This window comes from Pseudopodoces humilis, chromosome 2 (genome assembly GCF_049639895.1).
Source record: "Pseudopodoces humilis isolate 2021_Gansu_Grassland_sample_001 chromosome 2, ASM4963989v1, whole genome shotgun sequence".
NCBI lineage: Eukaryota > Metazoa > Chordata > Aves > Passeriformes > Paridae > Pseudopodoces > Pseudopodoces humilis.
Genome location: NC_142201.1, coordinates 103,127,133 through 103,199,221, shown reverse-complemented (window position 1 = coordinate 103,199,221; position 72,089 = coordinate 103,127,133).

Genomic DNA, 72,089 nt, shown 5'->3' with positions numbered 1-72,089 from the left:
AAATGAGAAGAATAATACCTCCATATTCAATAAAGTTACTCATTCAGGGGATTATGCTGGAGTAAATGGAGATAGCAAGGAAAATGCTCATAGTCAAATTCTGCTGCTTCATCAGAGACTTGAGATCAATAAAACAGGTAAATGAGAGCCAGTTAAGAGGAAATCCAGTGTTAACTTGCAAATATACATCTTGGAATGAATTATTTTTGTTGTTTTTAAGATGTCGGTGAATACCTTATTTCCTGTTATTCAGCTGGGTTTTTGGTTTATGAAAGAAAACCAATTCCTTCTTCAAGGGGATGGGGGAAAGGACAAGGACCCTGTCATCTCATGAACAATCAAGGCTATGACCCAGAAAACTGCATGTGCAGATTTACAGTTTCACTTAAAGATAGTAAATTTGTGGTACAAAAAGGGATTTGTAAATTATTTGATAGAGGAGATGATGGTATTCAAATAATTGCCTAGTACTTGGAGACAAAAAAGGAAGATATAAAAAGTATTTAGCAGAAAGAGCAGGCAATAAAGTAAATGTAATGGTCTTGGGGTTATGACCCTGGTTTCTGAAGGTCTGAGTTGAATGGGTGATCTATCAGAAATGTTTAAATCTGAAAAAGGGAAAAGTTAGTGTGTCTTCAATTTTATTGTGGTCTTTAGTTACCATGATAGGCTCTCTGTTTTGTTAGCATGAAGACCTCTCAGTTTTGTTAGGATATTGCTGTTACTGAGACATAAGTCTGATGGATAACAGCAAAGCAGAAAGGAGCTATATTTGGAACAGTTTTTCATGGTTTCCAGAGCTCTTGCACTTCCCCACCATTGTCCTGTGTCTCTCTGGAGGCTTCAAAAAGTGAAGGGAAAAGCTGAAGAGCTGCTTATGAGCTACTTCCAAAAGAGCAGCAGTAGAAATCAACACCCTCAAGCTTCCTACAGTTAAACAAACTGTTTATAGGTTAAATAATAATGAGATTTTTTTTTCCTTTGATACTTACAAATACCATCGGACACCCTACCCCTTCCAAAAAAAAGCCCAAATAAAACAGCATCAGGTTATTGTACTCTTGACACCACTTGCATTCACGTGTTCTGTCATTTGTTTACAAGAAGTTTATATATAAACATGGAAATCGCCATGATTTTTTTCTGAACTGACACTACTCCCTGCTTTTACAGAGTTGCTGCAAATATTCCAGAACAAGAATTTTGGGAAGGGTGAATGTCTTGGGTTACAATGCAAGATGTAACCAAAAGTATGTGTTCTATTACTATCTGGGGCAGTGTTCTTTATCTCTTCTACAACCCATCCTCCCTCCAGGGGGATCTCTTCTGTTAATGGGCCATTGAGTCTCACTGCAGGACTGATAAAATTACATCACCCCATTGTGAGATGCTCCACCCAGGGGAGGAGCCAAGCATTCCTACCTGGATATAATCTGAGACTCAGAACACCACAAGCAGCCTTCCTCCACTGGATTCCCAGAAGAGAGACCAGACCCATCTACACCTCCACTGGACCTTCAGAGGAAAACCACACCTTTCTACAGGATCACTTCTTCAACAGAACCACATCTGTCACTCCAGGAGGACTGCAGCCACCATTTAATTGGACTGCTACCAACATCCTGACCAACAGGGTGTCAGGTTGTATTCTGACTCTGGGGTTGTTTTGTTGGTTTTTGTTGGTTTTTTTTTGTACTACTGCATTTTTTTATTATTTCATTACTAAAGAATTGTTATTCCTATTCCCATATCTCTGCCTGGAAACACCTTTCAAGATTATAATAATTTGGTTGGGTGGGGGGATTTTTTTTTTTTTTTTTCATTTCAAGGGAAGTTTCTGCCTTCCTTAACAGACACCTGTCTTTGGAAACCAAAACAGTGAAAAAGGACTGTTTAGAGCTACTTCTGATCACTCTGGACAACAAAAGCAGAAGAATAAAAAGGAAACTAAAAAGGCAACCAGTATGGAATTCTAGGATTTATGCTTTACTGGCAGTGTAGACTTTTCCCTCTATGTACAAAAGATGTGTCATTGTCAAAAGGAAGGAAATTCCAGTAGACACATCAGTGCAGCTGTATTTTCAATAAAGTAACAGTCAAAATTGTTTTATTCTATGTTACATTGCATAGGAAATAGGATTTTAGATAAGGGAAGTCCTTACCTAGAACTAGAGCTATTTAGAAACAGGTTTTGGAGAAATAATTTCTTGTAAGGAGAGATAACTTAGGTTGAGATTTGCAATAAATACCTAAGAAAAAGCAGAAATAGAGTTTAACAAAATATTGAAGTTTGGTTAGTCTGTGATATCGTAGACCTGCTGAAGTTGAGGGAACCTTGACAGCATCTACCCCTTGAGGATAAGCAAATCTGAATTTGAATTCAAGACATTAAAAAAACAAGTAAAATTGAGACAAATGAGAAGCTTGTATTTGAAACAGCAATAGTTAGGCATCTTAAAAGGAGGTAATAATAATTTAAGGCATCTTTTAAAAGTATAAAGCAAATTAATCTTTTGGTAGAAAAACATGTTTGGAGATGAATAAAAATTGGAAAAAGAGGGGGAAACAATAAGAGAAAGATCTCAAAAGGAGAATAAAAATTTTAAAAAAGTGTTAATAGAAGCATAGTGTAGGGTATTATGGGTTTGTCAACAGGAGACTTAACATGACAGATACAGCCATGGTCATGCCACACATCAGTGCCTTCTTCCAGAAGGGGAAGGCTTTAGTGCTGACTATAAACTGCCCTGGCATGTATGGAAATTTCTATAAAAACAAATAATCTTTTTTAAAAAGTTGGGGTTTTTGGTTGTTTTGGTTTTTGTTTGGGGTTTTTTGCAGGTTTGTTTGTTTGGTTTTGTTTGGTTTGATTTTTTGTTGTTTTTATTTCGTAAATTTTTATTCCTTTTATGTGTCTAGAACTGGAAATACAACATATCATTAAAAAGGTATCATTAAACCTGTTTGTGGATAATAAAAGTGAGAGTGGGGGTAAATTTTTTAACTGCTCAAACCATTTGCTTTTCAAGTAAAAATGTTTATCAAAACAACTGACCCTTTTTGTCTAGAATTCACTCATTACCATTGTTTTAAATATCTTTCTTACTGCAATGATTTTCTTTAAATCCTGACTTCTGTTTCAGTCCTGACTGAACATCAAGATAACATGATATGCTTGTTCTCTGCTTGTACTCATCATTCTTTTGCGTATCTTAGCTCCAGTGCATGAGAGAGGTCTTATTTACAGAAAGCCCATAGACATTTGATTTCACAGTCAATGTTGTATGTCAATATTAAGACACTTAAATTCAGTTCTTAGCTATTCAGATTGTAATTCTAATGCCCTAGTTTTAAGTTCTATGCATATTCTTAAAGTAATTTTCTTGATATTTATTTATGAACAAATTTTTGATGTTTATGTAATCTGAAACTGGAGAAATGCAAATTAGTCAATCAGGAATGGTAGTCAGTTTTGCTTTCAATTATTCAATCATATTAATTTTTTTGGTAGAAGTTTTATTCTAACATGCCTGTTAGCTGTAGCTTGGGAAGCACATACACATGACAGAGTCTTACAGCTACACTCTAGTCCCACTATTGTTTGTCTGACCAACATTAGTAATAGTACAAGCAGATTATACTTAAGAGTTGTATGTGTAATAAATGAAATATATTATATATAGCTGTATCTATGGAGCTCTAATTATAGAACAAGCAGAAATGAAAAGAATTTTTATTGTCAGTCAGATGGAGATTCTCCTGAGGAAATTAATCAAAATCCTATTTCAAATTCCCTAATCACCCACAAGACATTTTTCACTCCTTCTCAATCCTCAGGTTTGTGTCTTTATTTGCTCTGGGGAGGGGCGAAGGAGAGAAGTCAGAGAAAGATAAGAAGGGACACTCTCTTCACTGAAGACAGTTCAGTGGGATTACCTGAGTAGAATGTAATATTCTGTGAATATAACCTGCAGAGGTGAAAACTGCTTAAGGAGTAGTAAGCTCCTGGTGACATCATTGGTGTCACATAAAGCATTTCTAGAGAGGGACACCTTTAATAGTCAACCTTGTTGCAAAAATATATAGAGGAATTTTATCTGCTTTTTGTTGCTTATATCTCTATGTAACCTTGTAAACCTGTGTCTCTCAGATCTGCTGCATTTGCTTTTTTGTCATGAGATGCAAGTGATTTCAAATTAACTGGTCAATACTAGTGCATTAATGCATGAAAAATAACCACATACCTCCTGGATTCTAAGGACTGCAGATCAAAGCTTCATGCTATAGGATAATCAGACCTGCAACTCTTCCTTAAGCTGCACCAGATAAAAAACTGCCAATTCAAAATATTCTTGTCTTAGGGACAGGCTCCTATGGAAAAAACAAAACAAAACCACCAAATCCCAACAACCAAAAATACCCACAAAACCCAAGCAGCATAATCAGAGCTAACAAAACATTAAAAAAATTCACATCAGGTTTACAGTCTGAATAAGAACTCAAAGCTATCACAATGTAGTCTTTCATGCAAACCTTAAATTTTTGGGCTTGCTTTGGTTTGGGATATTTTAGATTTCTTTAAAGAGTGGATTTTTTATAGCTGTGTATCTCCCTGAAAGAAGTAGCACCTAATCAACAGATCTATTATACAGAATTTCTGTATCTGTAGGTTTCAATGCAGCAGACATGAGACAGACAGAAATGCACAGTCTTGTCATTTTTGAGCAGCAGCAACAAATACAGATGGTGGAATGGAAGCAGGTGGTTGCCACAGCAGAGTTCCTTGCCTGTAAAGGTTTTGTATGTGCCATCTCTGCTTTGCACAGAAGCTTCAGAGTTGCTGATTTAGTGCTATAGAGCATGTGGGTTTCCAAATGGGAACAGAGGTGAAGGGGTCAACCTGGGGTACTGAGGTACTCGGTGAATCCCACTGTACCTGCCACCCATGGTTAATCCCATGTCCTGGGCCACTTTTCCTGCATAGATCTGGCATCCACAAGGTGTCTTCAGGAGTTCCCACCATCCCAACCTCTGTAGTGAAACTGCAGCAGTCCAGCCCTGACAGCAATGTAGAAAACTGTATTTAAACAGCAGCATTTAGACAACTAAATGACCACTCATTTAAATGCCCTCTGTTATCCTGGGGACTGATTCTTTTTACAGACCAGCTCCACTGAAGACAATAGCATGGATTACGTGATTGTAAAATCAGTATAAATGGGATCAGAAACAGATCCATTAGCTCTAATTAGGGAATGTGGTGTGATCTTATTTCACTGCACTGTATACAGCCTCTGTGGCTGTTATTTCAAGTGACAGACATTTGTTTTCCAGCACTTAATTTGCACATAGAATTAATGGTAATGCATCCAAGAACTGATATTGCTAATATGCAGCATTAGCATAGCTCTCTCTGTCCCAAGCTTCTGCTGATAAAAGGATTCCAAAAAGAGAGAAAAAGAGCTCAGACCTAGCAGAATAATGACATTTTCTGTCTTCTGTAGTGAAGAATTTCAGCTCGATGAGTGTTGAAAATAGAGACTACTATTTGCTTTGCATTGTATCATGTGCTATCATATCAATCATTTTCAATGGATTGCACATTTCTATCAGGGCATAACATTTGCTCCTCCTGGAAGCAGGAAAATTCTGCAGACAGATTTTTTTGCCTGTCTTTAAACCCCTGACTAGCTGACTAACTCCCAAGGTTTATTAGCTGTTAGGCAGCTGTAGGCAAAAGTAAAAGAAACAAGTTCATCAAGGAACTATATCATGCTTCCAACATGTGGCAACATGAGTGCCTCTTCACCATCTGTTATTTGTGTGAGGATTTTATTATGTAAATGACGGTACACACTGCGCCCTAAACAAAGGAAGACGATTCCCCTTACAGCATGTTGCGACTGCCAGGCTTCTGTGTCAGCCTGAAACAAATAATGAAAGCAGCAGAGCCATGGCAGGCAGAATATCTTGGGTTCTTCTACTTCTCCTCCCAAAAGGGAGCAAATATCTTGATGAATAATTGGGTTTTTGCATGTATTGTGACTCATAAAAACAGATAGTCGATGAAATAGTAAAACAGTAGACAGATGAAACTAAATTAAGGTGAGGTTTGCAGGTTTAAAAGAGATTGAAGAGACAATCCTGCAAAATTGTGGAGACTTCTAAACTCTCTGGTGTTGCTGAGAGCCAAAAATAGGAAACTGGGCTCCTGAATCATCTGCAGCAGACAAAAGGTGTTGTGGGATAAGGTTGGAAGTAAAATTCTGCCCTACATCCTGATTTAAAATTTTCCATTAAATTACCAATTTAAATTTAAATGTAATTATCTTAACTGGCATATTTTTGGCGACTGTAATCAGAAAAAGAAAAAAAGAAAAAAAAAAAAAAATCCCTATGCTACACAGGATCAAGTAAAAGCCCACAGGAGTTCTAGCACTGGCCCTTAATCAAAGTCTGCAAAGACACAAAAGCTTTGAGCTAATCTATGCCAAGCCATGTTGGACAGTATGGCACTGCCAAGAGCATCCTTCTGGTGGCATTTAAAGCACCTGGTGCCCTAGGAAAAGAAATCATATCCAAAGCTGTAAATTCTGTTTTCCTTATACCCATCTACCGACCAACAGGGGTTGCTATGATAGCAGCACAATATCCCATGGGAAAGAAAACACACCACTATTTTTCTTACGTTAATTTTTTTAATGTGTGGCATGCAGGTAGTTATCTGCACACACACTTTTCCTTGCTGGATGTTTCATGTGGTTTAATATAATTAAAACACAGCTGCATTTATTGGTTTAACTCAAATCTTAATTTGATAATTGGAATATATGCATTAAGGATTAATTTTTATTCCAGATTAATTTAGAAGTAACTGAAAGCAGTGTCAGAATTGACCAGATTGATGATTTTAGGGTACTTGGTTACTTCTATTGCATTGTTTTTTGTGTGATTTCTTACACTTGTATTTGTCATCTTTTCCTGACTTAATTATGATTAAGTGCTGAACTTTACAGATGGCCAACTGCTGGTACTGCTGTATTGATCAGTTGGTTTTATTAATGTGTTAAATTTTGTGGTTGCAACAGGATCATACTTTGTGATAGAACAGCTAATAGCTGGAGAACTCTGCCATGAAAGTCCCAATCAGCCCAATCTTAGCAGGTATTCACTTTTTCACTTTTTTTTCAATTTATTATTATTATTATTATTACTGTTATTATTATTTATTAATTAACATTTAACTTCATTAAAGATACCTCTGGAATGTTTTCATGCTAAAGGACAAACCTGTGTTCCTTTTTAACAGGTAGAAGTGAAAAAACAGAATGTGTAGAGAAAGAAGACAGTTAGAAGTGATGCCTGGAAGCAAAAGTACAACTGGATTGTTTTCTTGGGTTGTTTTTTTTCTTTTAATGAGGTCCTCAAAATCAAAATCTATACCTTCTGTGAAAACCTATTGTCATGGGGATTTTTTCAGAATTATAAATCAATGGCAACTGTAATCTAATTCCTCAAGTCAAACTATTTGTTTCAGGTTTGCAAATGTGAAATAAGCTTGCTTTCATCATTTCAGGTGTCAGAAACAGTTCAAAATAAATTAAGATATTGATGAATATTTCTGTGTCTTAATATTTTTCTCTCATATTGCATGTCTAAAATTCAGACATTATTTTAAAGATAAATTTTTACATAGATGGCATTCAAAACAGCCTAAATGATCTTTGTGATGTGGAATGGTTCTGAAAATTAGGTACAAATGTGAAATATATATAGATTTTTTAAATCACTGCTTACTTCCTACACATTTCTGAGCCTGTTCTCTTCTTTTCTATGAACAGTGATATTTTCAGAAGTGTCATGGATACAATTATTAATTTTGTGTCCAATTTACTGCTATTTGAAGTTATGCTTTCCACAATGTCCTGTGCAGACAGACTCTTTCTGTATAGCATAAATCTGCATTAAACTTTAACTTTAGAATTTCTGTCTTTTATCCAACAAATGTTGCTTTATACATCACATATATACATATATGAAATTGGTAATTATTTTATATTCTGAAACTTAGAAGTGAGGTTTCAAACAGGAATGCCAATATTATTTTTCTTGAGATGCAGCATATTGCATGTAACCATAATTATTCATTCCTATGTAAATGTTTTTCCTCTACCAGTTTGTATATACATAAACTAATGGGGAGTAGTTACAGAATAAACACTCCGTAGGGCTGAAGTCTTCTTAATTGTAGAAGCCTGGAAATTACATTATTAATATCCCATGCAATATTTTACCTTGTCATCTGTTTTCTGTTTCTCAGAGCTCTTTGGCATGGGGAAAGGAGCCCAACATGCTCACAACTCACTGATTTGAACAGCAGCTGAAAAACAAGGGAGAAAAATCATCCCCCTCTGGCCATGGTCACAGCAATGGGAGTTCAGCCCAAGGCAGTTGTGCCCTGCAGCTGCCCCTGAAGGTCAGCAGGGAGAGGACACAACCACCATTCCCTGGGAGTGAAGGGCTTGTCACAGCCCCCAGCACCGCTGGGATGGCGTGAGTGGGATGCCAGTAGACATCTCTGTAGGGTGCCAAGCTCAACCAGCTGTCAGAAATGCCTTCCAAGCCCTTTGGTCAAACAACAGGGGTCTTAGGAGGTGTTAAAAGTATTGGCCAGCCTTTCTGGCCTAGGGCTGTGGAACAGCATCTCAGAGGAAAGTATTCCAGTCCTGGTTTTTGGACTCCAGGGAAATTAGGAAAAGAAGTTGTGACTCGGATTTAGTAGTTGGTTATGCTGTTTGCAGATGCAAAACTCCAGAGAAAATATCATGAGCAAAGTGAAAACAAAGAGCTCTAAAGGCAAGGCCTTTCCATTCAAAGTTTTTTTCCAGAATGCCAAATGAAGGTATAACAACATAAAAATTACAAAACTTGAATAATTTTTCTACCTTTAGTTCCTGAAAATTCAAGCTGACACACCTCACCTAAATTCTGATACATATCTCCTCTTAATTTACATAAGACTGGTTTTGCAAAACAAGTTTTATTCCCGATTGCTGCTTGATGGTGCTATCTGTTGGTGCTTCTTCTCTTACTTTCTGGTACCTGTTTGTTTTTGTGTTGCTGCTCAGACTTCTCTTTTCCCATGTCACCAATCGTTTCAGTCCCTGTTTTAACACTGTATCATTTATTATTTCTTTCACAGTGCTTTATTTTCTTTCTTTCTGTTTTATTAGTGTTGAATCTCCAAGGTATCCAGCAGCTCTTAGGATAGATTGAATAGACAGAGCACAGTGGACTGGATGTCTGATACTTCATATTATTTGTAGCTGCCAATAGCTTTGAGCACATCAGTTTGTCATTCAATATTTTTCTTTTTCTCTCCTCATTTCTACTAATGCAGATAGAGGTTTTCCCCCTTTGGAGCAAAATGCCATGATGCTCACAAGAGCTATATAGATAGAAAATGGTGCTGGTAGAAGTAAAAGAGGAAAGCTTTCATCATCAGAACAACGTGGACCTAAAGGTATTGGAAACCAAAGGCCAATTACTCCCTGAGGTTCACGGGGTGGGGGGGTGGCACTTTCAAAGTAACCAGTCTTGTGATTGTGGAGGCAGAAGAGGACCTTGAGTGTCTGTATCTGGACTTTGTCAGGCCATTTGTTTGTGACCAGAGTTGTGTGGTTATTGTGGTTTTCAATAAAGGGATGTTCACTGAGGCATCACATTGATATTTTTGAAGTATGTTCCACATTTTCAGAGGAACAAATTTATCAGCATAGAATAGAAATGTCTAGCTGCTTCAGTATGCAGCTGAGATTCCACATCACTGATGTGCAAGGGCATTCATTTTTCACCTACTGGAGGCAATGGGAATGAGACTTCCACCTGGATTGCTGCATCCAGCCCTGGACACGAAGGACAAGGACCTGATGGACCAAGGCCATTAAGACGACCAGAGGGATGGAGTAGCTCTCCTATAAGGAACAGCTGAGAGATTTCAGATTCTTCAGCTTTGAAAAGAGGAGTCTTCTGGGTGACCTAACTGCAACCTTCCAGTACCTGAAAGGGTCCACAAGACAGAAAGAGATTATTTTACAAGGTGTAAGAGGAGTGACAGGACAAAGGGGAATGGCCTCAAACTGACAAAGAATAGGTTTAGGTTAGATATTAGGAGGGGTGATGAGGCCCTGGCACAAGTTATCCAGAGAAGCTGTGGATGCCCCATCCCTGGAAGTCTTCCTGGACAGGCTGGATGGGTCTCTGAGCGACCTGAAGCAGTGAAAGGTGGCCCTGTCCTCAACTGGGGGTTTGGAACTAGATGACCTTTGAGTCTTTTCCAATGCAAATCATTCTATGATTATATGATTTTCAACAATTGAAGGCATGTTTAAAAGGGGATTATTTGGCTGTGTTCTTTTTCCAAAGAAATTTTGGGGAAAATCTTGTCAGGCTTTCATCTCTGAGTCCTGTACTAAGGCAACCCCTTGCAGGTATTTTAAGTCTTTTGTCTTTCTGCAAAATATGGGCTTTAGCAATGATCTTTGGACCTTCCATTGAGTATGTTCACAAAATCTGAAGAGGGATCCTGTGCTGGCTGACACATGTGACTTATGAGCTTGAAAGCTGAAGTGGCTCCTGCAGGACCGTGCAAGCTGATTCCTTGGGCACTAAATATCTGGCATCGCTTGCTAAATATGCTACAGAAAGCAATGTCTGAAGCTGTGTAGTTACCCTGCACCATCAGTCTTCTTCTGGGATCTATGGAAAATGGGTGAGTGAGCCCAGTCTGGCTCTTTGCTGACAGGCCAATTGGAATAATTGGTGTCTTTTTTTGCAGCATTTCTCAGAAAAAAAAAAAAAAAGCAAGGCTGGAGCTGAAAGGAGGAAAAATCCCTTCATTGAGTGTTTTATGTCTAGGATCAAGACTTTTCGAAGGATTTAAGTCCCAAATACAAATGAAATATCCAACCAACTATAATAACTGTCAGGAGATGGAGGAAAAAATGGACAGGAGAGGGAAAGGGGAACACTTCCAGGGAAGGTGATGCTGTTTGGAAAAAATGTCTCTTACAGTTTGGCATCTAGCTGTTAACATGCTCTTGCCAACCTGTGAGTTCATTTGAGGTTTATAGCAAGTTACAGGAAGAATAAAAAGTTAATCATGTGCAGAGCCTTGGTGTTGTATTCTTGCCATCAATTTCAATAGCAGTAATAACATACAGACTGTGAAGTGATTAAAGAATGGCACAAGTTGCTTTCTACTTGAGTTTGTAAATGTATTTCCATTGAAAGTTTAATTTGTGTGGTTTTCATCCAAATTTGAAGAGATGATGAGGTTTAATAACACTATATATGGGTTGGGTCTGGGGTCAGATTCTTTTATTAGTTTTTACCTGCAATAGACATGGGGACTTTTCTCCCTTTATCTAAAAACACAGCAATATTTTATTTTATTTATTTCAAACCCACAAAAAGAAATAAAAGGAAAAGTGGGAAATCTCAGTGATGAAGATGGTTGCTCAACAGAAGATTTAGCTGCATGTTGTAGCCTGAATCTTTTTAACAAATCCCAAAAGTTCTTATTAAATATTTTGGGGATTTGAAGCTGAGGAAATCTATTGAAATACTGTCTGGGCCTGGATTAGCACTTCAGACTAAAGAATAATTTAATTTTGGTTTTAAGATTTTTTTTTTGTTTTTTCTTTCTTTTCCATTTGTAACTGTGAACTTTACTGTCATCAGCTGAGATAAAAGTTCTTAATGCATCAAAAATTATCATTGACACTTACAATGAAGAAATAAGCTTCTCAAAAATAAACCATGTACTAGGAGGTGTTTTCAGTGGATTAATCTTTTTCCTTTTTGTTTCTGAAACACTTTTGGGCGGTAATCACTTCCCTGAAAATCTGCACTTTTTTTGTTGTATATGGCTTCAAACTGGACAGAGGATTTTTTGTTCTTTGCTCTCACACTACACAAATGGAGTGGCAAATTTTATTAATGGCATATATGTGCCTTTATCTACACTAATATCTTTATTAGCACGTTAACATGCATTTGAGTTATCCTGATACATTGCAAACACACTGATATCTGAGGTATATAACAGCAGATAAAGATTTATTATTTTATTTAAAGAACTTAAAATTCAGCAAAAGCTTGCTGTAGGTGAGTGATCCTACTTATTAGAGATGAATTTTAACAACTGTAGTCCACAAATTTCTGCTGTCCTTTGGGGAAAACAAGGAAATTGATTGTAGCAAAAAATGTTGTATTTGCATTCCTTTACTTCTTGTCTTTTTTTTTTTTGTTTGATGTATCAGTTTCTTGTACAATGCCTTCTCCCCTTGTTTACCCAAGTTACTAATTTATGGTCTATTGATGCAGAGCAGTTCTTTAAGCTTAGAGTTAGTACTTGGCTGTCAGTAAGAAAGATGAGAAGCAAAAGTGTGAAGGCTTTTCCCAGGGTAAATCGAGACTTACGTCTCTAAGTGGAAGCCACGTCCCTAAGTGGAAAACTTAGGCAGGTGTTAAGAGTTGGATTGCAGAAAAATAGGACAAGGCTATCACTTTTTCCTGGGAGATAATATAATTACATTTATGTGTTTAAAATAGTTATTAAGATTGGTTTATATTCAACTACTTGGATTTGCTCAACAATTTTGCTACATAAAACAGTGAGGCTTTGTGATTTATTTGGGTTTTGTCTTGCCAACTGGCCTGCCTCCTTCCCTTCCCTCTTGCTCCTCTTGCTTCGTTTGCAGTGTTATGCTAGATATTGGATAAGTTTTCCACTTACCCTAATTGGAAGAGTTTTCTCAAAATGCTAGTTCTTTGGCTTTTAACCTTGTGTTATTTGTTCAGTAATGGTTGAAAACCGGTTTGGTTTCTTTGTTGTTTTTTTGTTTGTTTTGGTTTTTTTAAAGAGAGTGTAAAATTTGCTCAACAGTGTTAATGTCTGGTCTAACCTAAGTTTGCTAAGATTTCTGGACACATCTAAGGTTGTTTGTGTGTATATACCCTACTTATCTGCCTGGAGATTAAACCAGCCTTGCTACAGTACTGATTTGCACTGATTTGGTATGTTACCTGTAGGCACCAGCATGCTAAGGTTCTAAAAAGAGTTGGCTGATAATTTGAATTTCAACAGAAAAGACAAGGGAAAAAGAACATTAAGACTTTGTGGAACAGCTTCTCATCTTCAGTATTGTTACTTAAAAATTTAAAACTTGATGCTTCTTTCCACTCCCCCAAGAAAATTCTGTACTTCAAGAAGGGCCTGAAGTCTTAGTAGGAGTTTAGTAAGAATGTAGGATGTCACCATCTTTCTTGATTAAGGTTTATCTCATTAAGTTCTGCCTTGTTCTTTAAAATGAGGAGAAAGTTTCTCTCTCTAGGTCTGTGATTTACATATGCATTGATTTTACATTCATCTAAACTACAATGCTCTGCCTGTCAGTTGGTTCCTTGATGCCAGTGTGGTTATGTTCCTGTCCTGAAAGGAAGGCATGTGGATTCATTGTAGCTCCAGCACTGCAGCTAGGAATATTAGGGACATGATTTCATTTACTTGAAGTTACCAAGAATGATGGAAGAAGAGGTCAATGCCAAATAGATGGCTGCTTAATTATGTTTATTTTCTCTCCTAGAAGATTGGTTATATCAACAAGAGATGCTGAAAACCTGTCTTTAAAACAAGCAGTTGTTATGGAGCTAGAAAAACGTAAAGTACAGATTGTCTGGTTCCCTGAAATCTTGACTGATAGATAAATAAGAGGTGAGCTGCAGTAACAGTGGTGAGAAAGCTGAATTTCAGAAGTAAAACACATTAGACTAATTTTCAGTGATAGAGGAATGTCTGCATTTTCTTATAAATTTCTAGGGGGGGAAAAAAGGCATCTTGTGTATGCTGTCTTCAGTTTGAATTTATATAACTAAATTCATTAAATTAAGTAAACTTTAAAAGTATATTCCTATGCTAGGATGTTGCCATGACATTATTGCTCCTGATAGATACTTGAATATTATAGTCATAATACTGTGCAGTGCTGTATATTTATGTATTATACATATTCATTTTTTCTACATTGATTATGTAGAATAATTCAGCTTTGGTAATTTATTTTGCTAATAGATACACTTGCTTTATATCTATTAATGGATGTACATACAATTTATAAATTTAAAACACTAAAACTTCTTTTTCTGATTTTTAACTTCTGCTGAAACTGTGGCATGATGCTGATATTTAGAGAGTAATATCCTTGCACTTCCCGAGGCCCTAGCTGGCAGAGTTGTCAAATTAAACTGGAACGTTTTGTAAGTGTATCTTTAATAAATACATATGTCTGTCATGCTTCCCTACTCAGTCTTATAAATCAGACTGTATCTAGCCGTCAAATACTCTCAACGCGGTTGTCCTAATCTGTCAAGTAAAAATTATAGCATCTAGGCTCCCATCCTTCTCAGAAAATATTTATTTATACCAGTGACATGTCAAGGACACACAATTTTTTAATTTATTTTTTTGCCCAGCAACAAAACCATTAACATCTGGCTCAAGTCCCTGCCAGGAGGGCAGTGGTTAATACATAAAGGGAATTTATAATGTAGGAATGCCCCAGCCAAGCAAAATAAATGCTGCATAGCATTTAAAAAAAATCCTGCTCCGTACCAGATATGGAGCATTCAGCCTTGTTTTACTCAGTGTACAGTAATAATTTATGCCATTTATCATCCTCACCCCCATTCATCTACAGATGAGCCTCCACTCCTCTGTTGCAAAGAGGTTGTCTCTAAGTTTTGTGTCTTTGCAGTGTCTGGTAATTAACCATTACAATTCTAATTCATGTCAGACACATCATAAGCTATTGCTGTAGCTTGAGAGAAGGATTTAAACACACCACAGAGAGTAGCAAAGCTGTTGGTTATTCTGCTTCCATCAGCTCTCCCTGAATGGAGAGTACACCAGACATTGAGAGCTGGGAGAGATGGATGTGAAGGAAAAGATGGAAGGAATCCTTGGTATTTTTAAAAGAATAAATCTTTTTATTCCATATGCATGAACAGATGTTAAAGAACTTTGCTTGTCACTTGTCTTATTTATTTAAAATAACTTAATAATACTTAAAACAACTATTGAACCGCACCTGCCTTCAGCCTGACAGGAAGAAAATGAGCCTTAACTCTTTGAAATCTTGTGCCCAAATAATTAAAGAACAAAAGTTTATTTCAAATTTGCAACTCATTCTAGTAATCCTAACAATACTTCTTCGTTTTTCTTTTAATTTTTTATCTCTGAATAAATTCTCAATATGTTTTATTTTTGTGGTTTTTAAAGTGTGTTAGATTCACATTTATTTTGAGCCTATGTATTCATGTAACCTAGTTTCTGTGGTGATCTGAATTGTTTTGACTAAAGGATTGCTCTGTCTCATAAAATCAGAAAATGTATTTTCCTCCATTTTTGCTGTACAAAAATAGAGACACTTGCCAGTTGCTCAAAATAAAGTTATAAGAATCTATAGATAAAAAAATTGGATTCCAGTTTGATATAGTATGTGAGGTTACTGAAGTTTCAGACTTTGGGTATTCTGGAGGAAGTATTGACAAGAGAGAAGAAGACCTCCTCCAGAAATCAAGAGGTCTGTTTTTTCATGAGCCAAGGATGAGCAGGACAGCACACGATATGAGGGACATGAGCAACGTGAGTATTGAGCCATTCTCTTGCAATCTCCGTAGCTGAGCTGGATCACTGTGTAAAGCATGGCCACAACTCTGCTTTCTCCAGGACTAATTGCTGAAGGGACTGCTTTCAGAGGAAGGGTGATACTTCCTCAGTAATAGTGACTGCTGCCTCAGTGCCAGAAGTGACTGGAACTTGAGTCAATGTGCTGCACATGGGAAAACAGTGGGAATAGCCTGGGGAGGAAGTACATTGCCATCATGAAAAGGAGTTAATCACTTTGGAATTCCCCCAGGTGTATGACAGGGAACCGTACTCATCACAAATGAAATCTTTCATCAGTGGCATTTAACTAGTTATCTCCTTCTCTGACAGGCTGTCTTGTTTAACAGAAAATAGAGTCCTTTTTTTTAAACTCTATTATAGTTGTTTTAGTAATATTATTTATAATGAGCTTTTGGAGAATTGAAATATGATAGATGAAGTGAAAAAAAATAATTCTGAAAGCAAAGTGCTTTTAAAAACCAAAGCCCAGAAACTATATAATGAAGGTTGTTTTGGCTTCCCTAGTGTGGGTAACTTTTAAACTGATATAGCTGTTTGTTTGCTTTTCCTAAAAGCCCCAGGCTAGTTCAAGCACAACCATTCAATCTAAGCAGTCTGATGAAGAGCAGTCCTATGGACTGTGCTCGACTGTGATGGATGTTCATTGTGATCCTTTCTGCCCTTGAGATCTGTATGTATCAGAACGAGCCACAGACAGTACATGAGAGTTTTGAAACCAGATAATTAAATGACAGCAGTGCTGGTAGATACAAAGTAGCAAAAATATGGATTCAGAGCTAAGGGATGTGGGAGAAAAGCAGCATTATATCTTCAATCTCTCAATACAAAAGTTGGAGAAATTTAAATAAAATTATGAGTGACTGATAAGGGGAAGAAACTTTGGATTTCAAACTGATGAAATCAGTATGAAAAACAACAGCAACAGCAGTGAAGTTTGGGTGGCTTTTATGTTTAGAAAATGACAGATAAGATAAAAGCCACTTTCTTTCTTGAAATCTGGACAACAGTAAAGCATAAAGTACTTTAATTTAAAATGGTATAGGCCAAATGTTACTTGATTTGTCCCCGTGTGTGAACCTTCTTTAAAATGTTACAAGGGAACACATTAAAAGTGGGCTGAAGAAATGCTTATTGCAGATCCAGACATATAAGGAAGCAAGAAGAGAATGTTCAACTTGGGGAATCCCACTATTTTTCCTGTAGTAACAGCATTCCTCCTCTGGTTTTAAGAAATCGAATTCCTTTTTGTTATACTCTCATAAATGTGTGGTAATAGTAACTTTAAAGGGCACTATATGGATTTACACTCTTGAACCTTTTTCATAATGTTTCATGCAAGAATTTTTGCCAAATAAACCATGGATGTTCTTACATAGAATTAACTTTGTGATTAAATTGGAGATATTAGTTGCAGAAAATTCACCATTAACCTTCTCTAAAGAAGGGTGCAGTTCTTAAGTACACATAGTGAATTAATCACCAGCTTGTTTCCCTGAACAAAAGCGGTATTTAAAAGAATTTATTGTGAAAGCAGTTCTATCATTCATAATGAAGTGTTATAAAAGTCCTGAATGATTTCAAGTGACTAACCCCATGTTAGGCCCTGGGAAATGTGTGCTTGGAACAGCTAGAACTACAGAGGGCCTGACAAAAAGCATGTTGAAGTCAATGGCTATTTTCCGTTGTCTGCAGTGGACATAAGGTTGTTCAATTTCATGGTATGGAAAAAATTTATTTTGTGGAACGCACATGCACAAAGAAACCAAACTTGTTCCCTAAACACATGTGCTAGCTTCCTGATGGTTTTTAATGGGAAACATGTGGAGTGTGAGGTGAGCACATTGAATGACCCAGCTTTTTGTAGGGAATTAGTCACTTTTGCAGGGGAATCAATATCTAATAACAGGAGCTGATCAACAGTGCTTCAGTTCAGTTGAACATGCCAAAAAGGTGCTGTAAGATATGAGCTTTAATTGGCTTTCTGACTCTTTAAAAACTAGGGACTGAAGGAGGTAGACTGTCTCAGAATCAGGCATTTAATTTATGTCTTATTTTTCTAAATTGGGAAACAGAACTGTGAAAAGCATATCTGTATAGTTAATGTATATTCCTTCAGCTGCTGATGGAGCAGAAAAAAAATTTTAAAATAGTTGCATAAGGCTTAAGCAATGAGAAAGGTCTCTAGCAAACTCATGATTGTATACAATAAAATATTAAAATTCACTAGCTTTGTGTACTGAGGAACTATTTATTCCTCCAGACTATAAATCCTACCATGGAGATCAACCTCAGTAAGAGATATAAAAATATAAAAAAAAAAGAATTTCAACATTTAATATCCACTTCTTAGTTATAATGATTGTTTTAAGCATTTTCTTTTTGATGGACAGAACCCATGCCTTACCATAGTAAGTTATCCACAAATGGAGCATTTTTTAACAACCAGCTGATCCTCCAGCTCTTTTTAATGCATTATTGAAAAACTGCTGTTGCAATTGTCCTCTTGCACAGATTGCAGTTGTCCAAAAGGTATTTTTAAATGTATGTCTAGAAACACAACTCCAAAATATATCTGTGTTAATAAAAATTTTGCATATATCCTCCAGCTAATGAAAAGTGTTATTTAAAATAGTGACATTTCTGTCCATATAATTACTATCCTTAGATATTGGCAGCTTTTATATGACAGTCTTTGAAGTCCACACTGATTTTTGGTTTTAAGTGTCTTTGCAATTTTGTTCACAGGTTTTGGAGTCACTTCAACTGGAGTACTGATTTTGGCTGGCCTAGAGTTAATTTTCTTCATAGCAGCCATGTTTTGGATTTGTGCTGAAGGCAGTGTTGATAACACAGGAGTGTTTAAGCCATTTCTGAGCAGTGTTTGCACAGAGCCAAAGCTTTTTCTGCTTCTCACTGAGGAGGCTGGGGGTGTGCAAGAAGCTGGGCAGGGGCACAGCTGGGACAAAGGGATATGTCATACCACTTGTGCTCAGCAGTAAAAGTTGGGGGAAGAAAGGAAAGGGGGGGATGTTTGGAGTGATGGCACTTGTCTTTCCAAGTCACAATTATATGTTATGAAGCCCTGCTTTCCTGGAGAGACCCATGGGAAGTAGTAACTTGCTTCCTTGTTTTGCTTTGCTTACACGTGGCTCCTGCTTTACCTGCTAAACTCTGTTTAACTCAGCCTCAAACCACAACACCTGGTGGTACAACCCTTGAGGCTCTCTGACAGGGATGTGTTCTCACATTATCAGCATGACATGCTGACTCTGGATCGTGATATACAGCTCTAATACTATTGCCCCAGTGAAAGAAAGAAACAAACTCCAACAAGTTTTGTGGAAAATTAGGCAGCCAAGGGGTACAACATATTTTCTTTTCACCTAAAATTAATTTGAAACAGTGTAACTAATAGTTATCTGCTATTTCAGGTTATTTATTATTATTACAAAGCAAAATTAATACATTAAAACCAAGGAAGAGACTACAAGGGGAACAAGCAAGAAAAAGCAAGAGAAAGTAAAAGGCAACACTGAATTTGAAATAGGGGGGAGAAAAAAACACATTCTTTTGTCTCTTGTATTACTTCTCTTACAGCATTTAAATAGCCCTATAGTATAGCCTTCTTTTACAATGAATCTTACAAATTGAGAGGATTTGCTTTTAATTTTTCTAGATGGTGTGGGAGAAGAGTAGCAACTTTAGTGCTTCATTTCCTGACCCTATAAACACTTATGGATTTTGCTTGCTTTCAAGTGCGAAAGCTCGCTGACACACAGAGGGACTACTCAGAGGCTTAAATTTAAGCAGGTATGTAAGTGTTTCTGGAACTAGGGCTTTTTTATATTTATTGACTGACAGGTTCATTGCCCTACAGGGAGTACTTCACAAGAGTACTGGCAGTGATTTTTTTCCTTTTGGAAAACTCACTTTTGGTCTAGCCCTAGCTACAACTCCACAGACTTGTGCTGTGGGAAGACCTATAGCAGTGCCACCAAAGGTAGGCTTTGGGCAAGGCTGTTGGATCAGCTGTGGCCTGGGTGAGGGCTGCAGGAACAGATTCCTTCTGCTGTCAAAATGTGTGTTACATGTGTTGCATGGCATCTGCAGCACACCCTGAGAAATACACTCCTGCATTTCTGTGTATCTCCTGTTAGGAGAGGAGCAGCTCTGAAAGACGCCAGACAAAAGAGAAGTATGAGAATGGGTTAGGGTAGATGATGATGATGATAAGTGCATTGTTTATGGTTCTGTGGGGTGAGGGCTGCAAGAATTGCCCAGGTTTAGCTTTGCAGAGAGTCTGACCTGAAGGCTGGGTCTGGGGTGATCTTCACAACCACAACCCCTTCTACAGGGCTGCATTTTCTGGCTTTAGGCTGATAAAAGTAAGGAGGGATCCCATTTTTTATATAGGATTTGCCCATGTGATCATGAGAATTAAGATTTCTTCTTAAGATTACCTTTATCTTTTGAGGGGATTTTCCCTCTTTTTTGTGAAATCAGAATTTGTCCTCTTTTTATTAACTCCTAGAAGGCCACCTTCATACTGTGCTCCAAGTGACATGCATTAAAAAATCCTGTCATTTATTGAATTTGCATGTACTTTTCCTCTTATTAATGTTATGCCGTTACTCCAGTCACTACCATTGATGAAATTTATTAATCCATTCAATTCTCTTCCTCAACTTTTTTGGAGTAAGATTCTATGCAAGACATCAGCTATTAAAATTAATGAAGACTTAAACAACTCTGATTTATAGAAGAATGTTTTGTATTTCTCTTTGGTAAAAATCTAACATCAGATGTTCTAAGAGAAATTGCATGCTAAATAGGCTTCTCTTATGATTTATTGTTTGATCTTTTGGCATGAATATTTGTGTTAAATTTTACATTCACCTCATAAAGTTCATTCTTTCCTAACTACATTAGAGTGATATTAGAAATGCTCCTATTAAAATAACAACTTTTTATTATAGAATGGTCTGCTAATATAGCTACAGCAAAAGATCATCAACCTTTCCATTATAAACATAAATCTCTATTTTCAGGGACTTTAAACTCTGCTATAAATACTCATTCCAGTCTAACATTTGGCATGTAAAGCTGCATCCAAACAAAAAAAGCTATTTATTATTAAATTGCTTTAGCCATTTGAATACATCTTAAAGCAGACAAAGTAAAAATAGTTGCATGAGGGTTTTTTGTTGCTCTATTTTTATTTTTTTTTTACTCTGATATATTCCTAGAGTATGAGAAGCTGGGAAATGAGGAAGGTGCTGGGGCTGGAGGGCTGGGTAGTGTTTCCTGCTGGTGCCAAGTCACCTCAGTGTCTGGTTCTGCTCAGGCCAGGCTGACTTCAAGGGGCATTTTTTCTTTGGGTTTTTTTGGGTTTGGGGTTTTTTTCAACCATTGCATTTCTGATATAGTCTTCCCAAGGCACATTAATGTCATCCTTGAAAAACTTCTTCTGACACCCTGTCAAATTTTTCTTATGAAATGGAAAGTTATTAAGTCCCTTCTGCTCCCATGAGCTCCTCAAAGAGCTGAACTCTGGACCTAAGCGTGTGTGAGGTCCTTACTGGTAAAGTTTGAGATGGGATAATCTTGACATTAGACTAGTAAAACTGCCCAATGTCCTATGTCCTTTGGCCATATCCAGTGCTGAAATGTAACATCTTTCTGAACATTAGTACAGTTTTCTTACTCCCTTTTCTTTTCCCAAAAGTGGTTTCAGACATATTTCAGGTTGTGTTTCATGATCAGTTTAGACTGCCCTGCGTAGCAGCTCTTGCTGAAAGCAGTTAGCCTGTGTCACTCGTCCTTCCTGTCCTGAGAGTTTCTGCAGGTCTTGTGTTTGCACAGTCAAGCAGACCCAAGAATATGCATGGGTGTGAGCTGGGTTAGGGACAGACAAATTCCCATTCTACCACATCAAGTGGCCCGCAGGGACAATGCTCATGCTCAGCAAGGCACTGGGAAAGTCAGACTGTCCCACTCTCACCTGTCCTGGCTTCTTTCACATGAAACAATGAAACTGCAGCAAATGATGCTTAAAAGACCTATTCAAAACCTTCTAGAGAGTGACTGTCATTCCTTGCAGACTGCTTAAAAGGATTTTCTGAAGTTTTTGTTTCCTTGGAGTGTCCATAGGAATAAAATGTCTTAAGGTCTAGGTGCTCATAGGAAAAAAAAGCCCCATCATCAGGACATTGAACAAACTGCAAATCTTTAGTCTAGGAGCAACAAAGGCTTGATAGCAATGGGTCTGTCTGTGTTTGACAGCACTGCAGACAGCCTTGGTCAGCCAAAAATCTGTGCATGTGCATCTGCAGGAAAGGGAATGAGCAGGTGTTCCTGATCACTCATAGCCTGGAAACGCATGAGTTGAGAGGAAACCAAGAGCAGACAAGCCCCTCAGACTGCAAACCAAGTCACAAGAAGGTGGACTCATAGGCTTTGTTGCTTTTTAATGATGATTTGCTGGGCCAGGCTGTGGCAAACAGTGCAAGTAGTTGGCAGCATCAGAAAAGAGTGTGCGGGGGATTTGTGGTTGCTAAGAGCAACCTGCTCTAGCAGGAGATATTTTATTATGCTCAAAGGTTTATTCTGAAAGCTCCAGGGTTTATAAATTGAAAAGTGAAACAGCATAAGAAAAGCCCCTGTGCCATCTCACAATTAGCTGTGAAATTTCTGAGGCCTTGCTTTCACCTGTGCCTGCAGAGTTGGTCTCGCTGGACCTTGGCATCACCTCAAGGTGTGACCATGCCTCAGCTCTGCCCGCACACTTCTCACATCCAGGAGAGTGAAGGCAGCACTTATATTATATTATAATCATTATAATACATTTTTCTCTTTAGCTTCTTCATGAGATTCCAATACTTATTTTTTCCCCTGAAAGCTGTGTGTGTTCTTGCTCCTCTGTCTCCTCCCCGCTCACTCCCTGTGTCGATGTACATTCACTGTTGTGTTCTTTATCTGCTGTCCAACTTTGCCAGGACTTCCTCAGTGGAAACTCCAGACTCCTTCCTGAATGCTACCAAGGGTGAAAAGGTGATGATAGTTAACTCAGAAATGGGTGATATAAATGTTGCAGCGTCATAAATACGTGTGACTGTTGGTGGAGAAGTAAAGGTTATGTTAAATAAATCTGAGACCTTTAAAAGATTTGAGGGTTGTTTCTTTCTTACTTCTTTTTTTTTCTTATCAGTTATTGATAAAAGCTAGATAATGAAACATAGAACAACTAAAGAACCTTTGGCTTATTTTGAAAAAAAGCAGCAATAATGCAGTTGTTAACAAAAAAAAAACTTTTTACACCACCCTTGTAATTTTGTTCGAAATTATGTTCTTTTTGATACTTTAAAAAAAAAGAGAAAGTGAAAATATCATCCTGAAGGGCAATCATTCTGCCTTTCAGACTTGGTCTGTGCACCTTTATGGTCAGCCTAGCACACATGGACTCATGTTACATACGGGTAAGGCTTATTATGTTATTATTTGAGTTTATCATCAAGTAAGCGAGACAGGGAGTTATTCATGGGACCACCCTGTTTAAGCCATTTCTTGTCTTAAGGAAACCCAGCCAAAATATTCCCACAAGTACTGAATGCTCTCTGCTGCTCTGACTGCAGTAAAAGACCACCTCTGTTAAGCAGTGATTTATTTTTTCTCTTGGTCTCTTGGGTGACCACTGATGGCAGATTTTCCTGTATTTCCTATGGTACAAGCAATATGTTCTGAAATATTTTGATTACGTTTGAAGTATATGTATGAAAATGTGATATATGGTAAAGTAATGTGTGGCAAAAAATAATATTGATATGTGTATTGGATATATCAAGAGGAAATGTGGAAGATATTTTCATAAGCATATGTTCTTCTTTATTTGGGAGAGGATTATTGGAAGGCATGGAACACTTATGAAAATGTATAGAAGCCTTTTATAGAGTGTTGAAGCAATTTTTCTGATAAATGTTTGGAAAATATCCAAAAGTGTTATGGTACATAAATAAAGCAATATGTAACATTTTTTTAAATTGTTCTTAATATGGTTAATTTATGTTCATTTACTTTGGGATATATTGGAACCATATTTCATAAATACTAAACTTATTTTGTCCTGCCTGTGCACACTATTGAAATTCCCTTGATCTTCATGAAGTGCATAAATATATTTCTCCAAATTTATAAATGTATGTGAAATATGCAGTACATATATTTGGAGAGAAAATGACACATTTATACAGATTTTTACTAGTCTATCTTGTGCTCAGGACAGCACTGACAGAGTAAATCATGCTTTAATATGCCCATGGAAGCTTTACAGATTTATGCATATACCTGCATTCCTCTAGACAGGCCATAGTTATAAGCAGTATTTTCACAAATTATATCTATCTTTTTTCGGCTTTGTAAGAGTCTTGGAGAAAATTTGCTGAAGAGAGAAATGTCTTTCTACTAAACAAGGACACAGGAAAATAAAAGTCAGTATCTCTTCAAAACCATTACTTAAATTTTCTTTTCCTTTTAAAAGCACCTCAAAAGTAGATCTCCTGTGTTGACAGATCAATGCCAAATTTCATCTGCTGTACTAAGGGCAGAAAACTATTCTGATGATGATTTTTTGGTGCGTCTCTCATTCAAAGAGTATACCGATGGAATTAGATTAGTACTTGTTCTGCTTCATTGCATTCCTAGAAACCTTCTCCATGCTACCATTCTGCTTTGCACTGCTTTATGAAATTACATGGGGTTAGATTTACATGGGGTTTCCCCCTGTTAGACTTGAGAATTGTTTTGGTTTCTGTAAGAGACGCTATTCTAGGACCAATAGAAAATTGCAGTGGCAACTTTCCAGAACCTGAGGAAGACAACTCATTTGATACTCTTTTGCATGATATGTTCATGCCTTTCTGTTGGAGTCCCTTAGACCAGAACATTTAAAAGACTAAAATACACTAACAAATGAAAGATTTAGGTTCAGGTCTACTTTCTTCTTCTCCTTTTTTCTCATTTTTTCTGTCCAACCACCTCTTGTTTTTCTCTTTCTATCTCTCATGTTTCTACTTTCAAATTAGGGCACCCTTTCATCCTTTTCAAATCCAGAAAGAGAAACTTGAAAGCAGTATTAGCAGGAAAGAAACTCTCAAGAAATGTAGGGGTTGGCCTTTGCATAATAATCTGATATTAGCATATGAACTCATTATTTGGAATACTTCAAATTAATAAGGGAATGGAAAGGGAAAGGAAGAGTCCTTACTCCAGATTTCAGCACTTCAGAAAAATAAATTTTATAGTTTCCTGGGTAATTTCCCAGGAAGTTTTCTGAGTTGCTAAAAGAGCACCTTTAGGACCCTTGATTTCCTAATCTGATGGAAGTTATTTTTGATATCTGTTTCATCCCAGGAATGTTAACCTTTCTCAAAACTTGAGAGTGCTCCTGGGAAGAGAGAAGTGCCAGGGATGCTCAAGATGGGTATTCTCAAAGCCTAGCTTTGCCTAGAAAGGCCAGTCTTCTCCTTTACCCTCTACTGCCAGTGGAGTGAGGAATCTCCTCCAGGGATGATGCAGAGATCCTAGGACTGATATTCTCATTTAGCCCTTGGAGGACACTCCTGTCTGTAGTGATTACAGGAGGAAGCCTGGCATAATAACACCCTCCAAGTCTTTTGTGATTTCCTTTCTGGCATACATGGAAACAAGGACTTCAAAGGGTCTGAAAAACAGGTTAAAAAAATACAGTTTTCCAATGTTAAGTGTTTTATTTAATTAGTCCTGAGGAATTTTTTTTTCCTTCATTTCTCAACTGAAGCATAATTGCTGGTATCAAGAAGGGTCAGGATTTTTTTTCCTGTTTCATCAAATATTATTGCAAATTATATTTCAGGTTAGTGTTTGAACCTAAGAAATAGCTGAAGACAGTTTAATCATGATGAGTCTTATCCAAATTTAAAACGAGAAGTTTTCTCTTAATTAACAAGGCAAAGATCAATATTCTTGAGAGCAGACCTATCAAAGAATGATGTTTCCAAAAAGGTGTGCTTTGATTATTATCATAATCAAACTCCCTCAATCATAGCAGGTACACAGTACCCTTGAAAATCTGAATAGATTTGAAATTATATTTCTTTTAAATTTTATTTGAAGATATTTTCTATGTTCAGAGAAGGGCAAAGGAACTGGGGAAGGGTGTGCAGAACAGCTCTGATGTGGAGCAGCAGAGGCAGCTGAGGGGGCTCAGCCTGGAGAAGACGAGGCTCATGGGGAACATTTTCACTCTCTACAGCTCCCTGGGATGAAGGTGGAGCCAGGTGGGGGTTGGTCCATTCTCCCAGGTAACCAGGGACCAGGCAAGAGGAAAAGTTATTAATTGCACCAGGGAAGGTATAGATTGCACAGCAAAAACTTCTTCCCAGAAAGGTGTGTCAAGCACAGGCATAGGCTGCCCAGGGAAGTGGTGGAGTCACCACCCCCAGAGGGGTTTAAAAGATGTGGAGGTGAGGTGCTAACAACATGGTTTAATGGTGAGTACAGTGATGGTGCTGGGTTGATGCTTGGACTTGGTGACCTCAGAGGTGTTTTCCAACCTTAACAATTTTGTGAATCCACTGATTTTTCTTTTATAGCTATGGTTTTTATATGAAAAAATTATGAAGTTCTCCATTCAACCACCTACCTGGGGCTATATAACAACACAAATAACAATGTTGCAGCCTTTTTATCAAGTTCACAAGGAATATAGACTTGAACCTTATTTCAAATGCGCTGATAAAAGAGTGGGAGATAAATGTCCAGAGCTAAATCACTGAGCCACTTCATTTCCTGGGGACTGTAAGAATGGGCTGGCCAGACATTTTATGTCACCACTTTCTCCTGGAAAGATGAAGATGCTCTTTAACGACAAAGGTCACTGCAATCTCTCATTGCACCATAAACTCATCCTGGCACAAGCATCTGACCTGCTGTATTTGTTTGAAATGGCATCTCTCACTGTGAGAAGCTCACCCAAGATTTCAGGCCACAAAAGTAACTTCTAACTCTTCCTTCAACATGGGGGGACTTTCTGTTCTTACTTCAGTCCTCAGGATCCTAGTAATTCCTTTGCTCTGAAGCTTCAATACCACACATCTCTATTTTCATATGCTCCCCCAGCCTAAGAATTATGCTGCCCTTTGCCATAAGCCTGAGGCATTGACTGGCCTTGCATTCTGGCTTTTCTATAGTGCCTGAGGCTTTATAAAGATTTTGATAACTATTTTTTTTTTCCAGAAGAGAATTCATATATATTCTTATTTCAATTATAATTCCCTAATGGAGAAGTGAACCCAGAGGCAGACAGCTACGAGAGACAGAGGAAAAAAATCTACAGGTAAGACTTGAAGACAGAAAAGGGATTGTCATACAGGTGGATGAAGAAGGGACAGACAAGGTGCTCTTGGGCACATTAAATTTCCTATGAACAGAAATATTGCCCTTTAGAAACTTTTGAATGTGTTTTAGAACATTTGTAACCTTATAAAGCAGCGACACTATCAGAAATGCCGGGAATGTTGTACACCAACTTCTCAAACCACTGTTATAGTGGCATTATTTGGCAGGCAAATGCTGACTGATCTACTTTGTAGTGGGTCAGTGAGCAAAGCCCTCTTTTTAAGCTTCCTTAACTGTGTTCAATATCTTGATCTTTTTTATTCTTATTAAAAAGTAATGGCAATACTTTTATACATTCAATATTTTATATAAAATAATGGGACAACAATATTGAATTTTTAATCTCATGATGAATTTATATGTTTGATTAAGTGTTTTGGCACTTATGGCTCTGGAAACCTATGCACAGGAATCAATTCTGCTTTTGAAAAGCCAAATTGAAAGTTGTGTTTGTTTTAAAACAGGAAAAAGGTCACTCAGACTGTGGATGTTGGAACAAAATAACAGTTCAAAAGGTTCTGCTTTGTAGGACAGTCAGCACTTTGTAATGAACTTATAAAAAAAGTTGACTTGTATCTGTGTATTGGTTTTAATATTAAAGTTAAAAAAACTATATTTAATTTGGGGTTTTTGTTGCTGTTCCTCTCTAATTATAAACAGAATAAATTAAAATTACAACTACTTGAGTCAAAAAAGATTGTGAAACACTTGTTTTGAGTGGCATAAAGGCTCACTTTTGCTCCCATTAGGTTTTTAGTCCCTCAACTGTGGAAAGGAGTTAGTGTGACAGCATGATGTTACCTCTTCATGGACTTTTTCCTAGATGCAGGATTTGAACATGAAGAAGTTTTCTGTTGCTTCCATGGAATATGACTTTGACTCCCCATAAAAGGCTGGAAGTGGCTCTAGCTTTACTCCTGATGTAGGATATACCTGCTTCTCCTGCCTGCCTCTGCAAATTTCCACCTAATCAAAATCATCAGATGCACCTTCATGGTGCATCAAATTTGAAACCTCATCAGATGTGATTGTGCCAGGGTAAGTGTTGCCCTTGCTTTGGAGGCATGCAAGCTGAGACCACTGATAAAAGTGGTGTTTGTCTATGGGGATAGGATTGATTATGTTTGAGACAGACCTTCAGAAACCTATTTTAAAAGCGTTAGTGTAGACCAACCCAGCAGTTTTGTAGAATGATTCTTTAGGCTGAGGAGCAATGAGAGAGAGAGAGAAGAGCTAAGAAATGGGAAATTGAGTTGCTTGAAGGTTTAATTTAGATGATCGTTAAGGTGACAGAAAGAAGATAAGCAAAGAGAAGAAATAAGCAGCTGTCACTTGTAATCTATGAGGTTTCTTCTCTGACTCTATTCTTTGGCTGGTGCAAATCAGAGTAGCTCATTTGCAGCTGTTAAAATTACAGCAATGGGATTTGGTTCTAGACCTTTGTGCAAAAAGGGTTCGATGGGTTTCATTCACTTTTCAAGTTCATAGCCAAGAAGAGGAGGAATCTGCAGCAGAACACCTGACTGATCAAATCACCCCTGGATGAGGTCACGAACCTGGATGAGGTCAAAGCCCTGCTCTGGGTTATCACTATGGGGAAGATTTACAGCCTCAGGTGAGAGCCCTGGTCAGCCAAGCTGCTAAATTATTTCTGTGTTTTGGGGCATTCTTTCAATGAAATTGATTTAATTTTATTTTGAAATATAGTATGAAGAAGAGAATATTTTGAAATGTTTCATAAAACACAGAAACCTTCTGACCAGCATTATATCAATAAAATCATTTTCACTAGTTTTCTTACTCTGTGATAGGCTTTTGTCATCTTCTATGTTTCTTTTCACATTGTACCTCACATTTTATTGTTCTGGCAATCTTTTTCACTCTTTTTCTGTAACTACTCATGTGTCTTTAGTAAGAGAATGTAAGAACAGATTGATTTGCCGCAATCCTCTTCGGCATTGCACTTTATTTTTTTTTCAAGTCTGCAAAAAGGACCAGGGAATTCCTTTGTGCCTAAATTATTTATATGAAACCAAATAGAATACAGTGGAGGTATAATCTTTTATTAATAAGCCTCTTAGATACTGGCTCTGCTGCAGATGAATTCTGCTAGAGAGGAAATGTCTGTGACAGCCTAGGAATGGCAAGTACCAGAAGTACTGTTCTGGGAGATGAAGCCTTCAGCATGACTGATGTTTTCTAATGCCACACATGACTGAGGGCAGGACCTTTGGAAACACTGCCTACTAGAATTTCTCCTTTCAAATGTTTTCAAATGAGGCTGCTTGAAAAGCAGTGGTACATTTTGTAAATGGTAAAGAACTAAGAAAAACAGAACTCAATCTTCTCTCTAATGTTCCTCAACATTTGTCATTTCAAAATGCTGTGTGCTTCTTCATTCATCACCTTGAAAAGAATAAGCATATATAGAGTTCATCTCACTCTCAAACATCCACAGTGCAGCAGCATGGATCAGAATCACAGTATCATGGAATCATTGAATGTTTTGTGTTGTAAAGGACATTAAAGATCATCTCATTCCAACCTCCCTGCCTTGGGAAGGACACCTTCCATTAGACCAGCTATTCAGAGCCCTATCCAACCTGGTCTCAAACACTTCCAGGGATGGGACACCCACAACCTCTCTCGTATCCATACAATCATATAGCTGCCCAGGGAAGAGGGCACCTTGAAAGTTCCTCTGGTCCAACCTTTCATGGGAAAGGGAGCCTACAGGAGAATGTCCAGCACCCTGTCCAGTCACATTTTGAACACCACCAGGGGCAGGGACTCAGACACATCACTGAGGAGGTTGTCCCAGCGAGTTCTTACTGTAAAAACATTTCTTTCCTATTTCAAGATGAAACCTGTCCCACTGCAACTTGTCCTTGTGTTCTCCATGTGGCATCCTCTCTGACTTCTTTGTATTTACTTAAATATGACCTTTAAGCATGATTCTTCTCTCAAATAAAATCAGATTTCTGGAGGTACTAATTATGCCAGTTAATCTCCTATTAAGGTGTTGACTAAAGGTAAGACTATGATTCAGATTTGGTAGGATTAATTTCCAAAATGAATGACCTTATTTTTTACCCAGCTACATATAAATCATCAGTAATTAAATTCTATTTTGAAGTGAGTCTGGAAGACAAATCTAGGAACCTCTAATTTAAGCAAAAAGTATTTCCTTTTTTTTTTTTTTTTAATCTATTTGGTTATTTAGCTAGATCACCCAATCCTACACTCCTCAATATCAATTTTTGATTTTGTGGTATTTTAGAGAGTAGAGCAAATCTGTTTGTATTTTAACCTCTCCTTTCTTCTGAAAAATAAGTTTGGTTCAAAATATCTGATATTTCTTCAGATCTGGACACTTTAAACCCCAAAGCTAGAATGTTACATATAAAGTAATTTGTGGTTTTAAACTTTGGTTTCCACTCTCCCATATAAATGCAAATAAAATGTTCTCCATTAGAATAACTCTGCCTTGTGCTTTTTTAATGAAGGCATTGGAGACTACAAAGTAGAGTAGAATCCATTTTGATAATACTGCATCTTCTCTCTGAGTGCCAATCTAAATATTTCCATCTGTCAGATTTTTTATTTAATATTCTGAATAATGTAAGTTGCAGGAAAAAGGGAACAGTCACTTTTATTTCACTTTCTTTTGCCAGGTTTTGGTGGTCTTACAGTTTCTCTCTGGATTGCAGAAATGTGTGTGTGAAGATTTATAGTCCTTTCTTCTGCCAAGATATCCCCTAGAAATCCAAAGATGTCATTTTCAAATGTTCATAAACAAACATAATTTCTAAAATTAGAAAAAAAAGAAAAAAAGAATCCAGCTTTCCCCAAACACAAATTCAAATCTCTACTGAAGTAGAAGGAAACGTACAAAGACAATCAACACACTTTCATCTTGTTGTCTTGACTTCAGTTTTGAATGCTGCTGCCACATCTGACATCTAAATGAATACAGCACATACAATGGCTCCCAGGTTAGCCAGAAAATGGTGAAATTCCTGTGGCATTTGCTGGGAAAGAGGAAAATTATGAACAAGCAGTTCCAAGAAACTGAAAGGTCAAAATATCACATGAAAAAGCAAGTTTCAATTTTAAAACTCTACTTTCTAGTGAACCTAGCTAAAGCAGCTCTTGGTGAGGATCCACCTTTATGAACTGTTTTATAGTTTCATGTGATTCAGCCATAAGCAATTGCCTGAGTTAAAGACTTGATATGTAAGGTTGTAGTTGAGTGGTTTGGGCTGGTTGGTTTTTTTCAAAAAGTCCTTACATCCAGAAGTGGCAAAAGAAATCTGTGCTTTTATTGTTTAATTCTAATTTTCATATAGTGAAATATTTTCTGCATTTGTTTTATTATTTTGTTTTTCTTCTTTAAATCAGATGTCCCAAGTGCCAAGTAATACAATACCTAATACAGAAGGGAATATCAAATGTCCACAAATCAAACCTGTCCTCTCATCCAAGGTCTGCTTAGGAGTAAAAGTTAGGAAAATACAGAGAAATCTCCCAGCATGTCCTATATGAGAGTCCAAACCCCATGAACTCTGTAATGAAAAGTAAATAAATGACTCTGTCCTTCACTGCCAAGCTGTTAATCCATAATGTGGAGTTGGCCTCTGTTGTTGTCAACAGTGATACATAAATCATATCACACAAAACAAGAACCAAGCTGACCCTTTACCCCTTCCTTAAGCAAAATGTAAGCATTTATAATGCCTAAAACTTTTCCCCCTCTTTTCTTTCCCCCTTTTCACATGTCTCTCACTTCCTGGTTTCTCTTGGGTTGACAAGAGTAGAAAAGTGTGTGGAAGTTGTTTGAAGTGCTCAACGGGGAATTTCAACCCAATTTCCTAAGCCAAAGAGATCTCAGTAACACCAACCCAGCTACAATTTGGTCCTTCATAAAACCATGGCTCCTGCTGCTCAGGACTTCTGGGAAGAGGAATGCATGGAAAAAGCAGCTCTGCAAACGAGGGATCACACAGCCAGGGATGATGGAAGAAAAGCTACAGGAGAGGGAGAGGGAGAGGGAGAGGGAGAGGGAGAGGGAGAGGGAGAGGGAGAGGGAGAGGGAGAGGAAGAGGGAGAGGAGAGGGAGAGGGAGAGGAGGGAGAGGGAGAGGGAGAGGGAGAGGGAGAGGGAGAGGGAGAGGGAGAGGGAGAGGTGGTCTTGCAAGAAGATCCAGAGAGACCAGACCAAGGAGACTAGGATAAGAAACACTGGCTGAAAGAGTTCAGGGGGAAGAAGACTGATGGAAATACATGAAGGGTGAGTCTTTAGTAGGTCTCAGGGTAAAACACTTAAAAGTCAAAGAGTGCAGCTGATTTAGGTATCAATGAAAGAGGTTCCTTTATGTCTTACCTAAATTTAATTTATTCAATGAGTAAAATATTCAGTGACTTCCACGTTAGTTGGACAGGGCCCTAAGTGAAAAAGGGCATGAAATTAACTGAATTTTGATACTTGTAAAGCTTCTGAAGAGCTCATATCAGGATCAAAGCCTAGAACTATAATTGTGTTACTCTTTAAAATAATGGAACAAATATTGAGAGAAAAATAACTAAATCCAGGGAAGTAATGCCAAGAGCGATAAATGACGTGAGTGTATGAAGAACAGATCTTGCCTGACAAACCAGATTGCTTTTTTCTAATAGAGTTACAAAGGATGAAATTCTAATATCTTTGTGAGGTCTGATTCGGTAAAGAAACCCCCAAAGTCTCCTCTTGGTAGAAATTATCTATGTCAATAACAGTCCTAAATGCTGATCTTTAATTAGCAGATGAAGGGATAGTAGCAGCTTGATGCTGTGCCCTGTAACATTTTATTGATCAAGACTAAATTTCCAGAGAAGTTTTGTGGTGTAGGATCCAGGGTGTCACTGGAGATTTCCACTTTTGTTTGTACTTGATACTGTACATGAACCACTGTCTTGGGTGAAGCACCATAACCACAAAAAGCACTGACCAACAGCAAAGTACAGCTCTCTGCATGGAGCCTGGGGTGCTGTGTCAACAGCGTGGCTCTACTCAGTTAGGACTGCAAAATATAGAAAGTTGCTTAAGGGAAGTTCCTGGAAATTCTTAGACTGAGTTATAAGGTACTGGGAATAAGACAATTATGTTGTGAAAGTGGTAAAGTGGGGAAGTGGTTTGAGGATAGGATTTAAGTGTGCATGAACCAAAACTGTTGGCCTGCACTTACAAGGTAAAAAGATGGGGGAAATACTGACTCAGGTACTCAAAAGCCATATGAAAATTCATGTCACAAACCAGGCTGGCCAATAGACCATCTAACAATGCAAAGCTCCAGTTCTCACTTGGAGAAGCACATAAATCTTTGAAGATATGCATCAAATCAGAGGGAAAAGGATAAAGCAATAAAATCCAGGGAGAAATGTATAATGCTTAGCATGGTAGATAAAATATGAGAATACCTATAGCAATAGAGCTGTATCCATACCTAACCACAAGTTTTTGAGGAAGGAACAACAAAAAAATCCCCCAGACATATGGTGTGAAATAAAGAGAAGGGGAAATATAAGACAGTGTCTGAAAGAAGTTTGTGAAATGGAGCAGTTGCTGGGTGGACAAGGTTATTATATTCATGAGAGCTGATTGATCTGCATCAAGGTAACGCATGTGACACCTCCTCTGCAGGTAGCAGAGATCCCACAGCAGCATCCAACATCCAGTAATCCCTGATTTATCCTGGAGATCCTCATATTGCTTAGTCCTTCTTTATCTCTGTCTGGTACAACAAATGGTTTAGGGATTGAGCTAGGAATGAATTATTCTGGTGTTTACTGTTGGCAACTGCCTGAAAGTATTGGCTTTTTTTTTTTCTCTGATGACTTTTTCATGGTTTTTAGGGATTAATAAAGACTTATTTAGTCAGGAAGTCCAGTAGGGAATCAACAGAAATATTTGCATATTTTTTGCCCATGTGAGTGCATTATAGCTCCAGAGTTTTTATTTTCTCCTTGCTTTTCAACTGGTCTAAATTATCATGGTATTATTGAAATCAATCGTCTTTAAGCACCTGATACTTACAGATGCCCAATATTTGCCAGGTTTTTTCCTGTTGCCAGTACCAAGAAAGAAAATGGGATCATTTGCTAGTCCCTTCAATGACACAGAGTGAGAAAATGAGGAAAACCACTATATACTGCCTTACAAGATCTCTAAAATTCAGGTGTGGAGGAGAAGTCACCTATTTCTAGTGTGAAAAATAAGCTTCCATGTGGAGTTCTCTGATAATCCAGAATACATACTGGACAAAAAGAAAGAGAGCAGGAGCCTCCACCCCCTCCATACAGCCATTGTGTTTGTCCTGCAACACTTGGAATCGAGTGGAAATCCAGCATGGGGTGGAAAAAAGCATCACCTGCCCATATCCTTTTATAAGTGGTGCTTTGCAGTAAATTGTTTAATTTGGCTTAGGCAAAAAACACTGCCTAGGGTGAGGCAGCATGACTTCTGAAATTTTCAGCATGAGCAGGAGCAGCCTGTGCTCTTCCTTGCTGCCTTGGAATATCTGGAGTACTGTCTTTTACAGATAGTCCTCATGCATGACTCTAATTACCCTCACAACCAGTGGAGACTTTACATTGTAAAGACCAAGATTTGTTTCTGAAAAAATTACTTGAAAAACTAAAAAAAAAAGTAATTTTGGCTGAATTTTATTGCTGCACCTACAAAGCAAGAAAGTAGCAATTATTGTTAATGTTTCAGAAACTCCAGCTTTTTAATCGTCTTAACTGCATTGGATTTCATAAATACTATTATCTGTAGAGTATAAGATCATATTTAACAAAAGAATATAAAACCTCTTTGTAGAATGTATTGTCTTGTGTTAAGATTTGGTGAGTAGGATATAAGCAAAATGATGGTTCAATCATAGATTAGCTCTTCCAGTAATGAGATAAACAAGCTGTCTGGCAGAACTGGTTTTGGTTGATGAGGAAATAGGTGAATACAAAAAAAAGGCTTTAATCACATGTGTTTCCTGAGTCACAATGAAGGATTAATGTTATATTCTAGACCAGTCAGTCACGCTGATTTTGTGGATATATGTTGATGAACATGCAAAAGACCCCCAAAAATTCTTAGCATCAACCAAGAAAAACTCATGAGTTTACTGACCTGGAAAAGAAATATAAGAACATTTATTTCTATATTCATGTTTCTATATGGTTTGCAACCATAGCTTTGGAACAACAAGGATGTTAAGTTGATGGAAAGTTTTCTGGACCATTAAAAACTCCAATTCTGTACCCAGCAGGTGCCAGCCCTTACTCTGTGAATAAAAGTCCCTCTCAGCAGCAGTTTTTCTTCTGTCTCTTATAAGCCTCCACACCTAACTGTATTTCCTGCAGTGTCTTTACAGAGAGCAAAGTTCTGGCCTCTGAAGGCAGTGGAAATGTTCCTGAAAATTTCAGAGCCATCAGAAGCAGCCTTGCAAGGAGCACGTGCAAGAAAATATTCTTTCCAGGAGGTGTGACAGCTACGCATAGATTCCATGTCCATTCTCCAATAAATTTTTTAATAAACTTATTGCTGGAAGGACTTTGGGGAGTTTGGAAAGGTAAGAGGTGATGAGCTGCGCTCCCAAGGAGTTCTAGTTCTAGTTCTGCCCCAGGTGTTTCAGATCTGCTTTGGCCATGCTCTGCCTTTCCTGAGCGCATCAAGCCTGGTTCCTGCATGTTCCAGGAGGGAGATACCAGGTAACTGGAATATCAAATACATAGTCATTTTTAAAAATAAACCAAGTGTGTCTCTTTAATGGCTGTTACTGGTCATCAAAATATATATGCAAGGTTATCAGGAGGACTCATCTTAAACCTTCCTGCTGTCCTAAGCCACCAAGAATGCTCCCCTAGGAACGATGAAGGTGCATATATCTGGATATTTATACGTATCCAAGGGTCATATTCAAGCTTTGATTTTACCACTCTCTCACCTCAGCCCTGTAAGTGAAGCAAGAATGTGTGGCAGCAAGAGGATCATCCCCTGGGTGCCAGAGTTGCAACATCATTCCCATTACACCTCTGCATTGACTGTACCCCTAAATGAAGCCAAAACTATGACCACTTTTGAGGTCATACCAAGGTATCTCAGATGTAGACCAGTACTTGCTTCCCCTTTTCCCAATATTGTTAGGAAACACTTTCCAAGCTCTGCAAAAAAGAGGTCACCTATTCCATAGACGAGGGCCCATTTGTATTGACTTTCACTGAAAAAGAGAAGCTAATTCATCTATGTGCATAGAGCTAGCACTTGTGCCAGCCTAAGTACTACTGAAGTGTTGTAAGGAATTTACAATGCTTGGCTGAGCCATTAATTTTTATGCTCAGTTTCAGACCAAAGCAGTTTGAAATAGCTTTATCGCAAATGCCTGAGAATTCATTTTTGTACTGGAGGTATCTCCTTTCCTTTAATCAAATCATTCCTTATGGCACCAGTGTAACACCTTTAGCACCTTTATCTGTGTTGGAGATATAATAAATCTTTTCTGCAAAATTTTGTTTCTGAAGAGAAACATAAGTACCTTTAAAACATCTGTAAGAATTCAAGGGAGATTTTTAATAGGAGGGAGACTGTTGCAGAGACCCTTAAGCTGAATCTGTAGTTGAGCACTGCTAAATACTACAGAGAGAGGAAGGCAGTAGAAAGTTTTTCACACATTCAGAAGCTGGTTGATGAATTATTTTACTTGCAGACATAGGCAAAGCCCATAGAGCCTAGAAGAGCACCACACCTCCCAGAATGGAGGTATCCTACCCATTGAGTTTTCATATCTTCAGTTCCAAGAAAGAAAAATGCAAGAGAAAATATTCCTGTTTGTATCAACAGACTAATCAGGGATTTAAAAAATTATATACTCTCTGTAGAGCCCTTAAAGCTGCTGCTGGTCTCTTTAACACTTAGTGGTCCCAAACAGTGATGGATTGCTGCAGTGGTTGCCCATCACATGGGAACTGTGCCAGGCCATGGCCTGTAGATGCCCAGGCTGGCCAAGGATAAGCTGCTAAAGACTGAAAAAACAACAATCCTTCACCATTTTTCAATTTCTGAATTCTCATGATAAGTTCTTTAATGTTTGTTTTAAATTCTTATATTGTTATATACCTCCATGATAACACATGATAGCACCCATAAGATTGTACTGGGCTGTTATTCAGCTTTTATGCTATGGTAAAATATGTTTTTCTCTGCTGTTGATATCTTCTTGTTGACCTTGAGTTGTCTTTCTATGAAAAAATATTCAGAGAAATATCTAAGATTTTTTTTTTCTAGTAAGCACTGTTTATTTCAGAGGATGGCTGTCAAAGTTTTAATGTGACAAGAGGAACTTCAAACATAAACATATAATAAATGCTTAACTGTTTCTTGCTAGTAACAGTAGCTGTTTTAATGCCACAGCACACCAGAATAATATTCAAACTTCTGCAGCTCTATTTAACATTAAAATATGATACAAAGTCAAAATACATGTTATATTGCAGTGACATGATGCAAGAAAAAAGACAATTTCAAAAAATAAGTTGCGCTTTTTTTTCCAGATTTCACGTCACATGGAAAGAAAGAATAAAAAAGGAAGGATAAAAAACACATCTCAATGAAAATTACAACCTAAATAAAATTTTAGAACTGGTTAAAGGAAGGCTTTACTGAATGCTTTGGCTTTGACAAAACTGTGGAAAACCTTTCCATTACCAGTCCTTGGACCAGTAGTTTGCAATTGTGATGACCATCCCCAGGGAAGGGCTCTGAATTCCTCCTTAAGGCCCATTTGCTGCTTCAATAAAGCTCCTTAAAACAGCCTGTAGAGGAGCCTAAATATCCAAGGTTGCTGTTTCATTGGTTCCCATGGCTGGGGGAGGAAACACAACTCCCCACCTTTAGCTGGGGGTACATCCAGTAAGTCCTGGGGTCTCACTCCCTAACAGGGCAAGTTCCTGCTAAGAGCAGAGTCAGAAGTGCCTGGGAGAGGTTTCTTTCACAGGGGTTCAGAGGTGTCAGTAAACAAAGCTATCAGAAAGCAAAACTGCAACAGGAACAAAGCTTCTGGGATCCACTTCTGACTGAAAGACTTGAAAGTCAGATTAAACATTGCCTTTCCTTGTGTTTATCTGGGCTTAATAAGTAATTATTGAGGAAGGTGAACTGAATTGGTGAAACTCTTGACTCCACTACTACTTTTCCTCCTGACATGAAGCAGCTCCTCATGTTTTGCTGAAGTTTCAGATTAAAGAGTATCAATGTCTTTTATGGTTCAAATGAAAAATTGTTTCCCTATAGGATCTCTCCTAATTGAGCACCTGTATACAAACAAAAGGGACCTGGATTTTGTTTCAGCCCTGTAAATAAGAAGCTTTGGATGTGATCCAGCCCTTCAGTGAGGGAGCCAAATAATTGACAGTCACAGCTGGCAGCCACACCAGTAGGGTTCCAAAATACAAGGGGAGGAGGGAGAAGGTATAAAATATGTTCCTTTTACAGGATAGGTTCTCACTAAAACAACTCTTCAGTTCTTCTGCTGTAAATCTCAGAACTCTGTGGCTAAAACAAATAACTGTTTGCATGGTGCTAATTCCTGCCTAATGCTGCCCTTTCAGTAGGGACATCTCAAAGTAAAACTCTGGCAGAGGTTGCTGATTTTTACCTTCAGCCAGATGGCAGGATCTGATCCTTACCCACTTAGATTTTGACTCCAAATAATGCTTATTTTAACCAAATACTTTTTCAATAAACTCTTGAATCTGCATGGTAGTTTAAAATTTAGCAATCTACTGACAAACTGAATGTTTAAGCAACAATGGCCAGGAAGTACTCAGGACCTTTAAAGAATGTGAACTGCATTTCTCCAACAGGTATTCTGATGAGCCTCATCTTTCTCTCCTCACATTTCCTTGAATTCATGCAAATCTTTGAGATCCCCACTGTGCTGTCTGCCTAGGCAGAATACTTCCTGAGTTGAATTAATAATATTTGGCTTGGCACCAAACAACCTTGAAAGGGTTATGAGTGGAGTACAAAAGCATTCAAATGTTTTTATCAGGTGTAGTTGCAGGTTTTATTTTAAAGTAAATGCTTAATACAGTTTCACTTTCAAAAAGTCTTATTGGGTGCTGGTTTGATTCAGTATGTAATAGTCAAGTCTTGCAATTTCTAAACTTCTTTCAGATGTTCATAAACGCTCTTACAGAATCTTTTTGTGCTCTTTAAACAAACATATCCATTCAAAAGATAAATGTACTAGATCTGCTGATATTCAGTGGAATGCTTCAGTCTGGCTTTGTTTTGTACATATAAAAGTTTGTGTCTGGCCTTTTTCACGAGTCATTTTTCCTCCATCTGCTTGAGCCTAGATTATAACGTCCCCCACATGAATGTACACCAAAAAACTTTAAAGAGGTACAATCTACAAGTTTCATTATTATAAGAGGACTTAGTCTGTAAAAACTTTGGACTGAGGATAGTAAGCATCATTTCAGGTACCGCATCTTCCTTTGGATTTTTCTTGCCTATTTTTATAGTGATATGAATACATTTTTCTTTTTTAAAAATCTTACCTTGCTTTTCCTTAAGAGTCTCACTACACTTTGCATATATGTGAATGATAAGGCAAATCCACAAGATGGGATTTGGGGTTTGAAATGAGAAGAGGAAAAAAAGGTTATGTAGATTTCTTGATAGCTTTGAGAAAAAATATTAACAGTACCCAGAGGTCTGTCACATTTACAAACTAATGCAAAAGAAGAGAGAATTGTGGGTTTTTTCTCATCTTTCTAGTCTAATAATTTAATACACGGGCTGTACAGTAATTGCCACAGGTTTTGATAATTAAATATCTCATCCTGTTGTACATTAAATTTTCGGAAGGAGTCTGAGAGTGGAGAGAATTTGATGGATTTCAGCTTAAATGAAAGATTTAACCTAAAATAAAGATCTATCCACAATGAAAGAAAATGGTTTAGTCCTTGCAAATGTTGAAGAGACTAGTTATCGTACTGAAACTGTGAAACAGAAAAATAGTGGGTGATGGAAAGGCCAGAATAGGGCTGTCAAATTTTAAATTTTAACATATGGACTGCTCACTCCCTGCTCTGGTTGCTAGTCGTTCCCAGATGGTGTCTTCACTGAGTGATGGTGAGGGGAAAGGAGCAGGTGGCAATGGCAATTTTTTGGGTTTTCTGTTTTCTTTTTTTTCAACATAAATCTACTTAAAATTCTGTTTTCTATATTAACAAAAAATTAAAAAGAGAGAAAAAAAAATACAGGATGTATGGGAAGAGGCAATTCATAACCTGGATTCTGAGGCTTAAGGAAATCCTGTTGTTGTGGGCTGATGAGTCAGGACCAGAATTTGGATCCAGATCTGAACTCCCCCCTAAGTGGTGAATAATAGATTTCATGCAGGGCCTTGTCCAGCCCCTGTCATGGCTTGGCCCAGCAGCTGCAGGAAGAAAGGGCCCTCCAGAATGGAGTTAGCTTCTCCTTGGGTGCACAGAGCATCAAAGTTCTCCAACACATGCTCAGAGGGAGGTTTGCATACATGTTCCAGTATGTTTGTCTAGATGGAAACCATATGCCAAAGACTTGGGGCTTGTGGGTTTAGTGCTGAACACTGAACATTTGTGATGCCAGGGATGACACTGATCTCTTTAAGCCTAAGGAATTTTTTTGCAAGAGGTTTCTTCTTGTGAGAAACATCCTTAGCTTCCTCTTGTTAACTCTTGCTGGCAACTACAGCTGGAATGTGCCATGTCCTCACTCAGAGAGTGATTGTACCTCCAGGTGCTGGCTCCAGCATTTTTCTTACACTGATCCTAGCTGCTCCTTCACATCTGCCAGTAAGAGGTCCTATTGTACAGTACCTGTCTCCATTGTTCCTTCTCTTTGTTCCTTTGTGTCCAGCTGTTTCACAGTTTGCTGAGTTTTTCTAGAATATAACATTTCTTAATACACTATAGTGAACATAAAACTTGGTTATATTTCCTTATCATTTCCAGTAATGCCTTGCTTTTTTTTTTTCTGAGTCTTTCCAGCCTAAATAGTTGAGAATATGATCTTATAACTATAAAAAAAAAAAAAAAAAGGAAGCAAATCACTTGTGTGTCTCTGCTACAAACATCGCCTCTTGGTATGTAAACCCTCATAATGTATGAACTTGATATGTACTTCTTTTCTTATTGTCACAATTCCTGGGTGCCATGGCTGCCTTTAATCTTCCAGCTTTGAGAGAAAAGTCTCTCACCCAAATCAAAGCTGAGGAGAACAGTATGGTGTTAAGAGGCAGCTCATAATGGAGAGAACTAAATTTCTACTAAAATATCATGGCACTTAAAGTGTTTCTATCTTGCAATTTTAGACAAGATTCAATGGCACAATTAAAAAAATCAAAATGAAGTTCAGAGCTTTGTAAAAACCAGCATTGCATAATATACATCATGATCATTCTAAATCACTACCACACAGTGGGTAAAAGCTCTATCTTTTCTGAATCCAAGGCAACTTAGAGGAGTATTGATTTTCCCTTTACTGAGAAATGAGAATCACATATTAGGAGAGAAAGCTGCAGACACAATATAATGACCTTTCTCCTTGGCTTCTTTTTTCTAACACAAACAGAATCATCTTCATGGCTACAGTGGCTATTAAACAGTATATCTTGTAGCAATGGGTTTGCAACTCTGCGCTTGCTTTATCCAATTAGCATACTTACTACAAGAGGAAAAAAACAATATTAGATACAGCTTTTAATTTCTGGAGATATCAGTTCCATCCAGAAAAACTGAAAAGGCTCCATCTGGAGGTCTATTCCATCTGTCTCAGTACTGGAGGGAGGAGGGGTGCTTTTTTCTGCAATTTTAGTGCTGATGTATGATTTAGAGTAAACAGGTAATTTCACTGAGAGCTGAGGACCTTGCTGACCCCTGGCTTATCCTATGCGTGTTTTTCATAGCACAGTCCCACACATACTTACCTATTAAATGGTGTTTCAGGTCACAGACATGTCAGTATTCTATTTACTGCTTTAATTATGTAGAACTTAAAACAAACTTATCAATATCTGTCATGTTACCTTAGAGGGAAATACCCTTACCATGAACCAGCACAAGAGCTATACTAAACATACCACAAACAAAAGCTGGTTTCCAACACAGCCATTAAGGGCAGATTTATTTCTTTTTTTTACACCTGCTGTGTTTCCATCTAACCATCTTTTGTGAGAGTGTGTGAAACAATGGCTTGAAGCTGAATGGGCTTCCAACTTTTTGATTTTAAATTCCTTTCCCCCTGGTTTAAACCAACTGCAGCTTCCCCCTCCACTCTACCCCCGCAGTTGTCACTTCAGTTAAAGCTTCTCCTGAGTCAGCAATGTGTGCCTGTGTGTGTGAATGTGTGTGAAATGACATCCTTGACCAGCTATCTCTGGCTGCTGGGGAAAAACATGATGGAATTCTCATGGTGGAATATTTGAAATGCGACTCTGTGCAGCCATCCTCTTAGTCCAGCTGAAAGTGAGAGCTGTGAAACAACACCAAGAGAAGAAAAAATGCATGCCTGAAACCTGGAAGCATCACAAGAAGGCATTTGTCCCTTACTTCTCTGTTGTTTATATGATTATAAGCAATATAATGACTTTGAAAATCCAGGAGATGCCTGGCAATGCACAGCAGTGGTTAAAAACACAGTGGCTGGCAATTTGAATTAATTTGAATAAGTTGATTTTAAATTCCTTCTTGGTGTCTTCAGTGCTTCAGACAGCATACTTTCTTTGTAAGAAGGATAAATACACAGTGAGAATCAATATCTGCTACCTTTGAACAAGGACTTCCATTAGAATGAAAAAAAATAAATTAATTGTAAGAAATTTTGTTATCCTGTGCTACTCTTCACTGTGCTGAAGAGCTTTTGACTATGATCTAGGTTTCCTACTACAAACCTGGTTACTGTCCAGAACACACAAACATTCAATTCTGAGCAACTTGTTCTTCTGGACTATCAACACATGACCATGCAGGTTCCTTCTCAGACCAGGAAGAGTTTTCACCCTTAAAAACTCTGGTCCTTGACCAGGTACTCTAGAGTGATTTAGCAATTCCAGTGAGCTGAGGAACATCTAGGAAGTGTCTTGGCATCAGACAAGCCTTGACACTGTGCAACATACACTCATGTTTTCTGTTGTTAGAAATTTGTTTCCTTGGTCATTTTGATTAATACATCCCACTTTCAGACAGACTAATTTATAAGAAGTCAGAGATCAGAAAACTGCAGAGTTCCTGGACATTCAGGGGTCTATCTGAGGCACAAGTGTGTTCCATCTGCAAGTGATATGGCTCTGGAATGCCTAGAGAACATGAATTCACTTAAGACTTATGTGTAATATCAGTGTATCAGGTGAGCTCCACTTGACTGTCTTTTGGGGCATGTAGATTTCTATTAACCTATTTTACTTTCTAATTTATTATATATAAGTGTATTTTCCCACTCATTGTACATAATATATGTAATAAGTTTGATGTGAAATGGCCAAAGTGTAATAAAGTTTGCAATTTGCACAAACTGTCACCTCTAATCTGTCTAAAGTGTTATTTCAGGAAAGATGGTTTCCTTTCTTCATGATTGGGTGTCTGGATCTAGTAAAAATAAGCATAAAAATCTAAAGATTATGCACATTAACCATTAAAATATTGCTAAATACGTATGAGTTTTTTCTCTGTACATTTTCTTCAGAGTCTAACATATAATAGACTGTGAAGTTCATGATTCTTGTTCAACTTCCCAGTGATGTTATTTGCTTTTATATATTGAAACAGCTGCATGTTTGTAAAAAAACATAGTAAATTAGAAATGGGAATGTGGCCACTAAACTTTTTAGATCATTCCATCTGTGTTGTGTGACTGTGCTTGGTAACTCTTGCTCCAAAATTGCCTTCCCCTGTTTTCCTTTCCCAAATGAATCTTTTGGTGGTTTTATTACCCAGCCTACAGACAACCAGGTTGGTTTTTTTTTTTCCTAGATGAAAAGCTGAAAAAACTGTGTCCACTGGCCCAAAGCAGCCACTCAGGAGGTGGAATCTAAACCAGCAGTAAAAGCAGACTGCAGAGAAATCTAAGGCTGAGAGATGTTCATGGAAAGAACAACCTGAGTGTTCCTAATGGAATCCACAGAAAGCAGTGGTTATTCTCTCAACTGGAAGAAGAATTAGGAAGGACAGCTTTATCAACAAAATTATTTAGGAAAAGCTTTTGAAAAAGCTCCTCGTGAAGGAGAGCATAAGAGAAAAAGGAAAAGTGTGGGGAGAGGAAACACGGGTTCAGAACACAAAGAGCAAAAAGCTCCCGTGGGACACCAGTAACACGTCGAACATGAGAGGTTATGGGAGAGCTTGTGAAAGCACCTCTGGCTGTGGGCTTGGAGTGGGAGCCAAGCTGCAAAGGGCTGGCTGGCTGGAGCAGTAAAGCCAAGAAAAAAGAGCCTTGAGGCCAGACCAACAGGGAAGGAATGGAGCTGCTGCTGCCTCATCACCTGGGCCTGTGGCACAGACTCTGAAAAGGGAATTCCCCTCTGCCTTCCAGGGGAATATAGCATTACCCTCTGATTCTGGAGGGACTGGACATGCCCCTTGCAGTGAAACCCGGGGCAATGAACATACTGCTGACATGGACTAAATTTATTTTCATCTTAATTGCAAGTTCAGCCATGGTTTTTAAGGGATTTTCTTGGGGTTTCTTTGTCTGCCACCATCTGGTGATTATCAGTTCCGAGCCTTAAGAATCACATTAGTTACAAATGTAATTTGTCCCTAATGATCTATTTGTGTATTTCAGTGCCTTTTAATCCTGTTACCAGGAGATTGTATCGGCTAATACAGAAGGGTAAATATAAATGAGGGTGCAAACTGCTGTTACAGCCATCAAAATGAAAATTACAGAGTTTCTTCATATTTCACAGCACAAGCAGGGTAGCCAAGGTCAGGAGAAACCACCTTCTGACCCAGTATAATCCACAATTAGAGTGTGTGTCATTTGGGGCTTGACTATTTATCCTAAATATCTTGTGTATACCACTGGTAGAAGAACAAAGTTTGGAATTATTCCTTGGTCTTTCTCATCATGGTAGTCCCTGTGCTCCTTTGGTGCCTAATTATTTGAACAGCTAATATTAGAAATAGTCTCTGTTTTGTACTTTCTAGGACAAGAACTCGAGCCTTTATTTAATCTCCATTGTTCTTGTTCCATTAGTGCTGGAATCCAAAATAAAAGCCTCTCTGAGCCCCTCAGAGAGAGAAAAAAATTAAAATACATTAAGCTATAGAGTGTAAGTTTTAGTTTTAAGTAGGTAAAAATATAGCTTAATTGTCTCAAAGGTTTGTGTTAGCTAGTGAAAAGCCTTATTACCCAGTTTAAACTTCAATGATAATACCCTTCACAGATTCAACTTAGCTCTAGACATAATGAAAACATAGTAAGAACATAGCTTACGTTTCTAGATAGAACAGATAGAATTACTCACGTAAACAGATAATACCTGATACATAGGATTTAGGTAAAAAGAACACTGATTTCGCATGTTAGAATTAAGCTTAGATTGGTGTAGAAAGTTTTGTTTTAGAATCATGTTTTCAGCTGATTGGATGATTTATGAATTTAATCCCCTGTATTGGGATACACACACTCACACCTGAAGAAGAAGAACAGCGGCACCATCATCATCACCATGAAGAAGAACTACTGCAACTGCTTCTGTGGCCCAGGACAGCAGAACTCCACGCTGAGAAGCTGCTGCCCAGAACATCGGGACTTTGTACCAGAGAGCTGCTGCTCAGAGTTCAGCTTTATGCCAAAGCTTTCAGCAAGGACTCTAATTGTCTGAACTCTTTGTCTTCGAGACTGATGCTTTTATACAATAAATATCTTTCTAGCCACCAACAACTGCTCATGTCTCCTTGAGACCCAGCAATCCCCTTGAATCCCCACTGAAGCGTTGACACATTAGGACATCCATCACTTGTTAGTCCTTCCAGGAGCAGCTCCACACTGCATCTATCAGTTACATTTCCCTTTTTAGTATTTTCTCTCAGTGCAACACAATAATACTGAAGTATATTATAGGCAGTTTTACATTGCAGGGCTAAGAAATATAATTCAAGATAATGAGCTCCCACAAAATGTTTGGAAAACCAAGCCTGCTTGAAGCACAGGGCATATTAGGACTCTAAGACATACAGCTTTTGTCTGACAAGCTGCAGATAAGAGTAAAATATACATTTTCTAGAAAGTGCAGAGTCCTTGGAATGATATAAAAGGTAGTCTTCTGCTTTTTTTGGACAAGCAATGAAATAGCCCTTAGTCTGCCATTACTGGATGCTTCTGAAGATTGTATTTACGTTGCCATTAACAGCATAAGATGTGGAGTGATGGATAATTTGTTGTGGTTAAAGCTGAGTGTGGTTATGCTTACAGTAATCAAGTGAGTGTCATCCGTTTTGAAGAAAAGCATAACACTTAGAATTTTTAATTAAGGTATGAGGATGAGTGTTTGTACTTATCTTACTTCAAATAGCAGAACACGAGATACCTGCAGGTAATTTGTTGTTAAAAGTGATAATATTTACCCTAAAGGAATATTTTGCAGCATCCCCTTAACTCATTTCATTGTGAAAAATTCTTAAATGTCCTTATATTTCTCTCAATCTGAGCACTTGTGAGGCCACACAGATAGGTGACAGAGGGGATCCAGCAGAAGTCACAAGACAACATAAATATTCTCTGGGAACTTAGAAAGAAACATCACATCTGCTTCCAGGGGTTGGAATGACGCACAGACAACCTTGGGATTTCTAATTTTTCCTAACTTTTAAGTCTGTGTCATAGTAGTATTTCTATGTACTTCTAAATTTAATTCCTTATACTTTTCAGACCTGACAAAAAGTAAACAAAATTGTTTATTTTTGAACTGTAGAGATCTCTATATCTGTCTTCAACCAGGCAGAAGCTTTTAGACTCATTGTTCATGGTGCTACTACTTATGGAGCCATCAAAATGCATTTTACACAGAATGTGTTTTTCAACTTGGCAGTTCAGTTCGAGTTTCAGATTCTTCCTGATCTGCTTTGTCTTCCCTTTTGCAGAAGTTTTTCCTCTGTTACAACTCTTTTTTCTGTCCTGTCCTTCTTTCCCTTGTCTTATCATGAGAATGACCTTTGTTCTTCTTCCTGTCCTGCTCTTTCTCTCACATTTAGATTTGTTCCTCATCGGGTGCCCAAGGGCTGTCCTCAATCCCCAAGGAGACTGAAGCTGGCCTAAGGGAGGTGAAATCTTTGTAGAATCTGCAAAAAGCACCAAAGGTGGTGCTTTATCCTCTCCTAGATCTCCCAGACCTGTTTGCTTGGACATGCCCATGAAACACTGGGCAGCAGCTGGGTGCTCTGCTTGCAGTGGGTGTCACTTGTTCCTTGTGCAGAAACATGTCAGTGCTCCCTGCTGCTCCTTCTCTTCATCATATCTGCTTACTGCCTCTCATCACTAAGTTAATTATGAACTCTCTTGTGCACAAAAAGTCTCTTGTTTTGTAGGGCCTGGCAGAAGCATCACAGCAGCAACAGGGATGATGACAGTCTTTTAAAATACCTGCCATCAGCACAAACATGTAATCTTAAAATCCCAGGGATATGAAACTTAGGAATGGAGCTTTGAAGCAGGTTGTTACCTGTCACATAACACCTCATCGATTTCTGAAACCTACCTTCTGCAAGGTATTATATCTTTCAGTCTAGTCCTTCAATATCTTTAAGATACATGTAAAAATGATCCTACTCCCTGTTGTCATCCATGTAGTCCTTAAGCATTCATAGAAACATTGAGTATAAAAAGCTGCACTGCTCAGATGGTTTTGTTTTCTTTGCAATTACAAAAAGTAATTTATGAAAACTGGCTTTGCAAAAGTGGTGGGAGTATCTATGGATAAGTCTCAGCCTTTTTTAGATTTGTCTTTTTTTCCACTGAAGGCCATGTTTACAATAAATAGATTTGAAATATCGTTTTCTATTTTCATCAAAACGAATTAAGAAGAGTTGGTTTCAACAATCATTATTTTAGACACCATAAAATAATTGCATTTTTAAACTTCCTACTCTTACTTTCCATTCTTCTGTGTATTTTACACATTTCTCTGTGTTGTACTCCCTGAGGACCAATTATATTCTGGTGAAGTTGGATATCCAATATTGTGAATAGTAGATTTTTTACTCTTGGGGTTTAGTGTTATTCCTGTATCGAGCATGCAGACATGCACACACAGAATCAATCACAGTTCTTCATGTTTTATTTTTCTTGTATTAATTACATTCAAAAGCATGCTGCCAATCAAATTGCTATATTGTTTTATGGCTGCAGGTTTTGGAAGCTATGTGCAGCGACTCAGACGACTTAAAATAGATTTGACACTTAACTTGTGTCAAAATAGCAAATGCAAACAGTCACTTTTATTTAGTATTGCTCCCAGGGAGCCCAAATTTTTTTATGAATTGCAAAGTCATACAGCATAAACACATTGGGAGAAGTTATATATGTGTCTGCAGTTATAAGTATCTGCTGCAGTTAAAGAGCGCATCTTCCCCAGATTCTTCATTCTTGTGTTTGCTGTGATTTCTACAGCAGATGAAGGGCATGAAGCCAGAGAGGAAAGAAAGGTGAGATGAATTTGCAAGGTGGGATTTTAAGAGTGTAATTAAAATTTCTTTTGGATTTAAGCAGCTAATTTTTTTCTGGAATTATGTTCCGTTCCAAAACTTGTATCTACCTCAAACATGGCAGTTTTGCAACATGGCTCAAGTTTAAGGCAACAGACTATTCATTTCCCCTTTTCTTAGAAGGAGGCTGTGTTTATGTGAGGGGGCTTTTCTTTTTTGAAAGTTAAAGTCAATGACATTTCGATAGGCCCTCACTTGTCCAGACATAGATGGGTTATGAAGACATTTTATCCAGTTGTTCAGCACAAACAAGTAAGCAGCAAGAATTACAGAGTTTGAGCTTTGTACATCTACTTTATTTGTGGAGCAGAAACTACTCTGGGAACAGAAATTACAAGGGTTTTTTTAAAGCTCACCAAGTTGCTCTTCATCATTTATCATCAGTCTTGGTGAATCAGGAAGGTTCAAGACTACTGGAAGCTGGCTGATTTGACATCCACCCACAAGAAGGCCTGGAAGGAGGATCCAGGAAACTCCAGGCCTGTCAGCCTGACCTGGATGCCTGACAAGGTATCAAATAGATCATCTTAAGTGCCGTCACACAGCACCCACAGAATGGAGGGGATCAGACCCAGCTAGTGTGGATTTAGGAGGAGCAGGTCCTACCTGATCAAACCGATCTCCTTTTATGACCAGGTGACCCATCTGGTGGATGAGGGGAAGGCTGTGGATGTGTCTACCTGGACTTCAACAAAGCCTTCTGTACCATTTCCCATGGTGTTCTCCTGGAAAAGCTGTCACCCCACGGTTTGGGCAGGAGCACTCTGTGCTGGATGGCCAGACCCAGAGAGTGGTGGTGAGTGGGGCTGCATTCAGCTGGGGACCAGCCACCAGTGGTGTCCCTCAGGGGGCTGTGCTGGGGCCAGGTCTGTTTAATATCTTTCTTGATGATCTGGATGAAAAGATTCAGACCACCATTAGTAAATTTGCAGATGACACCAATCTGGCAGTGAGTGTGGATCTGATGGAGGGTAGGAGGATTGTGCAGAAGAACCTGGACAGGCTGGATAGATGAGCAGAGTTCAACAGTGTGAGGTTTAATAAGTCCAAGTGCCGAGACCTTCATTTTGGCCACAAAAGCCCCCTGCAATGTTACAGGCTAGAGATGGTGTGTCTGGACAGTGCCCAGGCAGAAAGGGACCTGGGGGTGCTGGTGACAGCTGGCTGAACATGAACCAGCCCTGTGCCCTGGTGGCCAAGAGGGCCAATGCCATCCTGGCCTGGATCAGGAACAGTGTGGCCAGCAGGAGCAGGGAGGTCATTCTTCCGCTGTACTCAGCACTGGTGAGGCCACACCTTGAGTTCTGTGTCCAGTTCTGGGCCCCTCAGTTTAGGAAGGATGTTGAGATGCTGGAGCATGTCCAGAGGAGGCAACGAGGCTGGTGAGGGGCTGGGAACACAAACCCTGTGAGGAATGGCTGAGGGAGCTGGGGTTGTTTAGCCTGGAGAAAAGGAGACTCAAGGGAGACCCTACCAGTCTCTACAACTCCCTGAAAGGAGGTTAAATCCAGATGAGGTTTGGTCTCTTCTCCCAGGCAACCCCTGAAAGAACAAGAGGACACAGTCTTAAGATGCACCAGGGGAGGTTTAGTTTGGACATTAGGTAGAAGTTCTTCACAGGAAGGCTGACTGAGTGTTGGAATGGCTGCCCAGAGAGGTGGTGGAGTCACAGCCCCTGGCAGTGTTTAAGCAAAGATTCCCGTGTCCTTTCTTTCCCATCACTGATGATGCTGAATCCAACAGAACAGAAGAAAAGGATATATTCTAAGAAAAAGCCATAGTCCCAAATCTCTAAACATGCCCAATTCCTCACCGTCCTGCTACTGTGTTTTTTGTCCAGCACTGCATTGTGCAGAGGCACCTCTGCCGGCAGTGATCCCAGGATCTGCCAGCTCCAAGAGCAAATCCCAGCCAGTGCAGGCACTGAACCACTGACATCTGCCAGTTCAGTGCACTTTCTCTCCCTTTTTTTAATGACATGTTCAACAACACCCTAAGCCAAAGCATGTGTTGCAAAGAGTAGTTTTTCCCAGTTCTGTATGCCTTGGCACATCTCCATCAAGAAATGAGCACCTCTTGCACCACAGCTGGATGGTTCCAATGTGGACAGGTTTGAACAGCATTTGGAGCTGGAACCACTCATGGAAAGTTCAGTTCTTCCAATCCATGCAGAAAGCACTTTCTCCTTTTTCTGATGACCTAGATGTCGGTAGTGTGTGTCTTATCAGATCCTATGATACCACAGTATTAAGAATACCAATGTGTATTTTTAAAGTATGTTTCAGGTCTAAAGGGTTGCTGGTGTATTGAAACATTTGTTAGATTGGAACAAATAAAAACCTGGAGGAAAATTACTACTTTAATTTCAGCAGTCTGTTTTCATCCTCAGTTTTTTCTTAAGAAATGAGAAAATTGATTTGTTCTTGTGTCCAAGTATGTATTTTCCAAGGCTTTTAACACTTTGATTCTGTTTGGTGACGTGCAAAACTCTAAATCTTGATGCCTAAGTAGTTTTTTCTATGCTCTCTGCCACCAGTTGTGCCCATGAACATTTAAATCTCCTGTGAGCATGTTGAATTTCATAGAAATATAAATATTTTTACAGTCATCACTTGCTAAAAATGTGGTGTGGATGGCTAAAAAAAAAACAGAGCTAAAGGACTACCTGCAAAACTCCCATAAAACTGAAGCTTTGAACCTGTGAGGACAGAGAAGTGAACCTGCTGTAGCCAACAGGTTTGCAAATAGACACCTCTTTCATTTGCTCTGCTCTAATGTACACTTTGTATTTATTCCTTGTAAACAGTCCATTGGAAGAGTGAGTCTATTTAGAGCAATATTTGCAGAAATGGCTATTTTTAAGAAAATACTGCAAAATATTTGCAGGTGGCAAATTTAAACTTGGAATTTTGACCACTTATAAGAGCTGGAGGTTGTTTTCATCCAGTCAGGGAGTAGATATCCACTCCTGCTTCAGAGAGGTTTTACATTACTTTGAGGATGTGATAGTCTAAGATCACTTGCAGGTTTGATAGGCTGAGAGCCTTTCTTGCCTTGAAACACCTTGCTAGTGACAAAGGAACTTCAGTGACTCTTACCTTCCAATTCCATCTTCAAGAAATGACTAGTGCCAAAATGAAAAAATACAACTGGATGTCTGACTGTCTGTCTCTACCTATTTAATCAAAAATAGCTGCATTTTGAACTCATGTGAAGAAAATGAATAGATGGAATTATCTGCAGAAGATAGGGTGGAGAAAATTTTTAAGTAATTAATCAAAAAAACTAACTTAGACAAAAGGAGCATGCTAAGTTGTTCTGGGGTTTTTTCATGTGTGGTTGGGTTTTTTTGGTTTTTTGGGGTTTTTTTACATAGCTCTTAAAATTAGTTAATATTTATAATTTTATACCTAAGAATGAAAGTGTTAAATTTATTTTTAAGGCTTCTTTCTTGAGACCTTGTAAGCCATATTTCAGAGACTTTCCACTTCTGAGCTACATAATCCCTGTAAATAGGGGATTTAAAAAGGAAAAGCTGTCAGACCTTTATGTAGCACCAACAGTTTCCATGGTGAAAGAATGTTTTTTCTCTTTCACTTTTTTTCCCTCTGTTTTTACCCCAAATTTTAGTTTTTTTGTTTATAGCCAGTTTTTTTGTCTTTCTATTGTTTCCAGTCTCAGTCTTAACATTTTCCATTGCTTTGGCTCTGCAGGCATCAGATGCTTCAAATGCCCAGTGTTGCCATCAGATTGTCCCTCAAAGGTCCAAAGGCTGTGGAGATGTCATGTGTGATGTTGCACTGAGGAACACAACTTTTTCACCACATGTAGGAATAGAATGTGGTTATGGGGATTTACATGGAGGAGAGATGGAAAATGCTTAGTGATTGGTGATAAGAGCTCAAACCTGTGGAAAATGGTAAATGGTATGAAGGGAGACAAGGGGAGAAGCAGCTGCAGGAGATCTGTGGGAACACACTGGGATGAAGATGCAAAAAAAAAAAAAAAAAAAAACAGGTGAGAGAAGAAGTGTATTGCTTTTCTTGCTTTTCAGCCTTGGGGAATTGTGAACTCGCCATTGTTGAAATCTTCCATAGCTTTATTATCGGCTCTGAGAAGAAGTGTTAAGCTACAGAGGAGTGACTTAAGATGGGTCAGGCTGTTTTTTATGAATTCCCACTTCCCAAGCAGCCTCCTGAAGCCCAGCTCCAATATGGCTGTGCCTCTTTGTCTCCCAGCCCTTTCATTTCACAAGCACAAGCAGCAGCACAAAATCAGATGTGGCAGCAGGCAGCCAGCTTAAGGCTGGAAAATATCTTTCAATTACTAAGAGTAAGCTGCTTGCTGTTTGCCAAAAATTGTAACAATATACGAAAAGAACAGAGTAAAGGTGTATCATAAAAAATAATCACAGAAATATAACCCCCCCTATGTTTTCTAGTGGAGCATTTCAAGCTGAATAGTACATTGCAATATGCTTCAGTATTTATTTTTTTCAGTCCTGAAACAACATTTACAGATATGAAATTAAAAACCTGATACTTAAACTAGCACAATGCTAGTCAGGATTTATGTTTTTCAAGCCTGTCCTGAGATGGTCTGCGTCCAAGATTTCTATTAACCAAATGGCCAAAGTTCACAGGGGTCTCAGTATTCTGAGAATCCATTTTGGTCCCTCCTTGGCACTACTTGATTTTATTTCTATTTTCAGCTGAGCACAATAAGTCTGTGCAGCTGATAGAGTCAGGCTACATTTATTATCAGTCTCAGTTATCAGTTCACAGCAGGGACAACTCAGTGGTTGCTGGCTGAAACATAAGCCTTGTGTATGGGGTTTATTGTTCCTTTTTTTTCTCTCTAGCCCAAAGGAAAAATCAAACTGTGCCTCTTTCTAGCTCATTCCTCCCTAGGCCTGTTGCAGGTTTTACTCTGCTCCTGATTACTGAAGGTAATGATGGATGTTAAAGGTGACATCTCTCACAGTACATGTTGGTGCCATGCCCATTTGGAAACTTTGTATAATTTCTGCCAGGGTATGGGTAATTAGCATCCATCTCAATTAGGTACTTGCTTAGGTTTAAACATCAAAATCTCTTTTTCTCTAATCACAGCATTACAAGGAGGCATTATGCCCTCTTTATTCCCAGGCCTGGGCTGCTCTTGGGTACTGAGCAGCTGTATAATTTCCTTCTGAAATGGGTGAAGTGTTTGCTTCATTTGAAAAATTGTAAAAGCCTTTGGACTGCTAGGATGAAATAGGATATATAAGTGTATAAGTATAGAACATTGCAGAAATAAAAAAGAAAGAGCACCTTTTATCTTCTCCTTAAACCCAAGGTTTCCTCATGTGTTCTGAACCTGCAAGTGCTATTGATTGGGAGATCAAGGTGCCGAGTCCGTCTGTGATTAAGCACTTTGTATTTACTGGTATCCCACCAGCTAATCAATTTTCTCTACCCTCCACACTCATTCCTGTTGCCCATTAGGGTTATTGCACTTCACTGTCTTATGTCATCGTTTAAATAACTGTTTGTGGACCATCCTGAGTGGTGACTTGGGTAACCAGAAAGCATCACCTTAGCACAGAATAAAAAACCTAATAAGTTTAGATCACAATTCCATTCTTGAAGCATTCTCATAAATTACTGCTGGATAGACACATGCTGGAGCCAGTCCCTGACTTTGTCCCAGTGGCTTATTTCTCTTATTTATCAATAGCTGTCCTTTCCTCAAGACAAAAAAATGCAGCTGCACTACACCTCAATTTCAAAACAGGTGATACTGATGGAGTTGCAACTTCCAAGGAACTTACAGGGTTTAACGCAGTCTGAGACCCCGTGGCTGTGACTTAGAAAGTAGGGCTCCCTCCTCTTACCAAATCTGACAACTGGTCGATTCAGATACTCTGAAGTATCTGAGGAAAACTAATTTCTTAATTTACTTATTCTTTGCTTATTTAGTGCTTCAACAGACTGCTGGGCATTGATTTCTCATGCATGGGAGACCTTCTGGTAGCCTAAGATGTACAGATAACAAAGTTTGCAAAGTTCAAAGGTGTTGCTGAATAGACCTCACCACTTTTGCTGAGCCCAGGAGCTACCAGTGTTGGAACTGCTGAGACATGCAAAAGGAGATGGATTCAAGGAAAGCCTCTGCAGAAGAGCAGCCGTGAGCCTGCTTCTTCCTTCATCACTGCTGGAGTCTTGGAAAAGTCAGCATCCTTCTGCTACCATAGATCAGGGCATGCAGGACCACTTCAGCTAGAGAGGCAGGGATAAGTGGCAATCCCCCCTTGTTGCTGCCTGCAAAGCAGCAAGCCTACCTGTTCTAGTTTAACCTATTTTATTCTTGGCCTCAGGGCAACAATTTTTGCTACCCAAGAGAAGCAAAATCTGGGTTCAGAGATTTGGTCTTTTTTATTTAGCAGGCTTTCACTGTTGGAGCCAGCCAAGATGAGGTGTTCAGCTGAGTTCTAATCAACGTTAAAGCTCAAGGCAGCAAAGAGACATGACTTGGCAGAAAAGCAACCACTAACACAGCAATTCTGGATCTGAAATTAATGGCAACTTAGCTGTATGATACCTTGTGCTTAGTTGAACGGGCAGACCAGAGAGATGAGAGGTGGTGAAGCTCTATGATAGCTTTGCTCTTTTGAGGACAGTAAAAAAAAATGCATAGTGTAGTGATTTGGTGGACTGAACTTTATAAACACAGGATACTACTTTTTCCTGGGTTTGCTATATGGGACAGACACAAACTGTTCTGAAATTTTGCAGTGGAGTTCTGGGCTTCAAACTCAGTCTTTGCTACTGACACCACTTGGTGGAAGAATGACAGCCTAAGTTCATAGGAAAATGAGGGAGTGGATCATTCCATGGCATCCATTTCACCAAAGTATTTCACACACCTTCTTTGGCCACCAGTCTGACATACTGTGTGGGACACCTGTTAAGGTAGAAGCTACTGGATATATTTTTCTGTCTATGAAAGCTTTGTGCATAAAATACTAGTTGTGCCCTTCTCAATTACGTTCAAAACAAGTGCTTAACATTTGTTCTACTCTGTCACACATGGTTTCTATAATCTGTTCAAAATGAATCTCTTCCTTTTTAGCATATCCCTTATGTTTGAGTGCTTCCAAGTCAAAGTCCAAATATTCTTCAAGCATAAGTCAAGTGTCATTCATATAAAGAGCTGCTTGTCACCTTTGGGATATTTAAGTACATTTGTCTTTTAGCACAGAGACAAAAAATACAAGTAGCATAGATTTTCTCTTTTTTTCCTTATGGAACTGAATTTATTAAACACTTGACCATGAACCACACATATGTGCAGGCTGCAGGTGGTTACCCTTGGATATTTAATTTTGATGCAAATCCTAAGAAAACATGTGGCCGGGCAGCTCTCACTAGAAAAGGGTGCGGTGAATGAATTAGTTCCTTCAAGGACTAAAAAAATATGTGTTCCTGAAACCTCAGAACAGCCAGTAAAAACTGTGTGAGCACGTCTCTGTGCAAAAAGTAATTATTTTAGCCAAGTCATGTTCCCTGTTGAACTGCAGGTAGCAGATGGTTCTGAAAATTCACATATTGGGCGACCTGCCACAGGGCATTATTAAGACCTTCAGCCCACAAAAGGACTCACATGAATTATTTTTCCCTACTCAGGCCATATAAAATGCAGTGTATGGGGCACGACATAGGGAAACTGAGCTGAAGATCCTGGGGTCATCAGATTAATAGCAGTAGCCTCTAGGAAAACAGGTGGTTGTTAGCACCATGCCATCCAATACATTCAGAGTGTCACAATTCAAAGAAATGTTGAAATAGCTCCTTTAAAAGTTTTATTGCATTTAAATAGATTGTGAAAAAGAAAAATTATTGAAGCCTTATTTTCTAGGTTTTTTAGAAATTGCTTGTTTTGTAATGAGGAAGAACTTTTAAAGTATAACAGGGCAATAATTTGGATATGTTAATTTGTTCGTGAGCTTCAACTTACCACCAAAATGAAGCCAGAAAACCTTAGAATCATCTCTGAGTTCAGATTCGTGGGGTCAGATTTGGTCTAGCTCAAACACCTGACCTAGAGCCTGACTCCCTGGGACCACGTCTCCATTTTGCTTGGACCATGTCAGACTCCATTTGTAATGACTCTTTTTAGTGACACCTATTTATTTCACTGGGACTTCATTTTATCTCTTAAAAATTCTGTCATTTTTGTCTTTGTAAAAAATTCACTGAGTATCTGACAGATCTTCACGGTTCACTCTCCCGTTAGCAAATAGTTGAAGAAAATGGTTGTGGTTTTTTCCAAATTGTGCCAGGAATAGATCACACTTTTATGCCTCTCAGCCTCCTTGTCATAGATTAGCTCCTATTCACATCTCCATGTAGTTAAGCTTGTCTGACAGCATTTTGACTTCTTATCTTCCCTATAACTTCTGAGAAATTGCTGCAAGTCTTGCAACCTGTACTACTGCTTAGGCAAAAATCTATTTTATGAACTTCACAGTTCTGTTCTGTTTCAATCAGACCTAACAATGTTGTTTAGTGACATGGACAGCAAGAAGAAGGAGGGGGAAAACAAACAGAAAAATCAACAAAAGAAGGTATGTATCATTAAGAAGTGAGGCATCAAATTTAGAAGGAAACCATGTGCTCATATGGTAACAACTGCTTTTCTCAGCCCTGGTTGTGACATATTGTAATGTGGAAAACTCTGCAATTCTACTGAGTAGCATTTTCTCAGAAAACACTCTTTCATTCAGTTCTGTGCCAACAGATTAGAAGCAGTGTCTAAAATAAAATCTTCAAGGAGATGTAGTCTAGATGTAGTCTGATTATTTTTTTATGATATACAAAACCTGAGAGCTTTTAGCAAAAAACTTGAAGTTCTGCCTAAATTTAAAAAAATCTGTTCAGAGCTTTTGAAACTATTTAGGGATTGTTTTAAGCCCACATCTTAATTAAGGTATTTATGCTCTGAAAGGAACATATGGTCTTAAAACTAATGTCTGAAACATTGGAACGATGAGACAGAGGAAAATTACGTGAAAATACAATTGAAATTCTTGTGTGTTTGTTGCCTGAAGCCAGCAAGCAGAAAAGGAACAGACAGTCACGTTGCAGAGTAGAGAACTCCAGTGTCTGCAGCTTGGTATAGAAATAGCAAAAGTTTTGCAATTAAAAGCAGGCACTTTTGTGAAGTTAGTACGGAACAGGAAAAAAATGTTGAGGGTAAAAACAACCTCATCCTAAATAACAGGCCTCCAGGCTCCAAGGAAAAGTATACAATATGAATACAATGAAAGCTCTGCAACTATGATAATTCAAAATAATCCAACTCACATTGAAGAAAAAGATAGAAAAGCTGAGAGGAAATGTAGGGGCGAGTCATAACACTGTAAAAGTGAAACAAAAAGAAAAAAAGGCAGGGGAATGCAAAAGTGATAAATGTATGTATTTGGGTATTCCTGGGATAAACAACTCCATTCTTTGCCTTATTACTGTAATGAACTCAGGAGGATGCTTGCAAAAAGAGTTCATAAAACTTGATGCAGAAAAAACTCTGCAACAGCAGAGACACTCAAACTATGGGTGCATTAGATCACAAAACAATACAGTTTGAAGGGTCTTGTTCAGCATTCTCCCTGATAAAAAAGATATTTCAAAGAAATAAACACTTAAAAATGAACCTGAACCCACTATTGGAGCCCCCAAGCTCAGAATTATGCCAGTTCTTCTGGGGACTCTGCAAAAAGAGCTGGTAATCATGCTAAGAAGGAGAAGAGAGGAAGGATCACTATTTGAACAGGGATGGCATATGTAATCAAGCTTTATCTGATGAACTAGATGCAGCAACAAAACATCTCAGAAAAATAGCTCTCCTGGAATAAATATTTACCTGTACAAATGCTGTGACCTCTGCTTCAAAAGACAAAGTCTCCAAGATGAGGAGTGTGCAATTTATATTCTGGACCCTTCACCCATCACACTGCCGGAAGGCACAGTCTGAGTGCTGGGATATTATGGTAATGTTGATTTTGAGTAAGGATTAAATTTACTTCAAATATTTTGTCTGCAATATCTTTTCACTGGGAATAAACAGAAAGCACTAAAAGCACTATGCAAATTTGACGAAGATAGATTGAACTGTTGCTGCTTTAAGAGTTCTGGAGAGCTTGAGCAGCATCAATCACTTGGTCAACCTCCTCCTGACTAGGTCCTCTCCCACACTGCCATCAGTCCTTGCAATATGTACTCCCTCCCCACAGTGCAAGATGCAGGATTTCTCAAGGTGTCAGGTTTGAGACTACTAATATTTGTAATCCAGATGTTACAGAATTTTGCTTTCCTTCTGCAAACACTACAGAATGTGTCTGTATAACCAGTCTCGCTCTGAGGATTAAGGGAATTTGCAGTGACAGACTGCAATTACAGCAGGCCAGTAAGAAACCATCTCATACATCAAAACCTGACAGGCTGACACTTGTGTAACACAGACATGTTACTGGGAATATGGGTGATTCTGTTATGTACTTTGTTCTGTTTGGTATGTAACAAAGAATAGGACAATATGTGTGAAAATCCTATTCATAAAGACAACTCCTTCCTGGAGAAAAAGCCTAGATCAGAAGTCCCAAATCCAGATAACCATTCTGGATGTAATAAACGGAAAACCTAAAAACTTGAAGCTTCCAAAGGCAACTAGACATGTTGACTCTTGGGTGTAGGAATGAAGTCAAGATGAGAAGCTTGTGTATGGATATACCTGCTTTTTTAACCATTGTCCTTGTACTTTTCCATGCTTTTTGGCCCTCTCTTCTATTTTTATCAGTTACTTACAGTCCATGTTCCAGCTCTTTCCAATATTTCCCTCCATCTCCCCCATGTAATGACTGTAGAGAAATAAAAAAATGTGGAGAAAGCTTTATGAATACAGGTGTGGTGCACTGGTATCTGCAGATATGTTGTCCATTGTCCCTGTAAGAAGGCAGCTCTAAAATTATGTAGGGGGTCACTCTATTACATCTGAAATTTGGGATCTTGTGTAAGCAGGAAATTTAAAATGAAAAACTGAAAATTAAAGTAATTAGAACTGACTTAATTATAACTTGGAGTAGTAGTCCACCTAAATCTTTTGAGTATAGTAGAAATGCTTGCATATACCATTAGATGGATTTCTGCTCTTCCATTGCTTTCTGTTTCCTGTCGCCACTATTTTCCACATTTCTTGTATATTTAATATCCTTTGTGGTTTAAAAGTTGATTTTACAAATATTTACAGCCTTTCATATTCTGTACTTGACAGATTAATAATCTCGAACTCTTTAGCAGCCCTCTATTTCTTTAAAAGATCTCATCGGATGAAATGTAATACACACTATTAGCTATAGGACTGAGAATGTTGATAGATTCCATGGGAGGAAATGGTTTGCAATAATTCTCTTTGAATCCAAGAACCAGTTTAAGTATATTTTTTAACCAATTAAAATACTTTTGTTTGTTTCTTTGTTTCTCGTTTGGTTTTTTGTTCGTTAGTTTGTTTGCTTGTTCGTTTGCTTTCTACCCAAAGAAACAATATTGAGTGCAGAAAATTCCATCCTTTCACTGGATAATGCTTGACAGACTCTACAACCCTCTGATTCTCCACGTGATCACCATAGGACTGGATTTGGAATGTATTTGACCACCTGTGGATTCCAGAGAAGATATTTCCATTAGTGTGATGCTGTGAGCCTCTCTGGACTCATCTTCATTTGGGGCCACATCCAGCACTGAAACTGGACAAGTCCATGACTCTGACAAGTGATTGCCCTCCAAAGACATGCTGACCTCAGAATGCTGCCTTAGGGATGAAATACAAATTCTAAGACAATTTCTGAAGGTATCCCAGTGGGGAGGGTGCTATGCCAGGTGGAGCATGTGGCACAGTGTGTCTCTTTGGATTGACTCCTGTGCTGGTGCTGAGCTCACAGCGTGCTGCCCAGGCTATTCACTCTTTGCCATCTAAATTTACACTTTAGAAAAGACAAGGGCGAGTGAGAAGGTAGAAGTCCCCCTAGCTAAGGACAGATAACAGAAGAGAATTTAATTCAGGAAGCTCTTCAACTTTGGAGGCTTTTGGAGGTGAACAGGCTTCTGCATGTCTGGAAACTCAAATACTCTGAATTTCCACACTAATCCAGACAGGCACATTCTTTGCTCTCTGGGGACAGACCAGAGAGCAGTCAGTGTCTCTTAGAGGCATCCTGCTGTGGTGGAAGAGGAATACAGCATACATTGACCTAGGTAGAATGGCTGCAGCTCTGCTCACTCTTCAGCTGAATGACAGAAACAAAAGATTTTTAATGTACAATAGAGGAGTGGAATTCAACATCTGCAAAGTCAGGCAAATTATTCTCATTTCTTGCAAGTAGGAGACAATCCATGCAGGGAATATGTCTCTGCTTATGCTGTTGTTTTCAAACATGCAAACCCAAAACACAAGCAAGGTATTACTGCAAGGACCAGCCGAGGCAAAATATGGGAGCAATCATCGCACTTCAGAGAGCTTCATTTTCTGTCATCTACTGCCAGTTTATAGACTTTTTCTTTGAAAAGCAAATAGCACAGGGTGTTTTGTGAAAATAGGAGCAATACTGGCAAGCAAAATAATCTCTGACTTCGGTGGATGCTGCTTGAAGCTTCACCTGGTGCTCAGTGTCAGTTCTAAGACTAGCACAGCCTGGAAGAAAACAGGTTTAAGAAAGATGTGAAGACAGCCCTCGAATATCTAAAAAGGTTCTTACAAACAGGGAAAGAATAAATTGTTGTCAAGACCTGCCAGGGAAAGGGCAAAGAATAATGGGTTTAAGTTGAAGCAGAGAGAGTAACGAAGTGGCTGCTGGGGGGGCTGTGGGATCATCACTGCTGCTGATCCTTTTATCAGCATCAGAACATATTCCCCAGCAGCCATGGGACATTCCTCCTCAGAGTGGGAATGGGAACCTCCCAGAGACCTTTTTCTACTCCTGGCTTCAGTTTCATTGGCTAGGTGTGAAGCACAGAGCCTGAATCCTGTCACAAACTTCTTTTGAAACACGTACACATGTAAGAATTTTATTACTCGTAGGTGATGGTGAAGAGTGAGGATAAAATATGGAGTGTTCTTTGAGATGTCAGTTCTAAACCAAGTGTCAAACTCCATAAAGAAGCTTTGTTAAGGACAGCACTTAAGAAATACTTTCTTTTATAATGTTAATGATATTAAATTGTTTTATTTGGGTTTTAGTTTAAATAACACTGGGAACTCAGAGTTTCTCTACAATTCTGCTGGGACTGAATATGGCATCCAACTTAATGCATAAAATCCAGTCATTATATTATGAGAGGAGAGTGAAAGTGTTCCTCAGTATCTCTACCCAAACTTGTGCATACTGATTGACATTTAATTAGGATTTTATGATGGCAGTAAATATTATATAGAATTAAGCTGTTGCTCCAAGCATGAACTGTTTTTCTCTTCTCATGGTCTGGTTGTAGCACCAGACTTTTGCTACCAGAGCTGAGGATGTTCTGGAGGTGGAGGAAGCATGGTAGGGTAGTTGGGAGTATCTCAAAGCTTAGGATGGCTGCATCTCTGCAGGAGCAGCAATAGCCCAAGCACTTTCTGAGCCACCAAGTTTCTCCAAGGAGGGGAGCCAGACTCTGCTGACAAAAACCAGTTGGCAGGACATTGAGAGGGCCACATTCCTGGCCATGGACATTGGCCATATTGCAAGCAAGAATCCTGAACTAGCAGAACAATACACATACAGTCCATGCTCTTCACTTTTTAAGAAGTTTTCTGTGCCTGCTAAATGTCTGTTGCCATCCATTTTCTGAGGTAGTATTATGTATTGATGTAAAATCATTCAGGTTAGACATTAGTCTTAAAGATCAGCTTTTAACAAAATGCAAGGGTGTCTATATTAAAAGATATATAGCAAGACCTTCTAACGGTAGAGATAGAAGTTTGGAATAGAGAAAGCATGTAGTTTTGTGCCAGAAGGTCAGTTGTGGGGCTGCTAATTTGGAACAAAAGTTCAGTAATAGTATGGGATTGAGGAAACACTGATTTATGGAATTAAGAATAGGCTTTCTATTCTAAAAAGATTTTGTAACATGCAAAAGGAAGATCCTCTCTAGGAAAATATCTCATCTGGGAAGACAGGAAAAAATTCCGTTGTTATTGTGAGTTTATACACATGAGTCAAACTAAGCATATACTTAAGTCTTTTTCTCAGTCAGGACTCCTGGCCTTTTGATTTCTATGAAGTATACACAATGTAAAGGCAAAAATAAAGAAAAGGTACTCCAAAAAATGATCTGTTACCATATATATCAGTGATATATATCACTGAAGTCAAGGTAGTATTGCACTGGAATGAATTGTTTTAACTGACCTAAAGAAAAAGTTTCTGAATATGTGGTTCACTATTAGCACCTGACTGCATAAATATCTTTCTTGTTCCTAAAGAATAAAAAGTATTTTGATCCCAGTTATGACTTCCTATTTTGTAGACTATCTCTATTACATACATTCAATAAGACATAATACTTACTGATTTCATTTCATGTATTTGTTGAGTATTTATGAGATTTTTTTAGTGGCTTTATTCCACATTGAGTGGAATCTCCCATGTATGTGCTCTTTCATGTTGTACATAAAGTGCACCTTCATTATCCATTATCAAACCACAGCAAGAGTACTGAGACACCAGGATATCAAAAGTAAAGACATTAAGAGCTTAAATGGTTGCATTTTGCGAGGCAGTGTGCAGTGTTATGAAACTCCAGTGCCCTATGTTTCCTAACAATAAGAAAACTTAAGTTGCAAGAACATTTTCTTTTTTCTTAGCTCACAGATTAAAAGATTCAATTCAGACTGAGAAATATTAAGCTATGCCCATAGTTTTGATAGATTACATAGAACTCGTCATTCAAGACTTCTGTTCACATCCTGTGGTTGTATTTTTTTCCTAATTATTTAGTAGAATAAATTATTATTTATTAGACTGCTGATTTCTCATGTTTTATTCATTTAGTTGCTTCACCAGCCTTGTCTAGATGTGACTTTTGCAAAATTACATTGTGATTCCCCAGTCTGGGGATCAACAGCCCGTAACTTGCCCTGTCTATGCCCAAATTTCCCTGCATAAGGCCTCTCTGAGAGCTTTGACTCCTTGCCCAGGATTTGTGGATCTCCAACAGCCTTACAGCTCTGGACAGGCTGTGGAGATGTCCCAACTCTGGATGCACCCATGGCTCTTGTGCAGACCACCAGAGGAGCACGTACACACGGAGCTCAGGATGCGCTGGCCCGGCAGCACGTGTGCTGAAATGGGGCTCTGTGCATGCACTCAAAATCTCCTGGGCTCCACAAGATCTGGGCTTAATGGAACATGTGCAGCAGGCCTGACTTTTCTCACAAGCAGGTTATCTGTATTTCATGTGTGCAGTTGCTCTGAGGTATCCCAGATGCATCAATTTCCCTGCGTTTGCATTATCTGGGCAGAAATCCGGGACAGAAATATGGGAATCCTGCCTTTAATACGAGCAGCACCAGGGGAAGAGGAAATGACTATGACACTACATTAGCATGCAGTATATTTACACTAAATTGGCTGTTGTAATTTGAGTTGAAGTCATTATTCCTGTACTGGCTGGGCATCACTTTATGCATTATAACGTTATTTTAATTCTGCAGGTTATATCTAGCTTTTTTTTTTTCTCCACTTTTCAGCTGTGAGATGTGTTGCAATTGGATTTTCATACCATTCCCATCTTTCCACCCCTCCAAAGTAAGAGATTATTAAATGTATGCCCCTTTCCAATTTCTAGGTGCCCATGCAAGGTGAAAGACAGCATAAACAGGAAATATAATTTGTACTTCCTTATTAATACTGGATCTCTGCTATCATTTGTCACCTCCTTTGTTACTGTAAGTGTTGTGCAGAATCTCATTAGTGGTCACGCTTTCTGGTTTCTGTTCTCTGTTTTAAATCTGTTTCTCATTTCCTGGCTGTTAGTTTTTGCTTGAGGGTTGTTTTAATTTATGGTATTGTCATTCTGGCTCCTATTTGTGGTGTGAGATGATGGTCTGTGTGCATTTCTAACAGTTCTTGTAGCTTTTGACGTTCATGTAATTCTTTCTTTCAAGTACTCCCAAGTTCATGTTATTTTGCAAATTGTCATTGCTGTCTGGATAAAAATTATTGCACTTTAAGCATCAGTAAAGACAATTATCATCTGATTTAGAGTACATTGAAGTTTGCATTTTAGATGGAGTTCTTTGACACTGGGCTTTTTCCATGCTGGCAAAAGAGCAATTAAACAGTTGCACAGATGTTACTGAGGGTCTTTCATGAATGTTTCATTGCAATCTATTGGGCAGTGCTTTTGCAGTGAAAGGTCAGAAAATTCAGATTCAGCTCAGACAAAAGAAATAAATGGCTCTTCTCTATGGCATCCAGAAACAGATTTTTTTTACCATGAAATAAGCAAAATTATTTTAATAAATTGGTCCTAACCTTCTTTTTGTCTCTTGTTATTATAATTCAGAAACAGCCATCATCCATTTTAAAAGGAGAACTGTGCATGAGGACAGTCAATCTCTAACACTAACTAACCATAAATTCCTCTTCCCAAGCACAAAAGTGTCTTGAAGTCATAAGATCTTGTGAAACACTGAGTGGGGAAGCAGTATTTGGCTTCCCCACTTTTGGGGTTTACATTCACATGATCATATTTTATTCCATAATCACATGGGATGACCATATACTCCAGTTTAATTAGGTGAATAAACAGATTTAAAAGCTCAGGATGTAAGAAACATGCAGTATTTGTAAGACTTCAGTAATTTGGAGATGCTGACAAGTCTGGTGTTTTTTTTCATTTCTTCATGGGTTTATGAAAATTGTGTTTCTGTCCTGGTTTACAGAGTGAAGTTCATTAATTTAGTGTTCTCTAGCACATGCCCACTTACCAAGACTGATTTCTTAGGCAACACAAAAGCTGTCAGAATTTGCATCCCAGATGTGTTTCCATGTGGGGGTGTCTGAAATCAGCAATTTCAGGTAACAATTCTGAGAGCATTACAGGTAAAATACAAAATTTCTCTCATGAACAACCTGAAAAGATGCAGAATGGTAGACAGTACTCTTTTAAGATTGATGTCTAATGCAATATACATATTTAAGTAAGTTTGATATGACCTTAGCTTTGATGATGCTCAGACAGAGGTAATGTTGGGTTTGGTCAGTTCTTCTGTTGTGCTACTTTTATTTGGGCCTTTAAGCACTTCTGCTGAGAAATATGACTTCAATTGATTTGTCCAGGAAGCAGATAATTTTTCTGGTGTTTTATTGGCCCTGTGAGCATTAATAGGATAACCTTGCATTGGTTTTGGATATGATAGAATAATTATTTCAGGCTTTATATAGTTATTAAATATTTCCTCCTTGTTGACATTCATTTCTGGTTTTCCTCATTTTTTCTCAGGACCAGTATTTTCCAACTTAAAGAACTAATCCACTGTTTGTCTGCTTTGTCCTGAGCTTCTGTTCCTTTCACTTGAGTTTGAATAAAATGGTTTGTTCCTTTACATTGCCTGAGGCAAATATGGGGCCAGGGGTTTGGTAATGCGTTTGGTTTGCCATCTAAGTCATGGCACAATCCTTTCTCTTTCAGGGCAGAAACTTGAACCTGGCAATCAGAAGTTATCAATGGGGAAAAGATGCCAGAAATTTTAATTGGGTAAGATGAAATTATGTAACCACAAATTTTCTCAGAAGACGAAGTTGTGTGTGGTCATGTGTTTGCTTGGGCTTTTTTCCCCTGGAGATTGTTCCCCTATGTTTACCACAAAACAAGCAAATAAAAATCTGACAAGGGAATGCCAACATGGGAAGTATCATCCTGATTGTTTAAAAATTGGTAGTTGTAAACAGCTGGCAAACTTATGCAAAGAACAATGTCTGACTTCTTTGGCAGTAGTGGAAGTGTTCAGCATATAACTAGGCATTTTTCTATTTTAGAGGAGCTGACAAAGGTGCTGGGTGGAATCCTGGTCTCCCTGATACCAGTGGAAATTGGATATTGAATTGGTTCCATTGTCTATTGAGATAAGTTACTACTTCATACATAAATGTTGGGTTTAGAAACTGATGTGACTAATTAAAAACTCCATGTCAGAAGTATCTAAGGAGAGTCACAGATGAACAGTGAACAAATATCAATTTGTTAGAATCAAAAATATAAAAAATTTAGATCAACCAACCCTAGGCTGTGTTGACAGATCATTGTAGCTAGGCAGCCCCCCGAACAAAACCTGGTAAATTCAATTTTGTTAACAAATTATTTTACACCAAAATGATCTATGAAACATTGAGACCTCAACCTTCTTTTGATTTCAGTGTTCACTGACTTTGGGCATTTCACATACTCAGGCCAATGCAAAATAATTAAGTAATCCTCTTTTTTTGCATTATTTGATAATTTTGTAAATGAGGAGGAGACAGAACAATACTACAAATTATGAAACCCATGGGAATACGGGTGCAAAGGCATCAAGCTATTTAATTAAAAAAGAGAAAAAAAATGGGACTCCATTGCTGACACTCTCTCTTTGGGCTTGCACAGCTGAGAAAATTTGCTGCATGAGATGGCAGACCACAGTGAAAGCTGCTCATGGGAAATCCCAGAAACCTTCAATGCTGGAGTTGTCTGCAGAGGTACTTGGACAGTCTGACAGCAGGCACTCAGCACAGAAAGGACAAATTTATTCCAGAAGTCATGAAAGGGCTCTCAGGGAATAATGAAGTTACTGACCAAAGAAAATATTCAGTTCATATGCACTCTTCAGAGGGTTGTTTCTCCTCCTGGCTTTAAAAGCTTTATTGCAGGTATCTGGAAATTCTGCTGTAATGACAGTAATACAGTGCTGAAGAAAAAAAAAAAAAAATAAAAGGATGACAGTCTAAAAAACTTGAGTGGGACCATGAGCTACAAAGCAGTCAAAAGGAAAGAAATAATCCCCAGATTATTTTCAAAGTCCATTAAAAATTCTGATATTCAACTACCAGCAAGAGAATTCAGATTCATTTCTGTTGTGGATACTCTCAAAGAACAGAGTCTGACCTCTCTTTTTATTTTTTTTATTTTTTTTAGGAACTACTGAGCATTTGCTTCTCCTGCTGACTTTAAATAGAAGCCTTGGGGACTCCATGCTGTTAAGAATGAGGCCTGTGATCATTAGCTGAAGGATCTGTTCATAAAAGAGATTCTTATCTGAGTCCTAGGGCCTCTTTGCATGGGGTTTTTCTTGGAAGAGAAAGGAAATAGATGAGAAAAGAGACAGTCCAGATGCTAAATTTTTACTACTTCATCAGTCTCTGGCTAGACCTGACAGTTTCCATGACCATTGTTCTGATCTCTTCTTTCCAGCCTTTCTCTTATCTCTACCACCTGAGACAAATCCTGTATCTGACTTTTTGTTCTCTTCCTCACTTTCTTGCCTTTCTTACCAGTCTTTTCCCATGCATTTCACTTAACATTTCTCTGATAATTAGTCTGTTTCTTCCCTACCCATTTCTGCCCCTCTGCCAAGATTAAAAGGGGGGGAAATGCCTCTCCTCTTTAAAAGAGGAGAGCAATACCTCACACACCCTGGGAACTACAATTGTACTTGCTGCCATTCATTGCTAGCTGTTCTGGACAAAGGGATGGGCAGAATCCAGCACTGCATCCCTTGCATTACCATGGACTGGAGTCCTGCTGGAGAGACACATATCAAACAAGCTAGTTGTTTGTATCCTGCCTAGCACAAAGACAGTCACAGTTGGTTGTTCATTAGATCCTATCAAAAAAGCCATAGCCAATATCATAGTGAATCAGTTGACCATAATTTTTTTTTGCGTCTCTACCTTGCAAAGATGAGTGCATTCAAAATTCACAGAATTAATTATTACATTGCTCCATGATTACTTTGAATTTGTAATTTCTTTCTAAGACATGAAGATTTAAATAATCCATTTAGTCACCCTTGTTCCATATTAATTCAGTGTTTGGTTAGACTCTGGCAGGCTATAATGTTAGGGTCAATTTAACTTCTGTTTTCATTAACCATTATTACATGTGCTCCTGAAGTGTATGCAAATGAAGGGTAGTATGAATTTGTCAGAATTATTGTAACTTCATTCCATTTGTCAGGCATAGCAGGATCCTCTCTAGTTCATTGTTTTGGGAAGGCTGTTCTGCACTTGTCTCTTTAATTTCATTTTACATGCAGGGCTGCTGGTTTCTGCACTGTAGTCCGTGCTTCCCATGGGGGTTTTGTTTGCTCATGGAATTACCCCTGATGATAACACCACACTTCAGGCCTGCCTGGGCATTCCTTTGTGTCATTGTGCATGACCCATGTGCGTACCCTACATCGCTACATCCCTTTATGGAAATAGTATTATTTATTACCACAATAACTAAAATTCACTGTGCAAGTTGAGGGGCAGAAAATGTTCTCTCTCTCCAGAGAATGCCAGTCTGCACAGAAAGCAGAGTTGATATAGAATGAAGAAAATCTCAATGGATTATTTTTCATTCCTTTTTACATAAATACATGATAAAGAGAAACATTAATTAGGGAAACACAGTTTTTCCTTGTAGCTACATAAAAATACTAGCTATAACTAAGCAGTATTTTGTGTTTTATTGTACACACAGACATTTTTTCTGGCTTACTGATTAATAGGCTACAGAGAGGCTGATGATAGAACAATGAAACTTAGTCTGTAATTGTAGTTTATGTGCTTCCCCCAGCTCTTCCTCACTGCTGGGTTGATTGAATGCAAAAAAACAGTGGATTTTACTCTGCTTACAGTGTTTCAGGTACTTTTCCTCCCATCTCCTGACAGAAAATGGTAAGTCAACATTAAGTAAAGAGGTCATTATGGTGGCAGAAATGTCAATGTACCTGACTTCTTGTTGACAGACCTCAAATGCTCTATTTTTCTTTCAGGTTTTTGCAATCATTAAATTCACTGATGTTTCTCCCAATTTCAATATACAGATACAAGTTACAATAGAGTAATACATTTCTCCATATTCTTGCCCAAAAATGTTGGGAAAGAGAGGTAAAAATCCGTAATCCAAAAGCTTTTGATAGGAAAGGAAAACAGGGTGTTTGAAGAAATCTATCAAAACAGCAGGGAAAGTAGCAAGGAAAGCAGCCAAGAGCACCCCTGGTGTCTGGGGATTTCCTTCATGTGTGTGTCCTGTGATAGAGGATTTCTGCTACCTGGCCAGGCAGTCACTGTACCCAAATGCAACAAGAGAAGAGGTAGTGTTCCCTCTATCCACAGTCTCTTCAGGAATTCAGATCCTATCAGGACTTTTCTGGTAAAAGTCCAGAAAAAGGCTGTTTTTCAATTCCCCACCTCAAGTTCTACTGTTTGGGTTGACGAATGTTAACATAAATTATGTAGCAAATGACTTACAGTTATTATTACTAAAATTAAGAGACCCAAACAAGCTTGCTCATTTTGCTTTAAGATATCCAAGTTTTAAACAATCAATGTTTCATAAGCCCATAATGGACCAGGTCAAAAAAGCTTTATGCACTCAACAAAATTGAAGGGATTTACTGCAGTCTTCCATTAAGGTAGAATTTATCTACTGTTTCCACCTCCAGAGTGTCATGCATTAAGAAAAGAGTTTTCCATAAGTAGGACCTATTTGGTTCTGAAGTGCAATATGGTTGAAAGTTTTCTAATCCAGTTTGAAAATGTTCATATAAGAAATTACATTTTGAAGTAAATCAGAAGTCTAAATTTCTTGGGTTTTGGTGTGCTTATTATGATTATCATAGATAGTCTAATAAAGATTCACTTTCAATCTTGTAAGGTACAAGACTGAAGCCTGATGGGTTGTTTTTGGGTTTGTTTGGTTTCTTTATTTGTCAGTGGAAGGTATGGATTTCTTCATGTAAAAATGAAGCAAATAGCAGGTAACACTATTACCTCTTTCTGCAACACTTCACACACTCCTTTTAGCTGGGCTGATAGTGTGTTTAAATAAAGAGTTTAAAATATCTGAAGAACAGATATCCAGCTTTTAGTGAAATTCACTGATACTTGGTTTTCTGCCTTGGAAAATTGTTCCTTTCATACTTTCTCTATGGTTTGAATGGAAGATTTTTTTTATTTTTTTCCTTAGAAGGAAAAGCAACAACATAAACACAAACACTGTGAAAAGCTTACTAGCTTGCTGCCAGTTAATCTTATTCCAACCCTACCATTTCCAACCTTCCTCCAAGCTAAAAGGAAGAAAAAATGAGTCTTGCAATATAGACAAATGTTGGCAAATGGGGGTCGTTCCAGTGCACAACAACATTAATTTTGCCTAACTTTAGGCATGTGGAAATGCTTTGTGCACTCCACTATAGCAAAGGAAGAAGAGCATCTCCCAGACAACTCATCAGTGTAGTGTGAGAGCAGCTTGTCCTGAGGACTTGGTGGTGCATTTTAGGATGGGGAAGAAGTTTTGGACTAGCCTGAGTCTAAACAAGACCCAGTTTTCTGTTGGGTGCTCTAGATGCACACCTGGAAGGCAGGTTCCATCTCTGCCTCAGCAGGTGGCACTGCCCATGGCTGCTCCACAAGATCAACCAAAGGTGACCAAAGTTTCTCAAGGGCCCCCCTAACATTGTGCTAATGTGGGGTGAATTCCCCCACAGGAAACTTTCTGCTTCTATTTTTAATTATTTCTAGAAATGTATCTTGACATCAAGATTTTCTATAGTTAAAATTTAGTGTAAAATGAACCTCTGAAGTATGAAAGCCATTCTCAGCTATTGATTCTGAAGAAGTTTGTCTTCTGTGCAAGCGTGTCTTGAACCTGAAGAGCTTGACAAGTACCCATTTCTCCTTCTCTGAATTTCAGACATAAATTGCAAATGAATATCAAAGGGCTGCATCCAGCAGTCAAATCAGCTGCCCAAAATGTTAACTGAGCCCTGCAATGAGCTCTAGAATTATTGGTTCTGTCACAGGGCACAGGGATTTGCACAGAGAGGAAGAGCAGAGCCTCTGGTTCTTACTGAGGGCA